A 71,190-nucleotide genomic window follows, 5' to 3' on the forward strand; every position below is an offset into this window, starting at 1 on the left:
ACAGAGCTGGATTACAACTTTGGGAATGGCAGAGCGAGGAACTCCACAAATCCTGTCCCCGTTGATGTTTGTTGCCCGTCCCATGGCAACGATGAGATTAGACAAAATTGGGATCAAAATCATTTCAACTCCCTGGAAATCAGTCACAGGCATAGCACAAAATAAGAAGTATTTATTCCAGTAGAGCCACTAAACTTTTAGTAGGCACAGTGGAGGTGTATGACATTTTGGTCCAGAGCAATTCCCAAACTCCCACCAAAGCTCCATGGAGATTGCTCTACCGGGGCTGGGAAAGCTGGGAAACCAGCAGCTTTGTGCAGAAGATGGCAACTTGATTTGGAGCGGAGCCAGAAAAGCCTCATGACCCAGGGCAAGCCTCCGTTTGGAACTCCCAACATTGCAGCTGTCCACAGCTGCAATATTGACTGAGCCAACAACTCACCAGAAAGCTTCCTAGAAGTTTAGTAGGGAGATCCAGGTAATAAGACAGCCGTAATGGGCTTTGATAAGCTCCCACGTACCCTGGTGGTTTGGAAGGAGGCTGTTTGCAAGGCTGTATAAGCTCAGGAGAATCTTGAGAAAGCCAGGCTCTCTTATCCTGGCTCAATATAAAGCCAGATACAGAGGAGACACTAGAAAACCCAGTAGAATAAAAAGATGGGGCAGTCTTGTAAAGTGCCCGACTTTTGAATGTGAGTGCCCGACTTTTGAATTGTATATGATGAATCCCCTCATCATATACAGGGGATAAGAATAAAAGTTGATGCTGCATCAGGAACGATGAAGGAGGGAAGGCAGTGGGATGGCGTATTTGACAGGCCAAAGGAGAAAAAAAACTGTCAAACAAGAATTCTCTAACAAAACTACCCTTCAAAAATGAAGTCAAGTAGATACCATATGTTTGCACGTATAGGAGGATTAGGAGGAACTTAACAGAGGACCATGGGGGAGGAGNCTAAGTGAAGAAATTAAACAGAGCTGAATGTGAAATACCAGGACAACTCCGTCTTAATAACGGAAGGTGGCGAAAGCTCTAGCATCAGGAGAGATCGTCTCAAGGAAACTATGATTCATAGGAAAAACTGGGATCTCCTACAAATCAAAAGTATAGTTGAAGAGAATGAATGGAGGAAATTGAATTACTTCCTTGCAGTGCCCCTGGTGAGTTAAGACTTTCTAATAAACTGGACACACTAACATCTCAGAGTGTTTGCCTCCCCCAGTAGTAAAAATATAAGGTCCTTGGGGCGCCTGGTTGGCTCAGTCGGTTAAGCGTCCAACTTTGGCTTAGGTCATGATCTCGCGGTTTGTGGGTTCAAGCCCTGCGTCAGGCTGTGTGCTGACTGCCAGCTCAGAGCCTGGAGCTTGTTTCGGCTTCTGTATCTCCCTCTCTCTCTCTGATCCTTCCTTGCTCATGCTCTCTCTCTCTTTCAGAAATAAATAAAAAACATATATATGTTATATATATAAGGTCCTTGTGGGGAGTGACTCTCCTTCCCACCTGACTAACATCACACAGCTGTTTCTTCCACCCAATCCTTCTCCTTACTGGTGTTTACACAAGTGTGGCTCCATGAGGGAGGGCAGGGAGCGTCTGTGTTGTTTACGGCTGTATCATCAGAGCCTCAGAAAGTACAAAGCATGGACAGATGTTCTGACATATTGAGTAACGAATGAATAATAATGTACAGTGAGTTGAGATAGCATGGAAAAAAGGCAGAAATGGGATGATCTGGATTCTTATGTGACCGTCAATTAGTTTCAAGTGCCTTAATCTCTCTGACTCTCAATTTTATCAGGAAATAATTGTATCAGACACTAATGAACTAGAATATATTTAGGCTGAAAGTCAGAAAACCTCTGTTCTGATCATAGTTCTACTTCCTAGCTGTGTGAGCTTGAGCCGACTGCCTGCGCCACATCCCAGGCTTCATTTTGGAGATGAATAATTGAACCAGAATTGGTGGTCATAAGTTTGCAAACTCAATTAATTGCTTTTGTTTTGTTTGTTTTGTTTGAGACACAGCCACATGTTTGATTTAAAAATCCACAAACGTACACTCATGTTGTGTTAACAAGAGTGTGGAGAAATAGATATCCTTAACATATTATTAACAGAAATGTAAATTGATACAACCTCTATGGGGGGCAATGTAGAAATGTGTATATCAACATTTAAGATGCATGAACCCCTTGTTGAGTGTGATATCCCCATGGGGAAAAAATGAATCTTAGGGCACCTGGGTGGCTCAGGTGGTTAAGCATCGACTCTTGATTTAGGTTCAGGTCATGACCCCGGGGTTATGGGATGGAGCTCCACGTCAGGCTCTGTGTTGAGCATGGAACCTGCTTAAGATTCTCTCTCTCTCTCCCTCTGCCTCTCCCCTGCTCATGCTTTCAGGGACACATGAGTGCACACACACACATGTACACTCTCTTACAAAAAATAAAAATAAAATAATGAATCTTATTCCCTTTCTGTTTTTTTTATTTTAATTTTAATATTTTTGAAAGAGAGAGAGATAGCATGAGGGGCAGAGAGAGAGAGACAGAGGCGGAGACAGAATCTGAAGCAGGCTCCAGGCTCTGAGCTGTCAGCACAAGAGCCGGACGCAGGGCTCGAACTCACAAGCTGTAAGATCGTGACCTGAGCCAAAGCCAGACGTTTAACCGACTGAGCCACCCACATGTCCCTCTTATCCCCTTTCTATGAACTGCATGTTTGTATACCCCCAAAATTCATGTATTGAAATTCTAATCCCTAATGTGATGGTATTTGGAGGTGGGGCCTTTGGGAGGCGATTAGGTCATGAGAGCAGAGGCCTCACAAATGGGACTACTGACCTTATAAAACAGTCCCCTTGTCCCTTCCACCATGTGAGGTTATAGTGAGAAGACCGCCATCTATGAACCAAGAGCAGATTCTCACTTGACACTGAATCTACTAATGCCTGGATCTTAGACTTCCCAGCCTTCAGAACTGTCAAGAGTAAATTTCTATTTTTTATAAACCACCCAATCTTGGTTTCTTATTTATAGTAGCCCAAATGGACTAAGACACCCCTACTTTGAAAATCAGTTCCAAAAGGGGCACCTGGGTGGCTCAGTTGGTTAAACATCTGACTTCGGCTCAGGTCATGATCTTTCAGTTTGTGGTTTCGAGCCCCGCATCAGATCCCCTTTTGGATTCTGTGTCTGCCTCTCTCCCTACCCCGCCCCCACTCATACTTTGTCTCTCTCTCTCTCTTTCAAAAATAAATACACATTGCAAAAAAATAATTAAAAATATTAAAAAATAAAAATAAAATAAGTGGTTCCAAAAGGATTACAGATCAAAATATGAAATGTAAAATAATAAAGCTTCTACAAGAAAACAGAACATCTTTACGACCTTGAGGCAGACCAAAAAAAAAAAAAAACCTTTTATAAGACACACACACAAAATACTAACTATGAAAGAAAATTCTGGTACTTTGGACTTTGTTAAAATTAAAAATTTCTTTTCATAAAAAAATTAAGAGAGCAAAGAGCCAAAGATTGGGAGAAGATATTTACAATGTATACATTTGAAAAGTATTTGTATCCCACAATATGTAAAGCTCTATTACAAATCAATAAAAAGGGACAATCAACCAAACAAAAGTGGACTAATAAATGAGCACTTCACAAGAGAAAATATATAATTGGCCGAAGCACATGAAAAAGCTATTAGCCATCAGAGAAGTCACAATGAAATATCTTTATATGGCCGCCAGAATGGTTAACGTGTAAAAAGATGGACAATATCAAGTACTGATGAATTCATGGAGTTGCTAGAGCATGCAAGCATTTCTGACAGGAGTATAAGTGGTAGAACCACTTTGGAAAACTTGGGCTCTGTTTATTAAAACTAAACATAGGTCTGTCACCAGCCATAGGTTGTCACCACCAACCCCAAGAGTTGACCTTTACTGCCCACCTGCTTGTATTCACCTTTGTCTTATTTCTGGCTTACCTCTAAAGTCAGACAAGTGAAACGTGAAAACACCCCTCAGATGGTAGTGACCACTATGATAAGACCTCTCGCTGGCCAAGACCACCCAGACCTTCTGAGCTAAACCCCTGACTGATGCCTATGGAGATGGACCATGGAGTGACCGCTGGAATGACTGGCAATTACTTTTACCTTATTAAAATACTAAAATCTCCACCCGAGGAGGAGCCTCATCCTCATTTACATAACATGCAATGTGTGTGCAGGCATGTTTCCTTAAGGCACATGTGTGACCCTATGCCTGCCTCTACCTACCTACAACGACAAGACTTCCCTAGCTAAATATTCATCCTAACCCTAAATAAAAGGTACCCATTCACTCTCTGTCGTGGAGTCACAGCTTTGGAAGCTATTCCCCTGTGACCCCCTTGTTTGCTGCAAATAAAGTTTTGTATCTGTTACTCACCAAGGAGTGAACTCATGTTGGTTTGGTTATAGGTCTCGTCTATAATCTGGTGAAAAACATATACAATGAAAACCGAGAAACTATAACTACATGCAACAACATGGATGAATCAGACAGAGTTGTGTTATAAACATGCTGTCGAGTTAAAAGAAGCCAGTCCAAAAACTACTTATTTGTAATTCTACTTATATGAAGGTCAAAGACAGGCAAAGCTAATCTATGATTACAGAAGTTATAATACTAGTTACCTTGGGTGAGGGTGCCAGATATTGACTAGGTGTGGTGAAGATGGAAGCTTCTAGGGTGCTGACAATGTTCCACATCTGGAGTTTGGTGTTGAGAAGAGGTGTGGATACACATGTAAATAGTGTTCATTAAACACTGTACATTTGTTCATTTTTCTTGCATATATATCTCAATTAAAACAATTTTAAAAACACACATACTCTTTTTTGTTGTTTTAAATTTTTTAATGTTTTATTTATTTCTGAGAGAGAGAGAGAGAGAGAGAGAGACAGCATGAGCAGGAGAAGGTCAGAGAGAGAAGGAGACACAGAATCTGAAGCAGGCTCCAGGCTCCGACCGTCAGCACAGAGCCCAACGCGGGGCTCGAACCCACGAACCGCAAGACCGTGACCTGAGCTGAAGTCGGACGCTTAACCGACTAAGCCACCCGGGCGCCCAACACACATACTCTTTAAGAAGGTAATTCCACTTTTAGGAAATTATACTACAGAGTAACTTACACATATGCAAAATGACATATACAGAGTTATTAATTTTAATGTTGCTTATATAAAAGCAAACATGGGAAATGAGTTAAATGTCCCATTGACTTAAAAATCTTGGTACATTCATCTGAGGGAATGTTACATGCCTGTTTTGAAAAATCACACACACATGCAGAAGCTCTTAAGGAGCTCTGAGATCTGAACAATATATATTAAGCTAAAAAATGTGGGGTGCCTAGGTGGCTTAGTTGGTTAAGCGTCCGACTTTCGCTTAGGTCATGATCTTGTGGGGTGCCTAGGTGGCTTAGTTGGTTAAGCTAAAAAAAATCTGAAAGGAAAAAAATGGTGTTCGTATATGCTATTATTTGTATAAAATATCTTCTATGGGTAGAATCTATCTCTTGAAGATCACTTTCTTTGCCTCCTGGGAGGAAACTTGCCTGGGCATCAGGGGTGAAAGGGTGGTTTATTCTTCGATGACTCTTTCATATGTACCCTTTGCCCTCTGTGCCATGAGAAACCATTACTTTTTGAAAATAGATTTTTTTTTTAAACTATGAGTACCGTGGGAGACTGAGTATACTCCCCATGTCTTCGTGGTCCTGCGTCCTGGAATCACCTGATACTCTTCATTTCCATCACCTGCCCAGCCTGTGCGGACGTCACCTAGGGATTCTGTGACCCTCACTTGAAGGTGCCTGTGTTCTTCAGCTCCTGGGTTCTGTGGTTCCGAGACCCTGCTGAACAGATCTGAAGGATGAAATTTGTGCATTTTCATCTTCCAGCAGCAGGAGGCACTGAGTACTTAAAATATACATTTGTATGTTTGAAGGTATGTATATTCGATCTGGATTGGCAAAGAAAAGCATGACTTCTGTGTCCTTTTGTTTATGGAGCACAGAATGTAACTTTCTATGAACTGACCCTGAACGATGCATAGGAACTTCATAGTCCCATACTTTTTTGGGGAAGTTCCTCCGGATATGACAGGCCAATTCTGTTTTCCATGTCATCTGGAATCCTAAGCTGCTCCGAGCCCCTGATGAAACATCCTAGGCCCCCCATCCGTGCCCTCCCTTAACCTGTCTTTGTCCCCGTTGAGAGCCCCCCAACCCCGACAACCAGTATGACTGTATGTCGGCAGCGGGGCTGGGTGGAGAAGAAGCTATGTGTTGTCCTTGAAACAGCACATGCCAGGGCATCAACAAAGAGCATTTTGTGGGGATGAGCACTGGGTGTTATATGGAAACCAACTTGACAATAAACTATTAAAAAAAAAAAAAAAACAAAACCTGGCATTTTGTGCTTTACTTTGGCATCATGGACAACTCTCTTTATCTTTCAGGACCTCAGTTTCCTTATCTGTAAAATGGGCCATTAGTGGTTTTTAAGGTGTATGGAAGTGATCATTATGCGTAGAATTCCCTTTTTTTTAAAGGGAATCCTATGTCTACTTCTCATATATAAAATACATCAAAGTGGAGTAGTCCTGATTGAGGACTGTGGATGAAGAGGGTTAGGTGTGGGAAAGAGAGTATACAGAGCCCCGTCCAGTCATTCCCTGCACCAAGAATCTGCTGAGATAGCTCAGAGGAGCCCTGAGGGAGTTTAAATGTGTTTGCACTCGGCATCAAGTAATCTTCAAGTCCCTTCCAGCACTGAGATGCTGACATTCTGTGGACTCAGAAGAAATTTTCCCTCTCCTTTAGCTAAACAGAAGAATTTCAACTGAAGGCTTTTCCAAGAATGAAGATAATTACCAGAGATAAAGTTTATCTGAGTGTCTGATGCATATGGCAGGGCAAACATCTAGTTTCCTAATATCTGTGCTTTTTATTGCCTCGTAAAGCACGTTCCTTCCCTTGAAGTCCCAGAACCCTGCCTTCTCCTCCTTACTTAGGCTGGACACCTCACTGTCTTTGGAATTCCCATGCCCGTGTGGATTCCTCATACATATGAAATTAAATTTGATTTTCTCCTGTTAATTTCTCATGTCAAGTTGAATCTTAGAAGGACCTGGTAGGGGACAGGAATTGCATGCCCCAACAGCATGGAATCGTGTGTCCCCCTGAATTCGTACATTGAAGCCCTGACCCCAATATGACTGTATTTGGAGACAGAGCCTATAAGAAGGTAGTGGAGGTCAAATGAAGTCACGAGTGGGGCCTGTTAAATAGGATTCATGGGCTTTGAGAAGATACTAGAGGGCTTTCCCTTCGCTGCCAAGTGAGAACACAGTGAGAAGGTCGCCATGCCTGTTTCTCATCCAACATTTGCTTACCTGCTGGATTTACCATCCATCCATGTTTCTTGACTGAATTAATTACTGCCAGATGATAATTTTATGATCTTATCATTCCTCCCACATTAACTAGATACCATTCCACCACAGGAAGTACTTTCCTACCTTCTCACTCACTGGATTCCTGTTTCAGTCAATGGAATGCAATCTGTTCCTCTCACTAACGAATTGATTTTCAAATTGCCCTAGAAGCTGGCTTCTTTGTCCCTTTGACAGGTCACTCTCATGAGAGCATGTCCTTGTTTTCTGACACCACAGCATGTTTCAGGCTTATCATTACACCTCTGGTACCTCCCTTCTAGACAGTAACTTCTCCAGGCATTCGTTGTTCATGTTCCTAGAGGGGAAGAAAAAGAGGGCATTTAGAAACCAAGATCTGAGTGCTGAGTTTGTTCAGTGATTACTTGCTGTCTATTTCTATGCCTATCTTTTATTCTGCAAGCCATGAGTTCAGCGATGCCCCCAATTCTGATCCAACACCACAAGGTTCATTCTAGATTTCTCCCTTTTAAGACTGGTAACTCTTTTTCCTGATGATGAGAACCCTGCTTCCCAATATTCCATATTTATGTATTTGCTCAATCCCACTTCATGTAAGTGTCTCCCGGTTCTGCTTTGTCACTGGCCAACTCAGCCACCTTCCTTTCTGAGGCCCCAGCTGCCAGGCCGCTGATCTGCTGGGCCTCTTACCTTGTTTGAGCCCTGACTGTTGCTGGGACATCCCTGGACTCGGCTTTCCTCCTCACCTGAGCCCGCCCAATCCCTTGTCGGTGGATTATTAGGGAACAGAGCAAAGAAGGAATGTGGGGAGCCCAATGAATACTTCATATAACACAAAACTAAATTAAAAATAGAAATCTCTCAAATCAAAAGCAAAAATGAAATAAAATCTGTGTATTGAGTTGTGGCCACACAAACTATTTCAAGTGACTTTAAAACAAAATAATTTGCCTGCACATTCTCCTAGATAGACACCCTAAGAACAAAAAGAGCTGCAAAAAAACTTAAACAGGTTTTAGTAATGATCCAGAAAGTCTTCTCCTTAGTGTACCCAGGAGTCTTGAAAACATGTCCACACAAAACTTGTGCACGACTGTTTATAGCAGCACTGTTCCTAATAGACGAATGGAAACAACCCGAATATTCATCAACTGTTGAATGGATTAAAAATGTGGTATAGCCATACAACGAAATATTATTCAGCCATAACAAGTATTGATACATGCTACAATGCAGATGAACTTGAAAACATTCTGCTAAGTGCTTAACAAAATTCAGACACAAAAGAACACATACTACCCGGGGCACCTGGGCAGCACAGTCAGTTGAGCATCTGACTTTGGCTTAGGTTCGTGGTTTTGAGCCCCGTGTCGGATTCTGTGCTGACAGCTCAGCCTGGAGCCTGTTTCAGATTCTGTGTCTCTCTCTCTCTCTGCCCCTCTCCTGCTCGCACTCTTTCTTTATCAAAAATAAATAAACATTAAAAAACCCCCACATACTGCCTGATTCCATTACAGCTGACCCTTGATCTATGTAGATTTGAACTGTACAGGTCCATGTCTACACGGATTAAAAAAAAAAAGGTACAGTACAATACTATAAATTTATTTTCTCTTATGATTTTCTTAATAACATTTTTTCTCTTACTTTCTTTATTTTAAGAATACAATATACAATACATATAACATATAAAATATGTGTTAAGCAACTCTATGTTATCAGTAAGGCTTCCAGTCAACTGTAGACTATAACTAGCCAAGTTTTGGGGGAGTCAAAGCTTACACATGAAGTTTTATCTGCATGGAGGGGGTCAGCGCCCCTAACCCCTGCATTGTTTGTTCAAAGGTCAACTGTAAATGAAGTGTACAGAATAGGAACACACAGTAACAGGAAGTAGATTCGTGTTTGGAGGGGGTGGAGGTGGAGGAGAATGCGGAGTGACTGCCAATCCGTATGGGGTTTCTTTCTTGGATGATGAAATTCTATCTAATTTCAGAATTAAATAATGGTATTGGTAGTAAAACTTTGTGAATATGGTAAAAACCACAGAACTGTATACTTTAAAAGAGTAAATTTTATGGCATGTGAATTGTACATCAATAAAGCTGTTACTTAAAAAAGAGAGAGAGGTAACCAGGCATGGAGTGCTTCCTGAAGAAACATTCTCATCAAAAATTAGAGTCTTATTAAGTTTTAGGGGAGGAACATGTTAACACCAGGGAGATATAATCAGCACAGTCCAAAATGAGAGACACTTTATAGGACAAACTGATTTCCTCAAACATACACATTCATTAAAAAAAATTTTTTTTAATGTTTTATTTATTTTTGAGAGAGAGAGAGAGACAGAGTGAGCCGGGGGCCGGGGAGGGTCAGAGAGAGAGGCAGACACAGAATCCATAGACAGTCTTCAGGCTCTGAGCTAGCCGTCAGCACAAAGCCCAATGAGGGGCTCGAACCCATGAACCATGAGATCATGACCTGAGCCGAAGTCGGACACTTAACCGACCGAGCCAACCAGGCACCCCTCAAACAAAACACATTCAAAAAAATTTGTTTTAATGTCTATTTTTGAGAAAGAAAAAGAGAGAGAGAGAGAGAGAGAGAGAGCGAGCGAGCGAGCAAGCGAATGTGAGTGGGGGAAGGGCAGAGAGAGGGAGACACAGAATCCGAAGCAACCTCCAGGCTCTGAGCTGAAGTCAGATGGTCAACCCACTGAGTCACCCGGGTGTTCCCGTCAACAAACACATTTAAAAATAAAAAACAAAACTGTAGCAGAAATGAAAGATACAGAGAGACACAGACAGAGACCTATAGATTCCTATGTATCTCTGTAGGGCTCTTACTTGGATATTGATTCAAACAAACAAAAACAAAAAACAAAAAGAAAGAAAAAGAAAGAAAGAAGGAGAAAGCAAGCAAGCTGGGGAAATTTGAATAATGACTAGATTTTGGTGATATTAAGGAATTACTTAGGGTGATAAGTGTTAAGATTATGTTTTTAAAAGATTGGTGAAATAGGTCTGTATCTTGACATTATCACATATATGAATCTATGCATGGGATAAAGTTACTCCTTCACTGAATGATAAAAGGAAAGTAAGGGGCCCTGGGAGTTTATTCACATAAAGTATTCCTAAGAGAATGAATGTTGAATGTGTTTATAGACTCTGCAAAACTTTTCATGGAGTCAACTTCTGTCTACTCATTTCTGAAAGCATGAAGGTTATCCTGGAGCCTTTTTTAAATTTTAATATAGTGCTTCGTTAGCCATTTATCATTTCCTGTTTTGATTTTTTTATTTCTTCAGTCAGCAGTCTCATATTTAACCAAGTGCTTTGTTGTAGAGAAAGAAAGAAAAAGAGGAACTCTGACCTATTAACTCTTTTTTATTTTTGAATTCATGTTAATTATTGTCTCTGTGTTTTGCTGACCATCACAGGCCAGTCTTACTATTTGTGCAATTCAAGCCCAGTTTGGGGAAGTCATGGGTGCCAGGATACCTACCAAAGATATTAGTGGCTTTTGCCAATGTCTTTTCATGCTCACTGGGGCTGAAGATAGAAGAGGTGAGAAGAGATAGCACTGATAGAATTTCTTTGATTTACTGAACCCTAAAATTAAAAAAAAAGCTTTATTTGGAGAAGTATAAGAAAATGAAACAAAGATACAGGAACTTGATTCAACACGTGATTCTGAGGGCATGACTCGAGATCACCCCATTCAGTCCAAAGTCTTAGATTCCCTTCATTGATAGCAACATCTGGAAAGGCATCTGGTCTAGAAACTGGAAGAGCTGTGTTCAAGTCCTTGCTAGATACTCTTAGGTGGCATGTTGCCTTCAGTCTCTCATTTTTTAAATTTGCAGAACGCAGGGTCCTGTGCCATATCACCCCCAAAGTTATTCTAGTTCTCCAATTTTTATATCCATAAGTCATTAAAGGGGCTCCATCTGTTCCGAAAAGGTCACTAGAAGTTTGAACTAAAGGGTTCTCCCACTCAACTCCCTTTCGTTTATTTATTTGGTATTCGGCCAGCACTTGTGAGGTGCTTACAATGCTTTGAGGGACTGGGTAAAAGCACATACCAGATTGTTGTCCGCGGACTAAGCAGTGATTTCTGAGCATGATGTCTTGGAGGGGACCAGAATTGCCAAGGGCATTGTAGGGCTCTGATGTCTTCCACAGCTAGGAGCCTGGGGCAAAGTGTTCTTCTCAAAGATAATTCTCAAAGGAGGGGACTTTCTTGAACCTTTACCTTGAGTTCTAGGGGAAACTTGAGTTCTAGTGAAACTTGAGTTTAAGAACTTGGAAATTTTAATAAGATTTCTGGGAGGAAAAAATATCTTTTGAAAGGTTTAAATAGACTTTTGGTTTCACTTCTGGGACAAGCTATTACTATTTCTTTGTTTGGGGAAGACCATGTGAATAATGACAAGGGTAAATGATACTGTGTAGGGCTTCTCATATAGCAGGTGTTATACTAAGTTGGATTCAACACATTCATTTAATCCTCATAACAGAATGCAATAAACTTGTTTTTATTTACCCAATTTTATAGACGGGGAAGCTGAGGAATGCATAGCTTCTGTTTATTTTTAAATGTTTATTTATTTTGAGAGAGAGAGAGCAAGGGAAGGGTAAAGAGAGAGAGGGGGAGAGAGAATCCCAAGCAGGGTCCGCACTGTCAGCCTGACGTGGGGCTTGATCCCACGAAGTGTGAGACCATGACCTGGGTTGAAATCAAGAGCTGGACGCTCAACCGACTGAGCCGCCCAGGTGCCCCAGGAATACACAACTTCTAAAAAACCTACTCAGGATGACATATAATAAGTGGTAGAGCTGGATTTGAACCCATACACCTGGCAAATTGTGCTCTTAATTCCATCCACTGATGCTTCCCTAAATGGGTCCGTTAGCATTGGAAAAGTGACACTGGGAAGTGACGCTGGGATTACCTTATAGCTCAGTGTATTTGTTTCCTGCAGCTGATGTAGCAAATTACCACTATCTCGACAGCTTAAAATAACAAAAACATATTCTCTGATAGTTCTGGAGGTCAGAAGTCCAAAATGGGTCTCACTGGTTTAAAATCAAGTTGCTGGCAGAGCTATGTTCCATCTGGAGGCCCTAGTGGGGAGGTCCTTGCCTTTTCCAGAGGCTACCTGTATTCCTTGAGCCCTGGCCTCTCTCTGTCTCCACAGTCAACAGTCGCCAGAATCTTTCTCATGCTGCACCTCCTGACACTTTCTATCTTTTATAGTGATAGATATAATGATCTATCCTTCCTTTATAATGATCCTTGTGATTATATTGGTTCACTTTGATGATGCAAAATAATTTTCTCATCTCAAGATCCTTTTTTTAAAAAAAAGTTTATTTATTTTAACAGGGGGGGGGGGTGGTCAGAGAGAGAAGGAGAAAGAGGAAGAATCCCAAGCAGTACAAGCAGGCTCTGTACTGTTGGACATGTCAGTGCAGAGCCCCATGTGAGGCTCAAACTCATCACCTGTGAGATCATGACCTGAGCCAAAGTCAGATGCTTAACTGATAAGGCCACCCAGGTGCCCCTCATGTCAAGATCCTTAATCCTGCCTGCAAAGTTTCTTAACACATAAGGACACATAGGGACAGGTTCTGGGGCTTAGGATGTAGACATCGTTAGGGGGCCATTATTATGCCTGCTACATCCAGCAATTCCGCTTGTAGGTATATACCCAAGAGAATTAAAAACTATAAGAAAAAGAAAAACCTTGTATATGAACATAGCACACAAAAACTTGTTGAAAAATATGTTCCTAGCAGCATGATTTATAATAGCCAACAAATGGAAATGACCCAAATGCTCATGGATAAAGAAAATGTGGTATATCCTTACAATAAAATATTATTGAGCCATAAAAACAAATCAAGTACTCATACATGCTACACCATGGACAGACCTTGACAATATTATGCTGAGTGAAAGAAGGCAGACAGAGGAGGCCATGTAATATACGATTCCATTATATTAAACGTCCAGGAAAGGCAAATCTATAAAGTCAGAAAGTAGAATCGTGGTTGCCCAGACCTGGGGGGTGGGAATGGGGAGCGACTGCAAATGGGCATAAGGTATCTTTTGGGGGTGATGGAAATATTCTAAAATTAGATCGTGGGGATGGTTGCACAGCTCTATGCATTTACAATAGATTATTGAATTGTGCACTTAAAATGAATGAACTGTATGATATGTAGATTATATCTTGATAAAGCTGTTTTTAAGAATGAGGAAGACAAACCCAGTACACAGTGTTTACATTGCCCACCCTTTTCTTAACAAGGACTTTCATTCTGAGATTATGTCCTTACTACTTTTTAAAATATATCCTTCCTTTCCGAAAATGATGTGATAGAAAATTGGCAGTAATACTAGTTGTGTTTTCATTGCCCTTCCTTGTAAAACAAAAAGAAAATGCCCCGAGTCCGTTTGAGAATGTTTGTAAAAACTGTACTGATCTGAGAAAACCAAGAGTTTGGGGAGCCCGAGGCCAGGTGACCTATTCAAGTGGGAAGAGGTCTGAGGGATCATTGAATTCAACTGTCTCGTTTTCAGGGTAAGAAAGGGTGGAGGGCCCATGGTGGTGGAGCCCCTCATGCAAGGTAGCCCAGACAGCTTCTGGGTCATACATTTTGTTTCCACTCACACTGCATCCTCCGAGATGCCTTTTGATTCTGAGAGTCTAAGACCTCGTTGTCAACCCGCCTATCAGTACACTCTAAGGTATGACATTCTGGGCAGATCAACAGGAGGTGAGGCTTCACCAGGGACACAGCTCAAAGGAAATGCTTGGCTCCACTGAGCTGAATTAATCCAGGTAAGTCACCTGACCTAGACCAGTCCACATCATCACATGACAGTCAAAGGTTCTGAAGTGCTTCTGCCAGATGACTAAGAAGTGCTTACTGGCCCAAAGGAGATGTTGACTGTTTGTGTGGGTAACGAAGAGTACTTCCCCAAGACTCAGCAGAGTGGGACATGTGACTTGTAACCCCTGGGGATGGACCCCAACATGACATTCTCGGTTTTACTCCTGCTTCTGAAAATATGCTGCAAAGGCACCTATGAAAATGTCTCAACCGCCAAGGGTCAAGACACTTGGCGGATGCAATCATGAATCAGGTATTTCTGTCTTTATCTTTTTTATTTACTACCAGTCTTGTTCCAGAAAGGATTGAAGGCAGTTTTGAAGGATGAAATTGTGTAAACGTGGAAGTCATTTTCTGACCTGAAACTCAACTTTTTTTTTTTAATATAGTTTATTGTCAAGCTGGTTTCCCTATAACATTCAGTGCTCTATATAGAAACCAACTTGACAATAAACTATTAAAAAAAAAAACAAAACACCCAGTGCTCATCCCAACAAGTGCCCTCCTCCTTGCCCATCACCCATTTCCCCCTCTGCTCCACCCCCCATCAACCCTCAGTTTGTTCTCAGTATTTAAGAGTCTCTTATGGTTTGCCTTCCTCCCTCTCCATAACTATTTTTTTCCCTTTCCCTCCCTCATGGTCTTCTGTGAAATTTCTCCTGATCCACATATGAGTTAAAAACATATGGTATCTGTCTTTCTCTGCCTGACTTATTTCGCTCAGCATAACACCCTCAAGGTCCAACCATGTTGCTACACATGGCCAGATTTCATTCTTTCTCATTGCCATGTAGTATTCCATAGTATAGATAAACCACATCTTCTTGATCCATTTGTCCATTGATGGACACTTAGGCTGTTTCCATGTTTTGGCTATTGTGGAGAGTGCTGCTATGAACATTGGGGTACCTGTGCTCCTATGCATCAGCACTCCTGTATCCCTTGGGTAAATTCCTAGCAGTGGTGTTGCTGGGTCATAGGGGAGTTCAATTATTAATTTTTTGAGGAACCTCCACACTGTTTTCCAGAGTGACTGTACCAGTTTGAATTCCCACCAACAGTACAAGAGAGTTCCCGTTTCTCCACATCCTCGTCAGCATCTATAGTCTCCTGATTTGCTCATTTTAGCCACTCCGATGGCGTGAGGTGGTATCTCAGTGTGGTTTTGATTTGTATTTCCCTGATGATGAGGGACACCAAGCATTGCTGAAACTCAGCTTTTTATTAAAAATGTCTAGAGGGGCATGTGAGTGGCTTAGTCAGTTAAGTGTCCAACTCTTGGTTTTGGCTCAGGTCATGATCCCTTAGTTTTGTGACTTCAGGTCCCAAGTCAGGCTTTGTGTTGCTTGGGACTCTCTCTCTTTCTGCCCCTCCCCCACTTGCACTCTCTCTCTCTCTCTCTCTCTCTGAAAATAAATTTAAAAACTTAAAAAAAAATAAATTGGTGGTGCCTGTGTGGCTCAGGTCATGATCTCACGGTTCATGGGTTCGAGCCCTGCGTCAGGCTCTGTGCTGACAGCTCGGAGCCTGGAGCCTGCCTCAGATTCTGTGTCTACCTCTCTCTCTGCCTCACCCCTATTTGTGCTCTGTCTCTCTCTGTCTCTCAAAAATAAACAAACACTAAAAAATTTAAAAAAATAGTAGAATTGTCAAGAGAAAATATTCAGTAAAAATTTTTTCAAAGATTTTATTTTTAAGTATTCTCCACACCCAACGTGACGCTCGAACCCACAACCCTGAGACTAAGAGTCGCACGCTCCACCAACTGAGCCTGCCAGGTGCCCCAAAAATATTCGGCTAAAATTTTATACCTCTTAGCTCTATAGTACAAACTTTAAAAAGTAACAATTTCATTGTGATGTAATTCACATACCACAAACATCACTTATTTAAAGTGTAAAGTGACATGTAGTATATTCCCAGTTGTTGCATTCAACACCAGTATCTATTTTTAGAACATTTTCAGCACCCCTCAAAGACAACTGTACCTGTCAGCAGTCACTCTTCATTTTCTCCCAGCCCTTGGAAACCACTATGGATTTGCCTAGTGGACATTTCATACAAATGGAATGAGGCAATATGCCCTTTTTTTTTTTAAAAAAATGTTTATTATTTAAAGAGAGAGAGAGAGAGATGGAACACAAGTGTGGGAGGGGCAGAGAGAGGGAGACACAGAATCTGAAGCAAGCTCCAGGCTCTGAACTGTCAGCACAGAGCCCGGCGCGGGGCTCAAACCCACCTACAGCAGACTGTGAGATCCTGACCTCCGCTGAAGTCAGATGTTCAACTGACTGAACCACCCAGGTGCCCACAATATGGCCTTTTGTAATTGGCTCCTTTCACTTATAGTGTTTTCAAGGTTCATCCATGTTCAGGAGAACACTTTTTAAATATATAAATAAATCAAGAGAATGAGAAGGACAAGCCACAGCCCGAGAGAAAATATTTGCAGAAGACATATTTAATAAAGGACTTCCAATATACACAAAGAACTCTTAAAAGGCAACAAGGAGAAAATGAAGAGCACAATTTTTAAAAAATGGTCAAAAGACCTGAACAGACACCTCGCTAGAGGGGATAGAGTGTTGGTATATAAACATATAAAAAGATATTCCATATCATGTGGATTAGAGGACTGTAAATTAAAACAGTGAGATACCACTACACCCCTGCTAGAATGCCCTAAATCGCAAACACTGATGACACCACGTGCATGTGAGGATGTAGAATAAGAAGTCTCATTCATTGTTGGAGAGGACGCAGGATGGAGCAGTACAGCAACTTTGAAAGACTCTTGGGCAGTTTCTTACAAAACTACACATACTGTCGCCATATGTAGCCGCAGTTGCGCCCCTTGGTCTTTCCCCATGTGAGCTGAAGACTTATAGCCACACAAAATCCACACACGGATGTTTACAGTGGCTTTCTTCACGATTCCCAAAACTTGGAAACAACCAACATGTCTTTTAGTAGATGAATGGATAAATAAACCCTTGTATATCCAGGCCATGGAATATTACTCAGCGCTAAAAAGAAATGAGCTCTCAAACCATGAAAAGCCATGGAAGACCCTTAAATGCGTATTACTGAGTGAGAGAAGATCGTTTGGGTGACTGGCTGGCTCTGTCGGTAAAGCACGAGATTCTTGACCTGGGGGGCATGAGTTTGAGCCCCACATTGGGTGTAGAGATTACTTAAAAAAAAAAAGAAGCCAATCTAAGAGGGCTAAATACTGTAGGATTTCAAGTATATGACATTCTGGGAAAGGCAAAATCATAGAGACAGGACAAAGATCAGTGGTTGCCAGGGGTTGGAGGAAAGGGATGAACAGGCAGAGTGCAGAGGATTTTTAGGGGAGCGAGACTAATCTGTTTGATAGTATAATGGTGGCTACATGTCACACATTTGTCAAAATCCATAGAATGTATCACCCCAGAAGTGAACCCTAATGTAAACCGTGGACGTTGGGTGAAAATGATGTGTCAGCGAAGGTTCATCGATTGTAGTAAATGGACCAAGATGTTGATAGTTGGGGAGGCTCCTTGCACGTGCGTGATAGGGGACATATATGGAAACACCTTGTACTTTCTGCTCAGTTGTGCTGTAAATCTAAAACTGCTCTAAAAGGGGCGCCTGGGGGGCTCAGTCTTGATTTTGGCTCAGGTCTTGATCCCAGGGTCAAAAACCAAACCAAACCAAACCAAACCAAACCAAACCAAACCAAACCAAACCTGCTCTAAAAAAAAAAAAATAAAGTCTATTAAAAACAAATAAACAGACTAGTACAACCATAAAACTATCATATACACCTGACTTAGCATCACATGTAAGTTGGGATGGTTCCAGTGTAATGGGTATTCTTGGTGCCTTGCTCAGTTCCCACTCTGCCATGGGCTAAACTCCCGTCTTGCCTTGCCAGGAGATGCCTGGGAAGTCCCACTTTCTCTTCACAGCCAGTGACTGGCTGATGTGGGAACTAACAGCTCAGTGAGTCTTGCCTCTGGGTAGAAACGCCTCTGTGGTACATTTGTACTTCAGAGCTCTTCATGGGATCAGGCTAAGGCCCACTTCTTCCTGAACCCACATCTTTGCAGACCCTCTTACCTTGCCCTGTCCCCTTCCAACACTCTCTTCCAGGTTTGTCCTGAGAGCAAGCCCTCTGCGGCTCGCTAGCTCTAGAATCATCTCTCAGGCTTTGCTTCTAGGGAACTGATCTATGACAATTCCTAGACGTGTGGCACTGCCTGGAGACATGTGAAGTGTCACAGTTGGGGGAGGGGAGGCTGGTGTCTGGTGGTAGAGGTCAGGGGTGCTGCTAAAAACATCATATAATACACACATCAACAGTCTCCTACACAAAGAATTATCCAGCCTAAAATGTCAATAGTGCCAAGGCTAAGTAGCTTAGCCTTCATTGAGGCAGCACTCTAAGGCAATATGATTTACAGGGAATGAGAAATAACCAGATTTATAATCTCTCCACTTAAAAATCTCTCCATTTAAAAAAATTCTTTTTTAAAAAAAATTTTAATGGTTATTTATTTGGGGGGGTAGGGGCAGAGAGAGAGAGGGAGACACAGAATCTGAAGCAGGTTCCAGAATCTGAGCTGTCAGCACAGAGCCTGACGCAGGGCTTGAACCCACAAGCCATGAGATCATGACCTGAGCACAAGTCGACACCCACCACAATTCGGAAGATGAATTCCAGATACCACATCCAGCTCTTAAAAAGAACTTAAGAGAGGGGCTTTTCCAAGGCAATTCAACAAGTACATGCTGAGGACTTCCTGTTTACCAGGCATTTATCTGAGCATCAGAGGGACGAAGATAAGCAAAACCTGCACAGCTTTGGCCTTTCTGGAGCTCACATTCTAGTGGAGAACCATACAATAAACAGTGGGCTCCCACATTATTGCCTGGCTCTGCCACTTATCAGCTGTGTGACCTCGAGCATGTTTGTTAATCTCTCCCAGCCTCAGTATCTTCATCTATAGAATGGGCTAATAATAGTATCCACCATATAGGGCTGCTCCTCATGGGGTTATTGTAAGGATTAAAAAAATATGTGCAAAGCCTTTAGAACATAGCTGGTATCTGTGAAGAAAAGAAACATCGCTCCACCAAATAAATAAAAAATACAGTGTTACCAGAGACATAAATATAGAATACAATGTTGGAAGTTAAGAAAAAGAAAACCAGGGGTGCCTGGGTGGCTTAGTCAGTTCAGCGTCCAACTTCAGCTCTGGTCATGATCTCATGGTTTGTGGTTCAAGTCCGGCTTTGGACTCTCTGCTGTCAGCATGGAGCCTGCTTTGGATCCTCTGTCTCCTTCTCTCTGCCCCTTCCTTGCGCTAGCTCTCTCTCAAAAATAAATAAGCATCAAAACAAACAAACAAAATCTTAAAAAAAAAAAAAAAAGAAAAAGAAAACCAGGTAAGAGGATGGTGAGTGATAGATGGAACCCTAGAGGAAGGGTGTCGGGGAGGGGGAGGGAGGTCTATGTTATTTAATATTCGGGGGAGCCTTTCTGAGAAAATGACATTTGACACTGAAGTAAGTGAGGAAATACCTCAATCACTATACAAAAATCAGTTCCAAGTGGATTAAAGACCCCAAACGAAATGCCATTATAAACCTATGACGTTGGTAAAAGTCTGACAAAACTAAGTGTGGGTGGGGTCATGGAGCAAATGAGGTCTGCATACATGGCTAGTGGGAATGTGAAGTGGGACAACCCATTTGGAAACAGGTTTGGGTTTGTAAAGAAAAGTTGAAAAGTCACTTATCCTGTGTGTTCCTAGACATTTACCTAAGAGAAACTCATGTATGTGTGCCCCAGGACACGTAAATAATAATATTCACGAGAGCATCGCTCCAACTTGGAAATGGCCCCGATGTTCGCTAACAGAAGAAAGAGGACTTCTCATGAAACAATAGTACGTAAGATGCCGCAGTGAAATGAATGAGCTACTTCCATAAGCAGCCGTGGGGGAAGACTGTCTTATACATAACATTTACGAAAAGAAGCAAGTCATGTAAGTGAAATAAGTCAGACAGAGGAAGACAAGTACCATATGGTGTTTACTTTTTGTGGAATCTAAAGAACAAAACAAATGAACAAAGAAACAAAAACAACAACAACAAAACCAAACAGACTATTTATTAAATACGAAGAGTCAAAGGGATGGCTCCCAGAAGGCAGGGGAGTGGAGGGCTGGGTAAGATAGATAAAGGGGATTCAGAGGTACAAACTTTCTGTTATAAAACAAATAAATCACAGAGATGAAAAGTACAGCATAAGGAATATAGTCAGTATTATTGTAATAATGTATGGTGGTGACATTTATCATGATGAGCACTGAGTAATGTATAAAACTGTTCAATCAATATGCTGTATACCTGAAACTAATACAAAATTGTATGCTAATTATACTTTAATAAAAAAGAGCATTATGCATTGTACAGACCTGTCAAACCACTATGTTGTATACCTGAAGCTAATATAACATTTTATTTCTACTGTACTTCAATAAAAATTGAAAAAAATTTTTTTAGTATTTATTTTTGAGAGAGAGACAGAGTGCGAGTGGGGGAGGGGTGGAGAGAGAGGGAGACACAGAATCCGAAGCAGGCTCCAGGCTCTGAGCTGTCAGCACAGAGCCTGACGTAGGGCTCAAGCTCATGAAATGGGAGATCATGACTTGAGCTGAAGTTGGTGCTTAACTGACTGAGTCACCCAGGTGCCCCACTAATACGAATTAAAAAAAAAAGGGGGTGCCTGGATGGCTTAGTCGGTTAGGAGTCTGACTCTTGATTTTGGCTCAGGTCACGATCTCACAGTTCATGAGATTGAGCCCCACACTGGGCTCTGTGCTGGCAGCGCAGGGCCTGCTTTGGATTCTCTCTCTCTCTCCTCAAAACAAATGAGTATTAAAAAGTATTTTTAAATAAAGAAACAAGGCATAAAATAACAGTATGATCCCAATTGTGTAAATTCAATGATTCACTTTTCTTGGAGGGCAGGAAGTGAAATCAAATTATATTGTTTAAAGACACAAACTTAGATGCTAACCGTATAAAGAAATGCAAAGAAGTAATGGTCATAACTTATGAGGGAGCATAAGGCAAGCTAACACCCCGCAAACTGCCCCCAGGTGGGCTCTGTGTGATATTCCCCAGGCACTCCCAGCTGCTTAAGAACAAAGGAAAGGACAGAAAACAAATGGTTAAACTAATTGAGTCTCCATCAGTTTACAAATATCTTAGTAATATTATGAGAAAAGGGCAAGATTATTAATAGCCTAATCTCCAGGAATTCCTTACTGTCTTAATGCTGATGCTTTGCTAGAGAGAAAAACAACCTTAGCTTGACAATAGCTAGGCCTCTCCTGTAATCTATGAGTCTTCTTTAACCTATGGAAATCTCTTTAAGAAACTTCTTCCTTACTTTACCTCCTCCAACTCCACACCATATAACCAGTCCCTCCTCACAGCCCCAGTGCAGCTCTTTCTGCCCACGGGTCCTGTCCCCGTACTTTAATAAAATCACCTTTTTGCACCGAAGATGTCTTCAAGAATTCTTTCTTGGTCGTCAGCTCTGAACCCCACCATCACCCCAAAACCCCATCCGTAATGACAGGGTCAGTGTCTGGAGGGTGGGGGCGGAATTTCGGCCAGGTTGGGGCATATGGTGGGGCGGGGGGGACCACTGAGGTGTTGGTGACATTTTATTTCTTGACTTAAGTGGTGCATGGGTGATTTTGTTTTATAATTATTCTTTCAACTATATATACATGTTTTTATGTACTTTTCTGTACACTTGTTATATTTCACAATACACATAAAAAAATAAAAAGTCTTGGAATTCAGTGGGAAGAGCCTTTCAGGCAGAGGAAAAGGCGAATGGAAGAGTCTGTGGTAGAAATGAGATGGGCATGTCTGAGTGTCACCAAGAGGCCAATGCGGCTGGCAAGGAGGGGGTGAGGGGGCAGGTGGTGAGATGAGCTTGGAGAGGGAGCTGGGGAGCCAGCTCATGGAGGGCCCTGAAGGCCACAGTAAGGTTAGGACAGAAAGGCGATCTTCCAGAAGTGTTAAGATCTAAAAGTGTCAGTGGTCTGGTAGTGTAGGGGGCAGGATGCAAGATGGTTGTAAGACTAATCTAGAAAGTGCAATGGGGATAAATGAAGATGAAAATGAGCAATTATTGAGCAGCTACTGTGATGTGCCTTCATCTTTATCAGACATGAATCTCTACCACCAGCCAGAGGCAACTGCTTTTGAAGGGCTTGCATGATTAGAGCAGGCTCACCCGCCCAAGATAATCTCCCTTTTGCCATATAGCATAATCATGAGAGCGATATGCGATGTTAAAAAGGCAAAATTCAACTGTGTAAATTTCAAGATGGAATTGGCTTTATTCAACGATTTATGAATCAGACAGCATCTTGCTAGCAAGTAGAAAGGGGCTCAGAAGAGTTGTATAAAATGAAGACTTACAGGCAGAAATGGGTGGGACAAGGAAGTTATTGGCAAAAGAAAAGAAAACACTGTTTCAGGCAAGGTCACTTTTCTTGGAGGGCAGGAGGTGTTGTGCGGGTGGGAAGGGTAGGAGTCCATCATGCAGAGTACCTCCTTAGTGTAGATCAGGAAATTCCGGGCCGATTGGTTTAAAATTCCACTCTTGGGAAAGGCTGAAGCTGCAATTAGGTTAGGCATGAAGTCTTGGTCTGGTATGCGGAGCTTAGCATAAGCGACTCCATTTTGGATCTGCCATTTCCTTTTTAACCCATCATATTCAGAGGTTTCACCCATCCTGAACGAGGAGGAGATTACACATGAGTAAGGGTTATTTGGGGGGCCATTCTAAGAATACTGTCTACCACAGAGTTAAATAAATGTTTACTGATTGCTTGGAAATCCTTCATAAACAACCAGGAAGAGATGGCACCCCTCCCTCACCCCCATCCCTATGCGTTCAGGACCACAGCAACCTGCAGGTACCTTTATTGTGCCTTTTAATTCAACTGATATTTATTAAGTACCTATTTCATGGCAGCTACTGTTTGGGGCACTGGGGTATAGAAATAAATAAGGGAGACTAGGCCCCTGCTCTTCAATTCTATTGGAGAGCTAGGACAGGAAATTAAGAAATGTATAGAGATAGTAAAGCAGGGTGAAAGGCTATAAACAGGCTTTTCTGTGCTATTTTGGGTCAGCCGCAGTGCAGTGAGTCCTGAGGCAGGAAGCGAGGTCATGGGAATAAGCAGGAGTCAGATGACGTTAGCCAGGTAGGATTTTATTCAAGGAAGACGGGTATGGTTTTTAAGTTGATTTTGGAAGAAGTTTCAGAAGTGGATAGGCTGCACAGCCACGTGAATGTGACTAATGCCACTGAACTGTACACGTAAGAATGGTTTAACTGGCAAATTTTATGTTACATATAGTTTACTAGGTCAGGGAGCAAAAATTCTGGTCCCCTCAAAGGTCCTTCTAGAATCAAATTGACAGAAGACAGGTTAACAGGAGAAACTCATGTTTCATAGTGTAGGATGTACTGGAAATCCACACAGGCATGGAAACTCTGAAGACAAGCAAAACACAGGTCATCCTGAACGAAGGAAAAGGAGCAAGGGTCTGGACTTCAGAGAAACGGATGCATTTGACATAAGAAGAGGAGCAGGGGCGCCTGGGTAGTTCAGTCAGTTGAGTGTACGACTTTGGCTCAGGTCATGATCTCGCAGTTCATGAGTTTGAGCCCCACGTCGGGCTCTGTGCTGACAGCTCAGAGCCTGGAGCGTGCTTCAGATTCTCCCTCTCTCTCTGCCCCTCCCCTGCTCATGCACAAACTCTCTCTCTCTCAAATATAAGTAAACATTAAAAAAACAAAACAAAACAAAGTGGCACATTCTGGGAGGGTGGGGGCTGTCCTGAACCCCTTCATTTTCGAAGCTGGTCTCCATTTGAGTTTGATTCTAATTGACTTCTGGCTGAACCCCTCTTTACATTCCCTGCCCCCAAATACAACCTACCCCAAACCCTCAATGGACTCCCCTGTGGCTTGGGGCAGTTTGCTTGTCTCAAACTGCAATTCCTCTGCTATTCCCAAATAAACTCATCTTGTTTTGTGCCTGCCTCAGTTTACCCCTTACATACTTCAATTGAAATATTTACATTTAAAAAAAAAGGTCAGCCTCTCTGTGGTGGGGACAATTGACCGTGGGGATCGTCAGGGCTCAGGCTAGTGCCTGTCACTTACCGTGTCCTCAATAAATAGCTGACACTTAGCTAGACTCTGTTCTGAGTTTTTTTCATCTTGTGTATCAATTCACTTGAACTTTACAACAACTCTATGAAACACAGAGAAGTGAAGTGACGGTCTAGGATCCCACAGCCAGGAAGTGGCAGAGATGGAATTGAAACCCAGGAAGTCTGGATCCAGAGTCCATGCCTTTAACCATCACATCAAACAGAATGACTGACTGACTGACTGACATGTTGAGCCCTATCTCTCTCTCAAGCAGTGGTTCTCAACATGGAGGCAGGTGTGTGCGCACAGATTTTGCCCCTCCTCCCCCCGGGGAGACTTGCAATGTCTAGAGATATCTCTGGTTGTCACAACATGAAGGGAGGGTGCTCTGGGTAGCCTCCAGGGACACCAACAACACTTAAGGCGCGACACAGCCCCCCTACCTCCCCCCACAACAAAGAATTACCTGGCCCCAAAGATCAGTCTTGCGGAGGTGAAGCAACCCTGCTCTGAACTTAACCAATTCCTTTCATGCTCTCTCCAACTCTTATTGCTTTATAACCTTAATCTCTCACGTGGTCTCCTACTATTAGATACAAACAGACGGAATCTGAAATGGCTCCTCTCAGTGCTCTTATCTCTGGTGACTGGGTTATCTGCCGCATTCTTGTGGTATCACATATTTATATCTGATTGGAGCCTCACTAAGCTCTGAGTTTCACACTGTGCCTGCCTTTCCTTGTGAGAATTCTGCCGGGGACATTTGAGGGGGGTGTCCCCATGCCTATATGCTGACAGGAAGCCTGTCACCCTCCGCCTCCCTGGAATTGTTTGGCGCCTCCCTCTCCCCTCCTGGTGCAGCCGGCTGGTGCTGCCCTTCCCACACCAGGCTGCACTCTGCGTACAGGTAACAGAGCACAGGCAGTGCCCTAGGTCAGAGATTCCTATCTTCTCCTCCTTGGCATTTAATTTATAGAGAGACCTTATGAAGTAGGTGCTGTTTTTCCATTTTACAGTTGAGGAAACCCAGGCATTGAGAAGCTGAGTAAGCTGCCCATGTCACACAGCTCGTAAGTGCTGGAGATGGGATGGGAATCCAGGAAGCTGGACGGCAGAGCGCACCGTGCGAACTCGGTGAACTTGAACTCGATGAACGTACCGTGGCAACCTCCAGCAACCCATCGGTCCTCCACTTTCTTGTCCCTTCTCTTGTCCCACATTCTGAGCTCAGTGCGGCTGAGGGAGACTGAGGGGGCTATCCCTGGTACCTCATTTGCCTAAACATGACTGGCATCGGGCCACCACTTCTATACCATTTCATCTGTGAAAACCTAACCAGTCAAACGTCACCACTTATTCTGGGTGACTTGAGGGAGTCACACTCTTCCTCTTTTACTAGACCGTGAATTTCCAAGGGGGAAGGTACAGACTTCCATTTCTCTCAATGCTCAGCTACACTTGGCACATAAGGGACATCCACTAAATGAATAAATGATTGAATGGCCTCCTAACACTCTCCACAAGGAAGATCATGAAAGCATAGTGGTCATGAGAATTGGTTTTAGACTTGGACGGAGCTGAGCCTGAAGATCATGGGCACTTCCAAGCTATGAGTGTGGAGAAGTACTTAACTCAGGGTTGGCAAACTTTCTCTGTAAATAGTCAGACAGCAAATATTTTTGATTTTGTGGGGCACTTGGTCTCTTGTGTAAGTACTCAACTCTACGCTGTTTGCAAAAACAGCCAGCGATAATACCTAAACCAGTGGGCGTGGCTATGTTCTCACAGACCTTTATTTACAAAAGTAGTGAGCTGGCCCAGGGCAATACGCTGACACATGACTTACTGTAAGAAAAGGTTATAAGATCGAAAGAGACAACCCATGAATGTAGCCCTAGATCTTACACTTGATGTCCTCGGGGAGGATTACACTTATTTCCTCATATCAATTCCATTCAATTCAATTTGCTGTGCCACGTGGCACTGGTATGTATAGTATTTCTTCTTTCTCCCATTTTCTTGTGAGATAATAATACCAAACAAACATTTGAGAAAGAGCACTGCATAGAGATTTAGAGGATAGGATTCTGAAACCAGACTGCCTAGGTGTGAGTTCTGGCTCCCCACCACTTCAGAGCTGTGTGATCTTCAGAAGATAACTTACCTAACGTGACGGAACCTCCTTTAGTGTCCGTCCTAACTGCAAAGCCAGGGCCACAATAATAGTGCCTATCTCTCGTAGGATTGTCTTGAGAATTAAATGGATCTGCGTATCCGAATCTCCGGGGGGCTCTTTAAAGATTCCAAAACCCAGGACACGTGCAGACCAAGGAACTCACAACAAGTCTGGGGTGACACAGGGGAGTTCAATATTTTTGAAGCTTCCCTAGATGATTCCAAAGTGTGACAAGTTTGGAAGCCACTGGGTTAAAGTGATCCGCGCGCTGGTTTTGATCCTTCGGTGGACCTTCTGGAATTACTGCATCTCCAGGAGGTCCTGCGCACCCCAGGACACCCCAACTCTACTCCGTTGCTAACCCTGTCCCTCCAGGCTTTGCGGGCCCCTGGCTTAGATGCCCTGCCGGTGCATGCTGGGACTTGTAGTCCCTTTAGCTTGCCGGCCCCGCCTCTCCCCGCCTCCCATTGGCTTTCTCAGACGCCCTCCCCGAAGCTCCACCAATCACCGCAGCGTGGTGGGCAATTAAATTCTGGAGCCTGCTGGAGCGCCGCAATCACTGCACGGCGGACATCACGAGGTGGCTCGTCTGAGGTTGCGCGTCGCGAGGAGTTCCCACGGTCCTGCCGTCCGCCGCTGCCGCCGCCTCCGCGGTCGTCTGCTGCAGGTAATTGCAAGCCCCAGCTGGGGACCCGGGCTAGGCCCCACGGCCCGAGCCAGGGCTGCTTCTCTGCCGCGGCTCTGGGCCTCACGGCCGCGACTTTCAATGTCCCCGACCCTTTTTGAGTAATCCTTTTCTCACCCCCGGGAAGAGAGTTTCGGGAGGCGCGGAATCCCGAGGGAAAGGCGGCGACCTCTTAGCCCGCCCTCCCGAGGGGTGATCGTGGGCTGATGGGGGCCCTCCTGTGTTGCGAGAGCTCGGGCTGGAAGCCCTGTCGCTTCTTCCCAGGCGCAGCGGGACGCCGGTGCGCGGAGAGGATGTTTTGCTCTGGTGCCACAGGCAGGGCGTGCCGGGCAGGGTCTGGGGTTTGCTTCCGACCGTCACAAACTAGGAGCAGTTCAGCTTTTTGGTGCTCTTTTTTTTTTTTATGTTTTATTTTTAAGTGAGCGAGCGGGCGAGCATGAGCGGGGGAGGGGCCGTGAGGGAGGGAGACACAGAATCCGAAGCAGGCTCCCGGCTCCCAGCTGTCGGCACCCAGCCCGAGGCCGGCTGGAACTCACCAACGGTGAGATCACGACTGGAGCCACCCAGGCGCCCCAGCTTCTTTTTAATGCGGAGTGTTGCATCCATTTCCACCCAGATCTCTGTAGTCTAAAGGGGAACGCTGTGAACTACCACAACAGAAATACCCAAACGTGTAAAAACATCCCTTCTCAGAAGTTAGGGATGCCCTCGTTCTCAGAGGCTTGAGCTGGTGGGATGATTCACTTCTGGCATGAAAGTGAAAGCTTGATTTGGTCTCTTGCCCCTATTAGAGGTGCAAACCTACATGGGTTATTCCAGGCCAAGAATTGTAGAACCTGGTGGTTGGAAGAAGGAACTTTGTACCACGGGCTTCGTTCTATAGATGCAAATAAATGCCCAGAATTTGAGGCTTTCACTGTGGCAGCGAGTGGCGGAGCTCAGCTCTTTTACTGTAGGGTTCCATTGGTTAGCAAACGTTTATTGAGCCTTACTATGCTCTTCGAGCAGGGGTCATTTGTGAAGGGGAGAGGCTGACTATAGAGAACCATTGTAGTGTTAAGAGGGTTTGCCCAGGGCCAGCATCTCACCCTGTTGGAAGCCTCGAATCCAGATTTGTGGGAAGAAATAGAATTTAGCAGAGAAGGGGAAACCCAAATGGAGTTTGAGGGATGGGCGTGAGCTAGTGTGATGAAGGAAGGAGAAGAGCGTTTCACCTGGGAAACAGTGGGTGAAGGCGTGGGTGAAGGCGTGGAGAGAGCAAGGATTTTGGACTTGAAGTCTTGGAGCCTGGTTGGAACAAAGGATTTCATGTGGGTGGTGGATTTCATGAGAAGAGAGTGGTATATCTTGCAAGGCCTCCTGTGCTGCTGTAAGAGGTTTAGATTTTGTCCTGAAAGCCTAGGAAGCTGAATTTAGTGTATGTTGGGTAGTCTGTAGTGTGGAAAAGTATTTGAGAGAGGTCACAGCAGAGAGCACAGGCAGTAATTCCCAGAATTGGTGAGGCTTTTGAACACAGTTGGAGTTGGGAAGGAGAAGAAAGGAGACAAAAGTTAAGGAGATGAAATACACCATGCCCAGTTCTGTTCAGTAAAAGTATACCGAAGTGAATGCTGTTTCTTGAGTTTTCCAACCTATAACTATCTTTGGAAGAACTGCCCAGCACTTTTTAACTGCAGAAGTTGCTTTGTAGACTAATTCACATCCCAGTTTATGACGGGGAAATTGTCATATGTACCAAAGATGTTGAAATCTGAAAGGTTCGGCATATGATAACACTTAAATTTTCGTGTAATCCAGAAAATGCAAATTAAACCCATAATTAGATCACTTTATATCCATCAGGTTAGGAATTTATAAAGTTCGATGCAATTAAGAGATGACAGATATTTGAGGAAAAGATTCACTCCTGATAGAAGTGCACCTTAGAACAGTGTAGCCACTAGCAAAATGAGTATATCTGAAGACCTAGTGGTTGCGCTTCTAGAAAGTAGCCTAAAGAAATAGACATGTGTATGCAAGGAGTGGAGTATTAGGATGTTTACCGCAACTTTGTTTATAATGATAAATTTTTGAAACTGCGCAAATGTCCATTAGAAGGGAATGTGTATAAAGTGGGCATACGTGGTTTTAACGGTATAATAGAGTGAATGAAAAATGCTAACTTATGATTGTGGTTATCTTGTGGCGTGGGGAGAATGGAACGGGATATGGAAAAAAATTTCATCTGTAATATTTGTTTTATGGGGAAAGACACTTCACAGACTTGCAAAATATTAACAGTTTTGGGCTCAATGATAAGTAACAGTTGTTTTACATCATTCTCTGTACATTTCTGTAATTTAATGTTTACCCTTCAATTTCTTTTTTTTTTTTCAAGTTGATTTTTAGACAGAGAGAAAGCAAGCAGGGGAGGGGAAGAGAGAAAATCCCAAGCTGGCTCCCCACTGCCAGTGCAGAGCCCAATGCGGGACTCGAACTCATGAACCGAAAGATTATGACCTAGCGAAAACTAAGAGTTGGACACTTAACCGACTGAACCATCAGGTGCCCCCACCCTTCAATTTCTTGAAATATAAATTATAACAAAATTCAAGTTAAGAATTAACATCTAGCTATAAAAGTCATTCAGTCATTTTGGTAAAATACTACAAACCAAATTGATAACAGGTTTCAAAAATTGTAGTTTTGGTAAAAGGAATTCAAGTGTCAGATAGCCGTGAAAATAAAAACGTGGAAAAACTGTTAACCATTGGGCAGATTTTACTTTGCTAGATTCCAAAATTATTCTAACCATTTGGAGATTTTGAAAGTGTGTATCGACTGCCCATTTGAAACGTGGTTCAATTGCTCATACTTTTTGTAATGTTAAAAAATAATTTTTAGAGAAGGTAAAGTCATCACACTACAGATGTAAGGGTGAACAAGTAGTAAAGATTACATTTAACTTATATTGAGGAAACTTAGTGTGGTGCTTACAGCTAGTTCAAAGGCGACCCTATGGTGTGGATATATTTGTAGATCAGAAGTAATGAAATGAATGTGCAAATGGCAGGCAAAACTGGCTTCTTTCTACAACCAGAAATCAACTGAACCTCAACTTGGTAGAATTCATTTGCTTCTCTTTAGATAAGAATTGTTTGGGGCGCCTGGGTGGCTCAGTCGTTAAGCTTCCGACTTCAGCTCAGCTCAGCTCAGGTTATGATCTCACAGTTCATGGATTAGAGCCCTGCGTCAGGCTCTGTGCTGACAGCTCGGACTCTGGAACCTGCTTCGGATTCTGTGTCTCCCTCTCTCTCTGCTCCCTACCCTGCTTGCACTCTCTCTCAAAAATAAAGTAAACTTAAAAAAAACCCCAAAAACAATTGTTTGTATTGCTGTTAGCCCAGTTTACAGAGATGTGAAGAAAAAAATTCCATGCAGTTAGAATTAGGAAACCTTGAAGGGCATACTTTAATCTAGAATCAGGTTTGTCATTGAATCAGAAATTTTCCCTATAGGAAAAATAAATATTTTTTTAAATTTTTAAATTTATTTCTGAGAGAGAGGGAGACAGTGTGAGCAGAGGAGGGTCAGAGAGAGAGGGAGACACAGAATCCGAGACAGGCTCCAGGCTCTGAGCTAGCTGTCAGCACAGAGCCGGACGCGGGGCTCGAACCCACGAATCATGAGATCATGACCTGAGCCGAAGTCGGACGCTTAACCGACTGAGCCACCCAGGCACCCCCCCATAGGAAAAATACTGATTAACCTGAATAAAATACAGTTTTCAATTGAGATTTAAGATAAGATCTAGTTGGATTTCTTTTAATCCCACTCTTCAGAAAGGAAGTTTAATGAGAGCTGAATCTGCCCTTAATAATTCAGTTCTACTATCATCACACAAATAGACGATTCCCTAGAGAGGGAAGCTTGTCTGACTCAGTAGCTGTGTGTCCTATATTACAAAGAACTTGCACTACATACTTGTTGAAAACAGCAAGACAGGTTTTATTCCAGCAGTTTTATTAGTGACAGATGCTCAGCTCTGAATACAGCAAGGATAGTTAGGATTTATGGGCAGGCTGACAGCGGATGGAAAATTATGAAAAGGAACTCGATTAGATATCAAAGGTGGACCATTCTTACAGGATTCTTGCTAAACTGAGCTCATCAGGCCAAGACCTAGTTAAGAGGGGGCTCAGAGGAGCTTGACTCAGTTTGGTCAAGGTTGGGTCCTTAACATCTGTCCCTGTCTCTCTTGCATACCGTCAGTCAGAGTCCACTAATGTTGATCTTTTTGTAAGCCCCAAGAGAGGAGAGAGCAGGATCAAAGACCTTCAGGATTGGAAGGTTCTTTTCAGATGTCGTTGACTAGCTAGTTGCTTTGCTTGGCTTTGATCCTTCCCTGTTTCTAAAGAGTCAGTAGCAAATCGGGGACTGGCCTTGAGGTCACACCCAGTGGTGGTTAAGGTGTGGACTTTGGTATGGACCTTGGTTTGAACTTGACCATGCTACTTAGGGTAGTCCTGTGATTGGGGCCTCATTACTTGTATTGCTGGTGCCAGTTTATCTAGAATGGGCCCTCTGTCCCACACCTAGCAAATGAAGGGAACCTTACTTGCTAGTATACTTCTTTAAGACAAATGGAGTCCTTTAATGGAATTGCTGACCTTGTGTAACCCTGAAGCCTCAGAGAGACACAGGACTAAGAGGGAACAGCAGAGGATTTGTCATCGGAGGCGGATAGAATTCCTTCATAAAGGTTTGGCCGTTGATCTTGACTCTGCAATTCAGGTTCTCCTTTGATAGGTTCTTTTAAGAGAAGAGCTCCTTATACAGATGGCCCACAAGTGCCTTAAAATACAGGGTGGTGAAGAGCACTGTGGGAGGAAGGGCTTGGGCCCTGGGTAGGGGGTGTTGTGTGCCCACCTGCGGTTACCTGGTTTTGCAGACATCCACATAAACAGCTCTTTTTTGTGTGTGTGACAAGCAAGGTGGCATCATGAAAAAAGCAGTCTCTGGACCAGATCTGTGGGTCAGCCCCAGGTATGCTGCTTACCAGCGCATTTCTGTCCCTGTCCAGCCTCACTTTTCTCAGCTCTCAGAATAGAACGATGAGACCAGCTCACAGGCTTTTGTGAGGATTGTGTGAAGTGTACGCAGCGTGGCTCATCGCAGAAACCCGCAAGCACCCCACTCTGCCGCCCTGTGCAGCCTGTGAACACGTGTCTCTGTAGGGAGACCTCTCCTCTGGTTGGGGTAACACCCGTCTGTCATTCTGTCTCCACAAATGGTTAGCAGACTAAACACATCCCCCTTATGCAGCCCCCTTGGAGATTTTTTCCACTGTTTTAAAACAGTTCGTCATAAGTGGTCCATGGCTGATTGAACTAGACAGCCCTCTGTAGATGACGATGTATGTTCTACCATTTTGCCATTAGAATGGGTGGGCTTCCTCACTTCCTCAAAGTCTTTGCCCTCTGAAAAATAATGCCTCCCACTTCTTCTGGCCTCTGCCCCCTGCCTTATATTTGCCCGGAATGTTCATCCCCTCTGACAACGTGTAGATTTCAGTCGTGTGTCTTCCCACTAGAATGTTTCCTGTTCTGTGCCGTGTTTGTAGGATGGTTGGGTGGGTGGGTAGATGGCAAAAATAGCCATCTTGGGGACACTTGGGCAGCTCAGTTGGTTAAGTGTCTGGCTCTTAGTATCGGCTTAGGTCATGATTTCACGGTTCATGAGTTCAAGCCCTGCACTGGGCTCTGTGCTGGCAGCGTGGAGCCTGCTTGGGATTCTCTGTCTCTCTGCCCCTCCCCAACTCACTTTTTTTCTCTCTCTCTCAAAATAAATAAATAAACTAAAAAAATACAGCTATCCTGAAGAGCTAGTTCAGCAGGGTTCATTTACTTTGTCTTCATGACATTTCTCTTCAAGAGAACAAGAATCATAGGCACGTTGCAAGGTTATTTGTGACTTTGGTCTGATACTTAGACTTTGTCAAGAATATTGCCGATCAGCAAACGGCTGGGTGAGGCTGGCTGCCTTGAGATGCGTTCTTGCTGAGGGTGGTGGAAAGCTTACGTTACATCTCATCTTCGTTCTAGACCCCAATATGTTTTCCCAAATGGTATTCACATATGTGTTTCTTTTAAGTGACACTTTCCATCAGTGTCCTACTGTGAGGCCTTTGACTTGCCATTCTGTTCAAGGAACCGTACTGTGTGTTTATAAGAAACAAACAAAAATCATAGACAGGAACCGTTGCCAAATGTTAACTATGAAAATGTCACTTGTATATTAATAAATCATTTTTCCCCATTGAGGGGCAGCATGCTAGCATATTAGCAGAAGAATGACAGATGAATTTGAATTTGTAAAAATAACCCGGCGGTGCTTTTTCAGTACCTGCTGTGTTGTTGGCCAACATAGGCAGTTATGCCAGTGGTGTCCCTTCTAGGGTTCACAGTCAGGTAAAATTTTACATTTTTAAAAAATACATTTTGAGAGAGAGAGGGAGAGTAAGAGAAAGAGAGAGGGAGAGACAGAATCCCAAGCAGGCTCTGTGTTATCAGTGCAGCGCCCGACACGGGGGCTCCGTCTCAGACTGGGAGATCATGACCTGAGTCAAGAGCAGGGGTCGGACACTTAACCTCCTGAGCCACCCAGGCGCCCCTTTAGATATTCTTTTTGTCCCTAAACATGAAGGGAAAAGTCACAGGGCAGGGTCTCCAGAGGAATGAGCCTCCTTGTGATTAAGTCACATGAACCAAGCTTGGAAGAGACGTGTGCAGGCCAGAGCGCCTGTTTATTGACCGCCAAGGAAGATGATAAGGACCAGCCTGGCTGTGCCCGTCACGTGGGCTGGGAGTGTATTCTCGCTCCCTGGGGAGGGTCAGAGAAGCCACCAGTCCTAGTTTCACAGGAACATCGCCATGCCCACTGGTGTGGGCTCTGGCTGCGCCCGCGGGATAGTGGCCGGGCCAAACGGATATGAGAGAGATGGTGTGATTGGCAAGGCAAAGTATTTCTGTCCAGCCCTTTAGAGAAGCAATGTGCCAGCTGCTGCCCCAGTGGAAGGCTTCCCAGGGAGGCTTAGCATGTGAAGCTGCCTGGCAAGCTCGGCGTCAAAGAGCTGCTGGAGGGGGGGGGGGGGTCACCTCTGTGGTCACTGTCACCTCTGCTGGTACCTCCCAGCCCTGAGATGAGCCCCAGTCAGTGCCAGAGGACTCGGGAGAGTGTCCTCAGGGGCACATTAAGACATAACTAGGCCAGCTGTGTTTGGCACCAGGGTGGCTTGGGCAAGTCCACTGCCATTGTCTGTTCCCTGATCTCATCCGTCATATACCATAGTAAAAAAACAAGACAAACTGGGGCGCCTGGGTGGCTCAGTCAGTTTAACGTCCGACTCTTGATTTTGGCTGAGGTCATGATCCCAGCCAGGGTTGTGGGATTGAGCTCCGCATCAGGCTCTACAGTGAGTGTGGAGACAGATTCTCTCTCTCTCTCGCCCTCTCTCTCTATCTCCCTCCCCGGCTCATGCCTTCTATAAAACGAACAAGCACAAACAAAAAGCATGGCCATTCCTGAACAGGCTCAAAAACGAATCTGGGGCGCCTTCTTGTAGTTCCTGTTCATCTACGGAAGACCTTGCAGGGGTGCTAAAGAAATGTGGGTCTAGTACCTACGCAGGTTATAGGTTAAGAATTGAGTTCCTGGAGGGAGTAGCGGAGGGGGGTGGTGGGTAAAGAGTAGTGTCAGGTCGTGAGGCTTTGGGCCAGAGGTGAACTAGAGCCCGCCAAGGTTAACGAAGAGCGCCGTGACATCAAAGCATAGTCCTGGACATCCCCTGTGGCTTGTTAGAAATGCAGAGTCCCAGGTCCAGCCCAGGCCTGCTGAGTCAGCATCTGCATCCTGACAAGATCTCCAGAGGAGGTGGGTCACAGTCCGGCTGGAGAAGCACTGGACTAAGGCACTGTTAAGTTCTTAAACTTTTTTTCGGACTCAGGGCTTCCTGTTTCCTCACTTTGCGGGGGGAATCCCCTACTCAGTCCATTTTTGAGTTTTAGCACAGGGGTAGGTACAGAATGCTAAGGATTCTTAGCTTATGGGTCGTTCATCCCTTAGCTGGCTGCATGCTCACCGAGGGTAGAGGCTCTGTCCTGTCCCTGTTGCGTTCGGGGACAGAGTGGGTGTTTTTCTGCCAGAGTGGGTGTTCAGAAGACTCTGGTCAACTGGGTGAAGGAATGAGTGAATGAACTGGCGAATGCGTGGGTGAGCACTCTCTGAGAAACAAGAGTCAGAGCGCAGCCTTCAACCTTTGTTCTGCCGAATCCCTACGTCTCAGAGACTGAATGGTTTTCCTCTTCTCTCAGTGTCACAGGCCTAGTATCTGTCACAGGAAAGCTGTTGTTTTAAAGTAACATTCAGGATGCAGGGCAGGGTCTGAGCTGAGTAAGGCCTAGTGGCCAGGACTTGCCTGAATGCTGCCTCTGTGCATAAAAACTTTTAATTAAAAAAATTTTTTTTAAATGTTTTATTTATTTTTGAGAGAGAGAGATAGAGACAGCGTGAGCAGGGGAGGGTGAGAGAGAGAGGGAGACACAGAATTCAAAGCAGACTCTAGGCTCTGAGCTGTCAAGCGAGGCTTGAACCCACGAGTCGTGTGATCATGACCTGAGCCGAAGTCGGTCACTCAACCGACTGAGCCACCCAGGTGCCTCTTGTGCATTAAAACTTTAAAGTGTTGGCCGGGTGGTATAAAATTGGGCATGTAACGTTGCGGCAAATGGCAAGAATAGTGTTTCATTGTGTGTGTGTGTGTGTGTGTGTATATATATATATACCACATCTTTATCCATTCATCAGTTGATGGACATTTGGGCTCTTTCCATAATTTGGCTGTTGTTGACAGTGCTGCTGTGAACATTGGGGTGCACGTGCCTCTTTGAGAAATACAGAGAACAAACTGAAGGTTGCTGGAGGTGAGGCGGGTGGGTGGAGGGATGGGCTAAGTGGATGATGGGCATTGAGGAGAGCACTTGTTTGGATGAGCCCTGGGTGTTATATGCGGGTGATGAATCACTGGGTTCTACTCCTGAAACCAATATTACACTGTATGTTAACTAACTTGAATTTAAATAAATAAATTTTTAAAAATTGGGCATGTACTTCATTAAGAATAAAGTCTCAATGTAGAGCCGTGTAGAAAGGCTGAACCAGAAATTCAGAAGGCATGGGTTCTGGTCTCTGGCCGGAGCTGGCTATCCGTGGGTATTAGACAAGTCATTTCTCTTGCTTTAACCTCCCCTTCCTATAACAAGGAATAAATTATTTGCTTTGCCTGAGTTATACTGAATACATGTTGTAAATGTTGTATGAAGGCATCGATTTGAGCTGCCAGTGTTTGACTCTAGCTTATCCAGATAACTCGCTCACAAACTTATAAACTGCCCCTCAGTGTTTATATTGAACATACATTGAGTTTTTCCACACTTTATTACATAAGTAATATCCATTAATTGTAGTAAAAAGAGAGATGGGAGGAAGAAAATCAGACTGACGTCTACCGGCCGCCAATCGCTAACTACTGTTAAATTTCTGTGTCTGCCTTGCACATTTTTCTATGTACCCACTAGACGTGTATTCTTTCCTTGCAAATATTTCATACAGTGTGGTAGACATTTTTCTAGGACAGTGAATTTTGATGCTGAGTTTTATCCGCTGTATTCCAAGTTGTGACAAACCCATTCTAAAACCTTTTAAGGCTGCGCAAAGAATTTTCCTGGTATTCTTTGGTTTATACCTGTAACTTCAACCTGTAGTGAGGGAAATTTTGGTCGACCCTTCTGCCCCTAGGGAAAGAGGCTGCAGAGCTAAAGAAAGAATTCTGCTCTGTTAGCATTTTTGTCCTTAGCCTGTTCTATCTGATGACTAACTGGTCTTATCTTTTTGACCCATTTGCTGTGATATTTCCTCAGGGACCAAAAATATTCTGTTTTTGTCATTCCTTTTTTGCTTGACTCTGCTTTTTCCTCCCCAGGTTTCTGCCGTTGACCTCTGGGGCACAGAATGATTTGGAAAGGAGCCGTGTTGCTCAGCGTGGTCCTGGGAATCAGTGCTCTGCCCATAGATGATCCCGAGGATGGGGGCAAGCACTGGGTGGTGATTGTCGCCGGTTCGAATGGCTGGTATAATTACAGGCACCAGGTAAGACCGTGACTCATGTTTTTCTTTACGACCCTGGTAGTCTTTAAACCATCCCGGACATTGTCAATAGAACAGACTTCTTAAAAAGTCATTCACATGCCTGAAGGCTGACAAAAGGACATGTGTTGGCAAGGATGTGGACAAATGGGAGCCTCCTAAAGTGGTGCAGCCGTTTTGGAAAACTGTCTGGCGGTTCCCCCAAAGGTGAGACATCGAGTCACTGCGTGACACGGCAGTTCCACTCCTAGGTATGTATCCAGAGAACCGATCACATAGGTGCACACAGATGCTTGTACCTGAGTGTTCCTAGCAGTATTTCTCATGCTGGTGAAAAAGTGCAAACGGTCCAAATATCCATCACCTGGTGAGCGGATTAACAAATGTGGTGCATCCATACAAGGGGTGTTATTTGGCCACAAAAAGGAGTGAAGTACTGATACAGGCTTCAACGCGGAAGAACCGTAGAAACATGCTGAGTGAAAGAATCCAGTCACAAAGGATCATGTAGGATCCCACGGATATGAAAGGCCAGAGTAGGGAAATCTGTAGAGACAGAAAGTTGACCAGTGGTTGCCAAGGTCTGGGTGGAGGGGTGAGTGGGGAGGGACTCTGGGGTGATAAAAATATCCTGGAATTAGAGAGGGTTATACAACTTTGTGAATATACTGGGTACCACTGGGTTGTATAATTTATTTATTTTGTTTTTGTAACATTTATTTTTGAGAAAGAGAGAGAGAGAGAGAGACAGGGCATGAGCGGGGACGGGCAGAGGGAAAGGGAGACACAGAATCCGAAGCAGACTCCAGGCTCTGAGCTGTCAGCACAGAGCCCAACGTGGGGCTCAAACCGGTGAACCGGGAGATCATGACCTGAGCCGAAGTCAGATGCTCAATTGACTGAGCCCCCCAGGCTCCCCGTGGGCGGTGTATTTTAAAAAGCTGACTTTTCTGGTATATGACTTAGACTCTAAAGTTGTTATTTAAACCATGAGTTAATCTTTCAGTTCTCAGAAACAGGATGCAGACTGTCACAGTGTGTGCTGGGTTCTCGTCTGAGAGCCCTTTCCACAAATGAACTCACTTAACCCTGTCACCGTGGGGTAATGCGCAATAGGCTGGGTTCTTGTTTCCTCTTTGTGAGCGAGGGGACTGAAGCATAGAAGGCGCCAGTCCTCACCCAGCGTGCCGCAGATGGCAGGTGGCTGAGCCTGGGTCACCCCGGGCTGACTAGCTCTGAACAGCACTCTCCGGGAGGAGGGCCACGTGTGTTGCGGCAAATTTTCTAGTAGCCACATTCTTTTTTTAATGTTTATTCATTTTCGAGAGAGAGTGGAGAGCATGTGCATGCTGGAGGGGTAGAGAGAAAGGGGAACAGAGGATCAGAAATGAACTCTGCACAGACAGCAGGGCGTCTGCTCTGGGGCTTGAACACACAAACCGTGAGATCACGACTTGAGCTGAAGACAGATGCTTGACCGGCTGAGCCACCCAGGTGCCCCGACCACATTTTTGAAAAGTAAAAAAGAAACAGGTCAAAGTAGCTTATTGTTATATATTATTTATCCCAATATATGCAAACTATCATTTCACTGGAATCAATATGAAAAGTTAATAGAGTTACTTTACCTTTTTTTTTTTTTTTTAACTAAATCATCAAAATCTGGGATGCATTTACGTGCACGATGCATGCAGTTTGGACTGGCTGAACCTGAAGTGTTAAGTTGCCCTGGGAGGCTGGTGGCTGCTGTATTGGACAGCGCAGGCCTGGAGTCTCTGTTCCCTCGTGCATTTCCCTCCCGGGCTGTCAGTTTTCATTTCTGTTAAGTAGGGGGTTGGTTTAGAAGAACCCCCTGCCAGCTCTAGAATGTGATGGTCATTGAACAGCCTTTTTTTTTTTTGTTTTAATTTTTTTCATGTTTGTTTATTTTTGAGAGAGAGACAGAGTGTGAGTGGGGGAGGGGCAGAGAGAAAGGGAGGCACAGAATCTGAAGCTGTCAGCACAGAGCCTGACTATGGAGCTCGAACTCACAAACCGTGAAATCATGACCTGAGCTGAAGTCGGACGCTTAACCGACTGAGCCACCCAGGCGCCCCTGAATGGCCTGTTTTTGTGAGTGGTTTTGCGTGTTTGCTGAATAAGAAATTTGGCTTGATTGCAAAGTTGTTGTCATGGCAAAATGATCCCTTTAACGTTTTAATAATTAACCACAGACCTGACCTAGTTACCGACAGGGCAGCCTGAGTATGATCGCTCTCGGTTTTCTCCTCCCTCCCTGAGGCGGGGGAAAGATAAGGTATTAGATACAGGTCACCAATAGTGAGCAGACTGATTCATCAGCCACGCTGGTTTTTTGTTTTTTGTTTTTTAAGTTTATTTATTTTGAGAGAGAGAGAGCACAATGGGAGAAGAGACAGAGAAAGAGAGGGAGAGAATCCCAAGCAGGCTCTGTACCACCATTGCAGAGCCCGATGCAGGGCTCAAACTCCCAAACCTTGAGATCATGACCTGAGCTGAAGTCAGACACTTAACCGACGGAGTCACCCGGGCGCCCCTTAAATGTTACTGAATTTTGAGAGAGAGAGAGAGAGAGAGAGACAGAGGGAGATGGAGACAGAATCCCAAGCAGACTCCATGCTATGGAGCCTGATGGGGCCTTGAACTCCTGAACCATGAGATCATAACCTGAATCAAAGTCAAGAGTCAGACGCTGAAAACCAACAGAGCCACCCAGGCCCTCCTTGCCTCGCTGGCTTTTGTACAGATCACTCTGAAAGAATATTATCGGTTTAAACGTTAGTAAGTATAGGAATCCAATGACTGTTTGCTCCGAGAAAACCCTTTCTGTTTTTTGGTTGTGGTTGTTGAAGTGTGCTTGTTTCCGTGGGTACAGTAACATCGAACAGAAGGAAGAGAAGCAGGACCACAGTGAAACACTCATCCCTGAGTACGAGGACGGAGGCTGTGCAGAGGAGCCGCGTGTGCTGACCTCGGCACAGGGAATGTTCCTCCTAGAACCTGCACGGACTTTTCCACTTCACGTTTTTAGGGAGGTTTACCTGCTCCCTGGATTGACACAGCCCTTGTTCCCACAAATTCCTGGAGCGGAGGGAGGATGAGGACCCCAGGCACAATTTAAGTCAGTGCATTTTGGGCGGGGATTACTGGGTGGCTGGGGTTGGTCTGAGGCCAGCGGGTGGAAGGTGCGCATCCGGTGCCCTGAGTGGGGGGGTGCAGGTAAGGCCTCACCAGGGCAGGTGTGTGCAGCGGCTGCGCGGAGGAGGGAGGGAGGGGTCCAGAAGTGCAAGCAGGCCCTGGGGACAGGCCTGTCAAGGAGAGAACAGAATGAGCCACTAGAGGAGGAACTGGGGCTGGCGGAGGGTTTCTCCCAGGACAGAGGTCTGAGCATGTGGAAGAGGAAGTTCTCAGGTAGAGCCATGGAGGCGGCTGTTGAAATAGATTGCAGGTGAAGTTCACTGCCCTCCGGGGACTTTGGGGGTGACAGGGATTGAGGAGAAGCACATGTGACCAGGTGCCACCGGAGGATGGGGGTTGGGAGGGTTTGAGGCCATTGCTGGCAGTGGGGGCTTCAAGGAGAAGGTTGTTTGCCCCGCGTTGCAGATGCCTCCTACCCCCCACTCTGCTGGTCAGGTCTGGAGTTGGGTTGTGGTGGAGAGAAAGGGGCCCACCACCTCCTCCTGGAAGCCTGAAGAGCATCTGTCCCGGGAGCTGGGAGGCAGGTAGGCCGGTTTCAGTTGAGGCAGAGAGGGAGAAACCTAGACCTTGCTCTTGTTGGAATTGGGAGAAAGACACGTGATGGAGGGCCAAGTGACAGAGTCATCACGGTTCTAAAAGACCATCTTTAGGGGCATCTGGGGGGGCTCAGTCGGTTAAGCGTCCGACTTCAGCTCAAGTCATGATCTCACAGTCTGTGAGTTCGAGCCCCGTGTTGGGCTCTGCGCCGGCAGCTTGGAGCCTGGCATCTGCTTCGGATTCTGTGTCTCCCCCTCTCTCAGCCCCTCCCCTCACTTAACGCTGTCTCTCAAAAATAAACCTGAAAAAATTTTTTTAAAATTAAAAAAGACCACTTTTCATTTTGTAGAGTTTTAAAAATGTTATTACTTTTGAGAGAGAGCAAGCAGGGGAGGGGCAGTCAGAAAACAAGCTCCACACTGTTCTTACAGAACCCGACTTGGGGCTCAAACCCACAAATCAGGAGATCATGACCTGAGCCAAAATCAAGAGTTGGATGCTTAACTGACTGAACTACCCAGGAGCCTTGATTTTATAGATTTTTTTAAAAAAAATATGTGCAATCACCACTTCTTAAAACAGCTCTATTGAGGCATACATTTATATGTCCTACAATTCATCTGTTATAATTACATACTTTCTGTGAGTTTCAGTAAATTTATACAGTTCTGCAAGCATGGCCACAGTCCAGTTTCAGGACACTTTCATTATTCTAGAAGGTTCCCTCATGCCTGTTTGCTGTCAGTCCCTGCTCCCATCCCCGCCCCTGGCAGCCACTACTTTCTGTNCCTGTGGAAAGTTCGAGTTGGTGGTGGGCTCAGTGAGGCAACTCTGCAAAGCCCCTGACCCAGGGCCTCACCTCGGCAGCACACAAGCACATACCAGGAAGTGATAATATGTGTACATCTGTCAATGAGCAGACCAGGAGGCCCCTTTCTCAGATCCTTACCTGGTTTAAAAGTGGACCCCTTTATATTGACCATGACGGGAATGTGCCCATTGAGTTTAACTTTTGTTCCCAGGTGGTGGTTCTCACTTGGCTGACAGCCGGCCCGTGCTGGAGGCATCCCAGGCAGGCCCTGTGGGCCAGTGGCTTGCGTCAGGAATCACGGGATGCTTTCCAGGCCCGTCAGGACTCCTAGCACAAGCTGTGAACCAGGCTGAGTCACAGCAGTGTCTGTTCAGCGGTCCGGAGGGCTTGCCTTCTTTAGAGTCTTGCTCAATACCCTCCTCACATGCTGCTTCGTAGGCCTTTCTGGTTTTCAGGGGAAAATATGTGTAGGCCAGATATGTTCAAGGGAAGTAGTTCAAGTGGCTTTTAACACCATTTCTCAAGTACTTGACTTGGCTTTTTGTTTTTTTTAATGTTTATTTAATAATTTTGAGAGAGAGAGAGACACACACAGAATATGACACAGACTCCAGGCTCTGAGCTAGCTGTCAGCACAGAGCCTGACATGGGGCTCGAACTCATGAACCATGAGATCATGACTTGAGCCAAAGTTGGACGCTTAACTAACTGAGCCACCCAGGCATCCCCCACGTTCATTTTATGTGGATTTCCATGTGGTCCCAGCAACACTTGTTGAAAAGACTGTTCTGTACACTTGATCCTGGGACAACCTGGGATTGAACTGCACAGGTCCATTTGTAGGTAGGTCTTTCCAGTAAATATAGTACAGTACTATACAGGTATTTCCCTTCCTTATGACTTTCTTAGTAACATTTTCTTTTCTGTAGCGTACTTTATTGTAGGAATATAGTACATAATACATACAATGTACAAAAGGAAGTAAAAGTCTTTCAACTTTTTAAAAATTATTTTGGCTCTTGGGTTTTTGCAATTTCCTATAAATTTTAGGATCATCTTGTCCACTTCTGCAAAAAACCCTGCTGGCCATTTAAAATACATTTTTTAAAAATAGGATTAAGTTGGGGCGCCTGGGTGGCTCTGTCAGTTAAGCATCTGACTTCGGCTCAGGTCATGATCTCACAGTTCGTGGGTTCGAGCCCCGCGTTGGGCTCTGTGCTGACAGCTCAGAGCCTGGAGCCTGCTTTGGATTCTGTGTCTCTCTCTCTGCCCTGTCCCCCACTCATGCTCTGTCTCTCTCTGTCAAAAATAAATAAACAAACATTTAAAATTTCAAAAAAATTTTATTTTTTAAAAAATGAATCTGGCTTCTGACAAAAGAAATAAATAATAGGATGATTGTCACTAAGGGGAGTGGGTGGGTATACCTGGTCACTTCCACTTTTGTCATTAGTTAAACCTGACATAATATATATATTTTTTTAATGAAAAGGAAAGCAAAGAACTATCCATATGACACGCCTGTGCAACTTAAAGAATAATAATAATAATAATAAAATGAATATTTGTATCAGACTTAAAAAAAAAAAAAAAAGAAACATCACTAAGACCCTGTCTGATTCAATCCTCCTTCCTTCCCACCCGATGGCCAGCTCCCGAATTTTTTGTCAATCATTCCTTGCCTTTGCTTTCTGGTTTTACCAGATGTGTATTTAACTATAAACAACATAATGTTTACTTTAGCCTGTTTTGGCCTTTATATAACTGTAAACATGGTGAATGTATTTTTGTACGACTTATTCTCATTATGTTCCTAAGATTCATCTATTTGAAACATGGGGTTGTAGTTCATTCATTCATCCATTTATGTGAGCTTTATGGTATTCCATTATATGAGCATATGACAGCTTATTTTTTCCAGCATTGATGGTCCTTTGGGTTATTTCTTTTTTTCCTCTTGATTTTTCTTTATTTTTCTTTTTTCTTTTTTTCTTTCTTTTTTTTTTTTTTTTTGGCTATAAGTAATCCTCTACTGCACATGGCTTAAGAGTTTTTCTAGGATCTTGGCTAGGAGCAGAATCCCTGGGTGGGAGGGGATGCGTTTCAACTTGATTGGATAATGGCGAGATACTTTTGCAAGTGGAGTGCCAGTCACACTAAACTTCCACAATCTGTGGATCGTTTTCTATTGTTGCTATAACAAATCACTACAAGCTTAGTGGCTTAAAACAATGCGTGTTTATGATGTTACAATTCTGGAAGTGAGAAACTTGAACGGGGGTCTAACTGCATTAAATCAAGGTGTCAAAAGGGGTGTTTCTCTCTGGTGACTCTGAAGGAGGTGCCATGCTCTTACCTTTTCCAGCGTTTACAGGCTGTCCTGATTCTTTGGCTCATGGCCCCTTCTCCAGGTTCAAAGTCAGCAGTGGCACAATTGAGTCTTTTCTTACGTTCTATCTCTGGGACACTGACTCACTGCCTCCTTCTTCCACATACAAGGACCCCTGTGACCACATTGGGCCCACCAGATAATCCAGGATAACCTCTCTGTGTTAAGGTCAGCTGATGAACCATCTAAGATCATCCGCTGTCTTAATTCCCCTTTCTCAGGGATTGCAGCTGGTCACAGATTCCAGGGATTAGGAGGTAGACATCTGTCGGGCTGTTTTCTTTCCTACTACAGTTAGTATTTATTTGGAGGTCCTCATTGTTCCACAGAAATGGGGATTTAAACATTTTAACAATTTGTATATGTATACAATACTTAGTAACTATCTTCAAATGACCGGTTCAGATTTTCAGCTCCTCCCTGCCCTGGGCTGCTCTAATTTTCCTGATTTCTCCGTTGTCTCTGCACGAAGCACAGTCAAGTTCTGGTCAAGTTCTGGAGGCAGAGTGCCTGGGTGATCTCATGATGGGCTGGGTGACTCAGGCAGGTCCCCTTACCTCCCTAGGCTCCAGTTTCCTCTCCTATAAAGTAGGGATCATTACCTTAGTCACGGAGCATTGCTAGGAGAATCACATGAAAATCTCAGCACCGTGACTGACGAGTACTAGAAAGTCAGCAACTGTATGAGCTTTGCTTATTTATTGATTTAGTCGCCCATTCATGCAACACCTCCCGAGTGCCTGACCCTGGACTCAGCCACCCAACATTCAGCAACTGTGTATTTAACATCCCTCGCTAGCTGAGAAGTCCTTTTGGTGTGAGGTGTCTATATTGCTAGGTTTATTGCTCAGTAAGCTTTTTTGCCATGCTAAGTGCTGTGTAGAAGGTACCGTGTCCTGAAGGTCCAGTTCTTAGAGCTCTCTCGTTCTTAGAGAGGCAGATAGCTGGGCTCACTATGCCATTCGTGTGTATGTATTTGTTCTTGAAAGACACACAGGAGCAGCAAGTTAGAGGACTTTTGTCCTCACCGACCTCATGATTCCCAGGTTCCGGAATGGACCACGTGTCATGTGAAAAAGGAAGCAACGAATGTCTTTACCCTCTTATGGACAAGGAAGGAATCATATTAACCGAGTTTTTCTTTTAGCCCTAATTTTTTCCCTCTTGCTTTTTTTTTTTTTTAACTGAAGAGTACATTCCTCCTTTCAATACCTGAGCTGACCTTCTGAGTTTACGTCCAATTCAACGAACAGCAATTATGGCAGCCAAAATTACTTGAATTGGAAGAATCCTGTTTGATACAGAACTAAGTTTTTTTTTTTTTAATATTTTTATTTATTTCTAGGAGAGAGAGAGACAGCGTGAGCAGGGGAGGGTCAGAGAGAGAGGGAGATACAGACTCTGAAATAGGCTCCAGGCTCTGAGCTGGAAGTCAGCACAGAGCCCGACACGGGGCTTGAACCCACGTACCGCGAGATCATGACCTAAGCGAAAGTCGGATGCTTAACCAACTAGGCCACCCAGGCGCCCCTACAGAACTAAGTTTTTAATCTGTGGTTCATCGTTCTGTTTTTCAGACCTAACTCAGTGCTTTTTATGGTGTGGAAAAATAAATTATTCAGGACTTTTTAAGGCCCTTATTATCTATAGTGGTGGCGCTGTGCATGGACGCGTGTCTGTATGTAATCCACATAGATGCCAACTACTAGATGAATGAGAGTTTGGATAATGGGTGTGAGGTGGGGAGTTAAAAAATTTTTTTAATGTTTGTTTATTTATGGGAGAGAGAGACAGCACAAGCAGGGGAGGGGTAGAGAGAGAGAGGGAGTCACAGAATCCAAAGCAGGCTCCAGGCTCTGAGCTGTTAGCACAGAGCCCTACACGGGGCTTGAACTCATAGACCACAAGATCTTGACCTAAGCCAAAGTCAGATGCTTAATGGACTGAGCCACCTAAGTGCCAACCCCCTTAAAAAAAAATTTTTTTTTTAAATGTTTGAGGTGGAGAGTTTAAAAAATTTAACTAAGGGACACCTGAGTGGCCCTGTCAGTTAAGTGTCTGACTTAGGCGTAGGTCATGATCTCGTGGTTCGTGGGTTTGAGCCCCACAGCAGGCCCTGTGCTGACAGCTTGGAGCCAGGAGCCTGCTTCAGATTCTGTGACTCCCTCTCTCTCTGCCCCTTCCCTGCTCGCGCTCTGTGTTTCTCTCTCTCAAAAATAAAGAAAAACATTAAAAAAATTGAATTGAAAAAATATTAATGGATATGGTTTAAAATACTATTTTTTATTTTTTAAGTTTATTTTATTTTTTGAAAGAGAAAGACAGAGTGTACAAGCAGGGAAGGGGCAGAGAGAGAAGGAGAGAGAGAATTCCAAGCAGGCTCTGTGCGCTCGAACTCCATGAACCGTGACATCACAACCTGAGCCAAAACCAAGAGTCAAATGCTTAACTGACTGAGTTACCCAGCCTTCCCTAAAATAATTTAAATACCTGACCAATAAAGAATGATTTGCAACATGTGTTCCATGAGAAAGAATGTGTTCCTCCTTAGAACCTCAAAATTGGCCTCCTTCTGGGCAGAATCTAAAACTTGACAAAATCCTTTCTCCCAGGCGGATGCATGCCACGCCTACCAGATTGTTCACCGAAACGGGATTCCTGATGAACAGATCATTGTGATGATGTACGATGACATTGCCAACTCTGAAGAGTAAGTAGGGAGTGTCTTTGAACTTGGTGATGATTTCAGGATATTTAAAAAAAAAATGCATACTGACTCATAGGAATCTTTAGAATTAATGTTAGCCTACAAACATTAGAATGTGCATCGACTGGCAGTGAAATCCCACAAGGCTGCTTCATGTAGAGCTTTGAACACACCTGTGGGGGTGGAGGGGACCCCGGCAGTAGCAGTTGCTGAAGAGTGTTTGGAGCTGGTGCTTTGGAAGAGTTTAAAGTGTTATATTCCTTCTTGGGGTGCCTGCGGCGGGGGGGGGGACTCAGTTGGTTAAGGGTCCCAACTTCGGCTCAGGTCATGATCTCACGGTTCGTGGGTTCGAGCCCCGCATCAGGCTCTGTGCTGACAGCTCAGAGCGTGGAGCCTACTTCGGATTCTGCGTCTGTCTCTGCCCCTCCCCTGCTTGCACTTTCTCTCAAATGAATAAACATCACAAAAAATTTAAAAAAGAAAAGAAAGCTTAAGTTCCTTCTCAGCTTGGAGAACTCACCACTGGGCTCTGCAGTGCTCATTCCCGACCTCGGAGCAGGGGCGGGCAGCACTGAGGGGTTGCCTCAGCGCCCTTTCCTAGGAGGCTTTTGCTTGTAGGCTAGATCCTACGACCCTTCTCTCCGTGATTATTTGCTTTTATTATTTGTTGAACTCAGCTGTGCGAATCGTTGTCTCATGCCAGCTTCTCTGATGTCTGGGATCAGGAGCAGTAGTTATAACTACTAACCGTCACCGGTGCTGGTCTCTCCCACTTCTTGTTTTCTCCCTGCTGGGGCCACCGTCGGGATCACACGACAGCACGTAGTCCACTCTGAGCTTCCACTCCTAAACTCTTACGTTAAAGTCTTGTCTTTTGTCCCATCTTTTTTTGTAAGGAGCTTTGCTCTGAGAGATCTCCCGCTCAGGTCTTGCCCCGAGAATGTCACCCGGTTCCCTCAGGAGCCCAGATATGCCCCTGTCCTCGGTTTTCAGGACAGCCCTTCATGCTCCCGCCAGGAACCCGAGAGCTGCGGGCTGCCCGGGATCCCCAGGCTCTACAGTCACAGCCGCACATTGGTGGCCATGCGGGTGATAGGAAATGTCTTTGACAAACGTGCTCACTTACTGTTTTTGTACATAAGGGGGCATAGCTTTGAGGAGAGATTTCAGAGACATGTCACACCGCGTGCCTCAAATGTGTCCCGTGGTTTCTTTGTTTTCTTCAGCAACCCCACGCCAGGAATCGTGATCAACAGACCCAACGGCTCAGATGTGTATGCGGGTGTCCTGAAGGACTACACTGGAGAGGTGAGGGGGCGAGGTCGGGGCCAGCGGGGCGTGTGTTCATTTCAGCGACGACTCGCCCCTCATTCTCTCGTGTCCAGGATCAGAACCTCACTACACTGATTTCTGGGCAGTCCTTCATGTTGGTGTTAAGATTTGTACTTGAGGAATAATTTCTGAGTGTTTTGAAAGAAAGCCAAGGGCAAAAAAAGGGAAAAAAAGTTAGAAATAAGTTGTAGTCTACTGAGCTTTAGTTTCTAGTCTTCTTTTTTTTTTTTTAAGTTTATTTATTTATTTTGAGAGAGAGAGTGGGAGCCCATGTGAGTGGGGGAGGGGCAGAGAGAGAGTGAGAGAGAGAATCACAAAGCAAAACTCCACGCTGTCAGCACAGAGCCTGATGTGGGGTTTGAACTTACAAACCATGAGATCATGACTTGAGCTGAGATCAAGAGTCAGGCACTTACCCAACTGAGCCACTCAGGTCCCCCACCTAGTCTTCTTATACTTTAAGCCTGATCATGGATTTCCTTCAACCATACCTGATTTTCTTGAGATCTCAGCAGAAATCCTTGCTGCTAACCTGATTACAGAGCTGTGCTCTTTTCCAAAAAATCAATTTCCTCAGCACCAGCCCTGGTGCAAAGCATCTCTGGATTTTGCTGAGACAGTTTTTGTTAATTGCTGGGATCATGTATCGCTTCTGAATTATTTCCCTCCCAATAGAATTGTGTCCCTCCCAATTGATTGAGGCTGTATCGATTGGCACATTTTTGAGGATACCATAATGACTGCCACCTCATGGTTTTCTGGATGGTAGAGGGATCTTTTAGGAACTAATATTCCTGGTAGTAAAGGAACATCTATCTGAAATTCAGCAATTCTTTCAGTTTCTTTTAAATTCCAGCGCAGTTGAATTGAACACATCATGCTTGTAACATAGATGGTCCCGTTTTTATATAGTGAGATAAGGAAATATGCGGAATCTTAGTGGTAGGGGGTAGGATTTTTGATAATTTTTCCCCCTTTGTATTTTTATTACTTTATATTTTTATTTTTTATTTTAGAGACTGTGTGTAGGGAAATAGGGCAGAGGGAGAAAGAATCATGAGCAGGCTGCACACTTAGCAGGGTGTCCGACTTGGGGCTTGATCCCATGATCCTGGGATCATGACCTGAGCTGAAATTAAGAGTCAGACACTTAACCAACTGAGCCACCCAGGTGCCCCTGTATTGCTTTTTTAAACCACCAGGCATCAGTATTATAAAGTCTTTAATTAAGGACATCAGGTGTCCTTGGGATTTGACCTTCTAGGCAGCAAGCTGGATGCAAAGGAGGCCCATTGCTGATGCTTCTCCCTTTCTGCTGTGCCGGGGGTGCTTTGCTCTTCCCTGGCCGTGTGCCTTCCAGCATCTTTGGGTTTCCCCACATGGACTCTGGATGGTTAGGAAGGAACGGCAGGCTTGCCGAGTTGCCATCAGCCAAAGGCAAGATGATATTTGAGAAGAGGTCATGCGCAGACCTCAGAAAACCTGGCCTTGCTTTGGGTCTAACTTAGTTCCAGAGTGTTTGCTCTTAACCAGTGAGCCTTGGAGACGTGTGGACCGCTGGTTCGAGTCTGCTGCAGACTCAGCCACTGGGAATGACAGCTGCATCTGATCTTGACTTCTAATTCTTTGTAGGATGTGACCCCAGAAGTTTTCCTTGCTGTGTTAAGAGGTGATGAAGAGGCAGTGAAGGGCAAAGGATCTGGGAAGGTCTTGAAGAGGTAATGTCTGTTTTATGGCTCCCGCACTTTCCTAATGACTTGGCCCCCCCAATAGTTGTTCTTTGCTCCTGTCCTGTTTACTCATGAGAAGTCACAGAGCGGGAGCTTTGTCCTGACTTAAGATGGGCTGCGCAGAACTGATGGCTTCATTGAGGGGCCCATTTCTGGCCTGAAGGAGCTGGGGTCCTTCATGATCATGAATGCAACGTTCCCGGTCACTTAAAGCCACTGCTTTTTGTTGTCTGGGGATCCCCGTGCTGGTGTGCGTCACTGCCAGCAGAACGCACTGAGACAGGCAGGAACAGGTCCGGCCTTCCAGTTCTGTGCTGTGTTCGAGGTGAGCCCAGGGCAGAGAGGCGCACATGTGTATCCACCGCGCTCACCTCCGTATGGGGGAAAACCACCCCGCTGCTTGCTGGCGGCTCTGGGTGCCAGAGCTCTTGTTAGCATCTCTTTATGTAGCACTTTAAGTAAAGTCAGGGACTTCGGTGACACATGCCCCCAGACTGTCTCAGGTCCTTGGCAAATGGTGCTGGTCCTCTCCTCCTAGAGGAGAGCAGTGAGCACAAGCACTTGCACTGGCAGGTGGGCAGGGCGCACAGTGGGCAGACCGCGTGCAGGCTCAGGGGCCCGGAAGCGACGAAGTCCGAGCTGAAGGACTGTTCAGCTATGAGTCCTGGCCTCCTTCCTCATCTCAGGGCGATCTGCTTGGAGAGTACAGCCTCTGGCATGAGGCCTGATTGCTAAAGGACCTCAATGTTCGAAAAAAAAAATTTTTTTTAAAGTTTCTTTATTTTTGAGAGAGAGAGAGACTGAATATGAGTGAGGGAGGGGCAGAGAGATAGAGGGAGACACAGAATCCAAAGCAGGCTCCAGGCTCTGAGCTGTCAGCTCAGAGCCCGATGCGGGGCTTGAACTGGTGAACTGCGAGATCATGACCTGAGCCAAAGTCAGACACTCAACTGACTGAGCCACCCGGGCGCCCCAGGGACCTCACTGTTTGAGTCACACCTGGTCCATAAGCCAAGCCACTCAGCAGATGTCTCCTCCCTACACCTCACAGCTCTGAGGCTGTAGGACGTGCCTTGGGGTTTAGGATCACCTCCAACAGCAGGCTGTAGCCCTTGAGCATCTTCTTACGGTTGGATGGAGCTACTTTTCAGAGAAATGGAAGTGGAACTAGGAATGGGTTAACTTTGACCTTGTCTGTTCTGCTCTCTCGGCAGCGGCCCCCGGGATCATGTGTTTGTTTACTTCACCGATCACGGAGCTACCGGAATACTGGTGTTTCCTAATGATGACGTGAGTTTTTCTTAACATTGTAAAGACAGAGTAGGAGGCTGGTGAACAAAACCTTGGCCTTGACATGAAGGCTGGGATGTGTATTTCTCACATCCTACCAGGGTTGGTTTCTGTGTGTGGTGGGTGAATGTGGGGGACGTTAGCCTCTTGGAATCTATCCAGCAAGTTTTGCCTACATTTGTCTTTGTATCTGAGCCTTAGTAGAAAGTCTCCAGACCTGGGTGCACTGTGGTAGATGCAGTAACGGAACACAGTCTGAATGTTCTAGTCTGAGGAAAGAGCACATTGTAGTCCCCTTTTTAACTTTTTTTTCTTTTATTGCTTATTTTTGAGAGAGAGAGAGAGAGAGAGAGAGAGAGAGACAGCATGAGGTGGGGAGGGGTAGAGAGAGAGGGAGACACAGAATCTAAAGCAGGCTCCAGGCTCTGAGCTGTCAGCACAGAGCCCAACATGGGGTTTGAACTCACGAACCGTGAGATCATGACCTGAGCCGAAGTCGGACGCTTAACCGACTGAGCCACCCAGGCGCCTTCCTCTCTTCTCCTTTTTACATATTTGAATAAACACGTGAGATGCCACTTTGGGATAATGCTTTTCACCAGGATTCTTTCTAAGGACTGGTAAATAACAATTATGAACCTTCATTAGGACTTTATTAGGGGGTTTCTCTGGAGATGTTGGTCTGAATGTCAGTATTCTTACGTTTCAGCTTCACGTAAAGGACCTGAATAACACCATCCGATACATGTACAAACACAAAAGGTACCAGAAGGTAACGTCAGCACTTGGGGCGGCCTGTGGGGAGGAGTATGAGGAAGGCGGTGGACGCAGAGCCTCCTGCCCCCTGACTGCCCCCAGCCCCAAATGGCTGTTATCTGGAGGGTATCCTTGGGATCGGGTCTGGCCCTCTGGATTCCCAGAGGGAATCCACTGCATTAGAACACAGTGTGGACCCCACCTCCAGAGTCTGCCTCAGAGGCCTGGGGAGAGGCTCGTGAGCTTGGCCTTTCTGAGTTGACACGGATACTGATGGTCCAGGGACCACAGTTCAAAGACCACTGCTCCTAGCACTGACCTCAGCTGGGAGCAGCTGGCGGAGGAAAATGCCATCGTCTTATTTTCATGTTGGCCCTCGCCCGCCCCTGTAGCTCCCTTGACAGAAACTGAGCAGCGCAGGCATGTGCACATGATTGACGTGGAAAGAGGGCCACACTGTCTCCCTGTGTTGGGCAGTGAAATGGTTTTCCTTCACATTATCCGTAGCACCATTCGCTCTGCATCACTCCAACCAATGGATTGTTTTAGTCTGTTAGCAATAAGTAGACAACAGCAGCTTCTATAGCCTCCGGCAGCAGTGTCTCACAGCAGAGATCTCTCCCAGAAGCAAGAGTAAAAGACCCTTAAGAATGGGGCAGGAATGCAAGCAGAGCCCACCTTTGTGAGAGGTGTGTGCCTGGCCAGGGTGTGAGGTCACGTGTCTCGTTCGCCTCACAGATGGTGTTCTACATCGAAGCCTGTGAGTCTGGGTCCATGATGCGCCACCTGCCTGCCGACATCAATGGTAGGTGGTGATCGCGCCAGCCTCTGAGCTGGGTGGTTGGGGGGATGTCGTTCGGTGGTGTGGACGGTCATTCTCTGTTTCCGTTGATGTGGAGAACCGCTGGTGTGAGTGAGCAGAGGCCCAGGGAAGCCCGGTGCACAGAAGTGGGGGTGAGGGGTTTACCTGTGCATGTGCAGGAATAAAGAATGAACAATAAAGAATCTGGTGTGAATTCATGGTGCTCTTCCAGGTTCTAGTAAAGCTACTTAAGTCCAAGATCCCATAGCCTTTGGACCAGCTCTGGTTCTTTGTGATGCATGGCTTGTTGGCTGTCTGATCTTTGGCAGTTGACTTACCCTCCTTGGCCCTCAGTTACCCCCATCTGTGAAATGGGGATAAACATGCCGCCTGTCTGTTGGGACAGTTGCATTTTAAGTGATACCATATGCCTGCACGGCTCTGAGCCCATAGTAGCTAGGTAGTAAATGGTAGCTATGGCGTGTGTTCAAAGTGTTCGTTTGCTTGGTAAATATTAACTTCCTCCAGAAATGAAGTTAGGTACAGTTCTTCAAGTTTCCACAGCTATTAAAATCTTTCAGATGATTCTAGAATCGCTTAACATTGTAACAAGCACGCGGGCCGCGTATTACTGCAGACCGTGCCCATCAGCCAGCTTCTCTGTCTTCCCCATTTAATTTTAGGCAGCTGCCACACCAAATGAGCAGGGCTGGGTACGATTGTGTCTCGGCCTGGCTCATGCTGCTGGCAGGCAGCGTGTTCTGATAGCACTGGGAAGGAGGGAGAGGCTCGAGCTTCAGGTGGGAGCCACTGCAGAGAGAAGCGCGTGATGAAAAGCTATCTTTAATTCCTACTAGTGTATGCGACCACGGCCGCCAACCCCACTGAGTCGTCCTATGCCTGTTACTATGACGAGAAGAGGTCCACGTACCTGGGGGACTGGTATAGCGTCAACTGGATGGAGGACTCGGACGTGGTGAGTGCTCCGAGGTCCGGCCGGCTGGCTGGGGCTTAGCCATCCGCTCTGTCAGGACTTCAGTGTTTTCATCTTTGCAGGAGGATTTGACCAAAGAAACCCTCCACAAGCAGTACCAGCTGGTGAAATCGCACACCAACACCAGCCACGTGATGCAGTATGGAAACAAGGTGAGAAGGGCAGCCTCCTGAGCCTCAGGGCGACTTGCCTGGCACGTTGATCTCTTGGCGATGAGAGATGAGGACCCACGGGAGAAATGGCCGAGGCAGGGATGGCCCTGTCTCTCACAGCCAACTGCATCCTGGGTCCCGGGCCTGGGCTCTGGAGTCGGACCTTACCAGGCTCAAACTCGCAAAGTTGTGAGATTTGGGGCGAGCTCCTTAACTTCTCCGAATCTCTGTTTCCTCCTGGGTCAGAGCCTTGGTGTACAATTAAAGAAGGTCATGTACCCAGACCACTGAACAGGGCTAGCACACATGAGGAGGTCGCTGGATCGAAAGCTTCTGCCTTCTAGGACCCCACGTCCTGCACATTGCACTTGTTACTTTCACCCTTTGGCTAGAATTTAGGGACTTCCACGCCAGCCAACCCCCCCCAACCCCCGAAAGAACCTAGGTGGTTAAATGGGTAAGATTATCAGGGCTCTCTAGAGAGGTGGCAGCAGGTGCTGCTGAAGGCTTGGGCCTGTGTGCCGCCATGGGGGGCCAGCCCTTGGCATGTGCAGAGGAGGTGGTCTGTGCACCTCTCCACGTGACCAACCACCACTCCCCAAGCGGCCTGCCACCATCTGAGCGCTCCCCGGCTGAGATCTGTTCCTTCGATGCAAGCATTGGCCTTCTAGAAGACTTGTGAGCTGGTCGATCCAGCTGCCTTCAACGCATCCCTGGCACAGTATGCACTGGGGCCTGGAAACCAGCAGATGGGCACAGGCCACCAGACAGGCCGTCAGGATGCCACGGGCCTGGTCGGGCTCCTGAGAGGGGGTACCGGAGCGGGGAGCAGAGAGAAGGCAAGTGGGGAGGTGACTTGGATAAGGCAGGGCCAGAGGTGACACCATCATGGCCATGTGGGGGGATCCCTGGGGGAGAGGGCGTTTCTTTTTTTTTTTTTTTAATGTTTAGTTTTGAGAGAGAGAGCGCGTGTGCGCACGCATACGAGCGGGGAAGGGGCAGAGAGAGAGGGAGACATAGGATCTGAAAGAGGCTCCAGGCTCCCGAGCCGTCAGCACAGAGCCCAACACAGGGCTCGAACCCATGAACCATGAGATCATCACCTGAGCCGAAGTCAGACGCTTAACTGACTGAGCTGTGCACGCATCCCATGGATGCTGGTTAATTTTGAAGTTTATTGTTGGTGGATTTCAGGTGCTCAGCGGTGTGGTGTTGCTCACTGCTGAGGGCCAAGCACATGTTTTCTGGCTGTGGCTGTGGCTGTTCGGTGGTCCTGAAGCCACGTGGTATGAACTGGGAGCCTCCCACGGAGAGGTGGGACCCACATCCACGTTTTCCACTCAAACTGGCTCTCTCCCTCTCTCCTCAGTCTATCTCTGCCATGAAGGTGATGCAGTTTCAGGGCATGAAACACAGAGCCAGTTCTCCCATCTCCCTGCCTCCGGTCAAAGACCTTGACCTCACCCCAAGCCCTGAGGTGCCCCTCACCATCATGAAAAGGAAGCTGATGAGCACCAACGATCTACAGGAGTCCAGAAAACTCGTGGAGAAGATCCACAGGCACCTGGACGTAAGTAGTGCTTAAAGGAACTATTTCCAGATCCTACTCCCAGCCTCACCGGGCAGCCTGTGTGCACGTGGTCTCTGCCTCCGGACGGTTGTCCAGCATTGTCGCGGCCAGGGGACGGCACTCTGGGCCACTCCTCCTGGCACGTGGGAGCATGTGGGAAAGGAGACTAGTCTGTGCTCCGTGTAACAGAGAAGTGAGTGAGCAGAGCAGTGGCTGTCTTCGTCTTCATTCTTCAGTAGTTAACTGACCTTGACATCTTTCTCTTTCCTGTATCCTTCCCAAGAAGTCGTGGCGTGTGGGTGTTTCCATTTCATACCTGGTTGCTTAGAAGACATTTTTATTTTGCTACTTGAACACTGAGACTTAAATTTTTCTTAATGTTTATTTATTTTTGAGAGACAGAGAAAGACAAGAGTTTGAGCGGGGGAGGGCCAGAGAGAGAGGCAGACCCAGAAGCCAAAGCAGGCTCCAGGCTCTGAGCTGGCAGCACCAAGCCTGCTGTGGGGCTCGAACTCCCAGACCTTGAGATCATGACCTGAGCCAAAGTAGGATGCTCAGCCGACTGAGCCATCCAGGCGCCCCTGAACACTGAGATTTCAGAAGTATTAACTGATTTAGAAATGACAGTAATAAACTCATTTTGTGTGAAGGTGTTTTTTTATTCATCATTTGGGAAGGAAACGCCCCCCACAATTTCTACGCCCCCCTCCTTTTCGCAGAGTGGGACATGCCCGGCTTTTCAGGTATTTAGATTTAAATGTTTCCGTCGTGCAGAAGACCCTGGGAGGGCAGGGTATTTCTAGAGGTTTCTAGCTGTTACAGAAGCCTCCACACACACAACCTCCTTCTGCCAAATGCCTCCATCGGCATCTGTTTTGACATCCTGGGTTAGAAGTTGCATGAAGAGAAGGCTTTAAAGGGGCCGATCCAGGGTTCCAAGAGGGACTGCATTAGGTACATTTTGAAAAGAAGTGTATGTTTGCAGGCTAGGCATGTCATCGAGAAGTCAGTGCAAAAGATGGTCTCCTTGCTTGCGAGGTCCGATGCTGAGGCGGAGGGGCTGCTGTCCGAGAGAGCCGAGCTCACGGCGCACGACTGCTACCAGGCAGCCGTGTCACACTTCCGCACACACTGCTTCAACTGGCACTCACCCACGGTAAGCCCGGACCCCTGGGGGCCTTCCCCGAGTCCGCCTTCCCTGTAACTTCAGCCCCTAAAGCCAAATTAAGGTTGCCCCCTAGAAATCACATGGGATGCATTGCGTTGTAGAAGGTTCCATTCAGGCCAAGGAAACAATGGGACTCATTCAGAGGCCTGTGATGGGGACAAGAGGAGGAAGGTCAGCCAGATTCACTGATCATAAATCCTGGCCCCAGACACACTCAGTTGTTCTGTGGGTAGGAGTTTACCGGTCATGACTCAACTCCCATTTATATTTGACTGAAGTGTACTTCTCTGTACACTTCTGCCGTCCCTGCCAAACAGTGGCCACGTACATACGCTTTCTCCCTTTCGGGTGTGTTCTGACCCCTCCCCAGGAGTCAGGCGCTGGCCCCTGGAGGAGAAGGTAGGTAGCGAGTTTCTGCGGATTGTAGAACGTCAGGCTCGAAGGTGCCTGTGGTCAGTGCTATGGGATGCCGGGATCCTCCCACGGAAGGGGGTCAGCGAGCTGACCAGATCCTGCCGCAGCCCGTTCTTATAAATAGTTATGTTGGAACACAGCCCTGTTCTACTTTGTGGCATCGTTCCTATGGCCGCCTTCACGCTGCCACAGAATCGAGTCGTTCATACGGCCCACAAGCCTGAAATAGTGCCAGGCCGGCCCTCTACAGAAAACATCTCCCGACTTCTGCTTAGAGCTGTGCTCTTCGTTCAGGATGGTAGTTTCTAGCCCCGTGTGGCTACTCACGTTTGAATTTAAATGAATTAAATTAATTCAAATGCAACAACCTATAAAGCTTAGTGTCTCAGCAGCAGTGGCCACATTTCAGGTGTTGAGTAGCAGCCAGTGGCTACCGAACTGGAGAATTTTGTAGAACGTTTCCATCTTCGTAGGAAGCTCTGTCGGGCCGTGACGGGCACCCCTGGTCGTGCTTGAATGCTTCCAGACACAGGGTCCTGGGTGCTCTGACGTAGCTCTCCATTATTTGGAAGCTCTCGCTCTCGATTTTATTTTTTTCATTTATTTACCTTTGTAAGGAAAGGACTTTTCTTACCTATTAAATAATGAAAAATGTCCCCCTTATTAAATAAACACATTGTCTCCTGATGGTGTTACTCCTTTGCGCCCTGGAATCACGCAAAGTGAGTCTTTTCCTTCTTCCCCCTGAGAGAGCTCAGATTCCCCTGAAGTTTTTTCAAGATAAACCTCCCGATCAAGTCAGTCTTAACTGACACGCGGGAGATCCAGTTTGACATCCACTCCCCATCTGTCTCTCATCAGTGTGTCCCTCCCAAAATGAGGTTCCCAGAACCAAAAGCCAGGTGGGTGGGGGTGGGGGGTGGTCCTAGGTAACAGAAGGGCGCATGGCCACGTGGACTCTCGGTTCAGGAGGCCTGGCCCGGCACCGAGAATGCTCTAGCAGGCTCTCCAGCCCTCAGGCAGGGTGCATTTTTCACAGGAGGGAGCCTGTGAATCTCTCTCCAGATTACCGAAACGTGGGGAGGGCGGCGATCCATGACCCATAAACGCTCAAGAAGCACAGATCAAGGGTGCTTTATCCCCGTAACCACAAAAGTGGGATCTTCCCAGGTTAGGAGTTGATTGTGTGGGTGATGATGGTGTTTGACGATGTCTTTTTTGGTGTGTTTTCCTCTAGTACGAGTACGCTTTGAGACATCTGTATGTGCTGGTCAACCTTTGTGAAAAACCTTATCCAATTGACAGGTGAGCCAGCCCGGGGCATGGTGGGGTCAGCGTCATTCGGAAAGCAGAAGGGAGCAGCATTGCTAAACCTTCTCTGCAAGTTTTACTGCTGCCAGCACCTCCCTCTCATGGTAGAGGAATTTAAAATAGTCGTCCTTCGGGAGATAATTGTGGGGTGGGTCTGCCGTAGAGGAAGACCTGGGCCGGGGTGGATTATGTTTGTGTTAATTTTCTTAAGGCTTGACATGGCCCACCAACCTCTTCCTGTTTCTTGCAGAATAAAACTGTCCATGGACAAAGTGTGCCTTCATTACTACTGAAACCCTGCCGCCTTGATGGGTTTCCACGTGTGAACGCTGCCCCTCAGAGCGCGTGCTAATCCGAGGCAGAAGAGGTGGCACAAGAGGGAGGCGAGCCCCTGTGGTCTCGGGCCCCCCTGGGGATCCCTGCCACTCCCGGGCCCCCCCTCCAGGCCTGGCGCAGGGAAAGCTCTGTGCCGAGAAAGGTATAATTGCTTCTGGGAGGTTTTTGCTCAGGCTGGAAGGAGCAGGAAGTTCACTGGGGCCTCGGCAGCCGGTGAGAGTGCTCTGCTCTCTGCTGTCCAAACCCAGAACCTCTGAAGTCTTCAGGATGATTTTACCCAAGAGGGATGTGCGCCCCAAATGGAAAACTATTTTTAGGAAGTATCATGACTTGTGATTGCTTTTGTATCTTATTTATCAATAATGGGCAAATCTTAAAAAAAATAAAGATTTATAATGGAATCGGAGTAGTAGTTTCAGGCCCCTGACTTGGTTAGTTTATGCTCTGGGGCTCAGCTCCCCTCACCCCTTCCCAACGCTCTGCAGTCCTCGGATTTCTCCGCCTCCTGTGCCTTTGCGACTCTTGCCCCAGGGTGCCTTTCCCTGCCTGCGGAAGGTTCTCAGGCATATCTGAAGGGCCACTTCTCCCTTGAACCTTCTTCTGCTTCCTCCTGCCCCTCCCTGACCCCCCCATCGAAAGTCCTTTCCCCTTTCTGTGTTGACTTGTATCTCTTTTTTTCTTTTTAAAAATTTTTTAAATGTTTTTTGTTTATTTCTGAGAGAGAGAGAGACAGAGTGAGCAGGGGAGGGTCAGAGAGAGAGGGAGACACAGAATCCGAAGCAGTCTCCAGGCTCTGAGCTAGGTGTCCTCACAGAGCCTGATGTGGGGCTCGAACCCACAAACTGTGAGATCATGACCTGAGCCAAAGTCAGACGCTTAACCAACTGAGCCATCCAGGTGCCCCAGTGTTGATTTGTATCTCTTATAGCACCTGTCAAGGTCTGCCCCCTACCCGGGAGAGGGTGCGGCCAGAGAGGGGGTGTCTCAGCTCCTGGAGGGCAGAGACTGCCTGACTTACTCTTGTTTCCTGGCCCAGTGCCCCACACTGGGAGCTACTCAACGCCAGGTTTGCTAAAGAAACTTGAGTAACACTAACCAAATCCACGCAGCCGAATATCACAGAGCAGTAAGACAACGAAGCTCTGATACATGTGGGGACATTAAGCCAAGTTATCAGTCACCAAAGACCACGTGTTACACGATTCCATTTGTATCCGGTGTCCAGAATAAGCAAGTCTATAGAACCAGAAAGTGGGTGAAAGGCGCCAGGCAGTGGGGAGAGCAGGAAACGGGGAAGGAGCTGAAGCAGATCGCCACACAGGTTCTTTTTAGCAGTGACTGAAAATGTTGCGTAACGGATTGTGGGGATACTCGCACAACTCTGAAAATACAGAAAAGCCACAGAACTGTACACATTCAGTGGAATTATGCAGTTTGCTTAGTACATTTCAGCGATACTGCTTTTAAAAACCAGCCATATAGCCAGATGCTGTTTAGCTAGCTAGCTGGAGAGAAAGCAAACAAGAAACACTAACTAAACGCTGATACTCACAACCACCTGTCTTTATGAAGCGAAACCTGTCTTAATTTAGCAGTGATTGATGCTTTAAAATTTTTTTTTTAACATTCAGTTTTGAGAGACAGTATGAGTAGGGGAGGGTCAGAGAGAGAGAGAGAGGGAGACACAGAATCTGGAGCAGGCTCCAGGCTCCGAGCTGTCAGCACAGAGCCTGCTGTGGGGCTCAAACCCATGAGCCATGAGATCATGACCTGAATCAAAGTCGACGCTTAACTGACTGAGCCACCCAGGCGCCCCGATTGATGCCTGTAAGTTTGGAGTTGTAGATTGGAAGCTGGGACACTGGCCGTTAGGGTTATGTCCCTGACAAATTCCAGTTGATAAATTTTGTTTCTAATGGGTCCACTTTTCATCAGCACAGATTACCTTTTCACAGCGAGGCTGTCCTCCAGCCAAAGGACTTCAGGATAAAGAACTCTTACCGCCTACAGATTTGGGGGAATCCTAGGGTTTTAGGTAACAAGTGTAAGAAGCATACTGTGTGTGCCGTCACTAATGGTCCATGAGGGGTGAACCTGAGGGCCGGCTGATCAAAGAAAAAGGAGCACTCACTAGGTGAATTTTTAAAAGGAGTACTTTAAAAAGGTCTCAAGATACAGGTGGTAAAATGCTATGTTCCTCTATTTTCATGAATTGTGATTTCACTTCTCTCCATTTGTCTTCTGTAGAGCGAAAATATGCCTTATCTACTTAATAAATACAGAAACTCCCACATTCATGGTTCTAAGGGTTAAGAACAGCTGTGTTTTGTTTCTCAAATAAATGGCAATTTCATAACCCACGGTGCTTTGGTTTCTTTTTTTCTCCTCCTGTGGTTCCACAGGCCCCCAGCAGAAGTGGGCTCTCTGTCCCTCGTACTGTCGTCTTCTGTTAGATTTCTAACAAGGTTGAACTTTGTGAGTCACAACTAAGATAAGCCTTTTTGGTTTTTTTTGTAATTATATCCAAAATGTAGACATGTTCTGGAGAAGAGTCACACAACACAAAAATATTTAGAGCAAAATGTGGCCATCTCTTTTCCTCCCCATAAATCCCAAATAACAGTTGGGCACTCATCAAGATTCTCCCTTTATTAACATAAATATATGCAAATTAGGCTTTTTTTTAACTTTTCGTTATAAAAACATATAGGAAACCATTCAAAACAAATATGCTGGTTAGCGAATTATAAGGTGAGTATCCTTGTAAGTTTCACCAAAGTCCAGAAATTGAACTTTACCAGCTGTATTAGCCAAGGGGGTCAGAATCAGTAGCACATAAGTGTATATATATATATATTTGGAGAGATTATCTTAAAGAATTGATTCACATGACTGGAGGCTTAGTTAAGTCCAAAGTTTTCAGACTGGAGACCCAGGGAGGAGTCGCGGAGCAGGTACAGAAGCTGTCTGCGGGTAGAATTCCTTCTCGCTCCTGGGAGGTCAGACTTTGCTCCCTGCAGGCCTTCTGCTGATTGGACAGGACCCACCCACAGTAAGGAGGAGGATCTGCTTCGCTCAAAGTCTTACCAATTTCTCTGTTAATCATTCCATCCAAAGAACTCCTTGGTGACAGGCATCCAGAATCACATTTGACCAGATATCTGGGCACTGTGGCTCACCCCAAGTTGACAAACCACATCGGCTGTCCAGAACCCCTCCTCGATCCTGGTCATGGCATTGGCCCCCCCCCCCCCATGACCATGACCATGACCACTCTCCCTGTGTTCTTTGTGGCTTTAACGCACATGCATTCCCAGACACTGTTCACTCTTGCCCACTTAACAAAAACGGTAAATGTCTTTTCAGCTCTTTTAACCCACAGATTTCCTCCCCATCTCTTTCCAGTTTCTGCTGAGGAGCCTAGGCTATTGATCGGTGGAGTTTCTCAGCCTGTGTTTTGGTGACTGCACACTAGGGTGCTGTTCCCGGCACATTCCCCTGCTCACCCCCATGTCTCTTACAGATCAGCAGCTAGGGCCAGAGCTTGAGCGTGCTGGGTCCGCCCTTCTGGCAGAGGATGGAAGCCGGTGTGCTCTTTGCCCAGGAGGCACACTGGCTGAGTTTTGCACTTTTTTTAAAAAAAAATTATTTTAAGTTAATTTATTTATAGAGAGCAAGCAGGGGAGAGGCAGAGATAGAGAGAGAGAATCCTAAGCAGACTCTGCACTCTCAGCATGGAGCCCAATGCAGGGCTGGAAGCCACAAACTGAGATCACGACTTGAGCGGAAACCAAGAGTCAGAGGTTTAACCGACTGAGCCACCCAGGTGCCCCTACTCCTTTCTGATAGTAGTTGACGCTCAATGCCTGTATCCATTAATTCGTAGAGGGATCTCAAACTGGTAGCATTCTATCATTTTGTTCCCCTTTATTAGTTGCAATACTTTTATAAGGAGACACTTCTCCTTCTCTGCTATATATGTGTTTGAATTGGTTCCCTCTGCTCCTCAAAAGGTGATGCAGTAAACTTATAAATACCATTTTGAACGCATGGATATAAACTCGTCTAGTGGGTTTCAATCCACTGTGCTGTTGAAGCTGCGGCAATCGGGTCCCCCCTCAGCCCGTGTGCCCATCGAGCTCAGCTGATGGCACATCCGTCCACCACTGTGTCCAAGTGGAAATCCCGAGGCCCACCTAGGACCCTTCCCCCCTTCACGGCCTCCACCATGTGCTGCTGCCGCTCCCTCCTCAATGCTTCTCAGGTTTAACCTGCCCATCCCCGGGGCGCCTGGGTGGTTCAGTCGGTTAAGTGTCCGACTTCGGCTCAGGTCATGATCTCACGGTTCATGGGTTCGAGCCCCACGTCGGGCTCTGTGCTCACAGCTAGATCAGAGCCGGGAGCCTGCTTCAGATTCTGTATCTCCCTCTCTCTGACCCTCCCCTGCTCACACACACACACTCTCTCTCTCTCTCTCAGGAAAGAAAGAAAAAATTAACCTGGCCATCCCCAACCCCCTCCTGGTCCAGACCTCACCTCTGCCCTAGGTTCCTGCGGCCGGCTCTCATAGAGCTTGTGCCTCCAGCCTGGCCCCCTCCAGTGCTGCCCATGCAAGTGGAGACTTTCCACATGCCTTGTGCTGCCAACCGGGATTCCTCAGGGCCCAGCTTCCTCCCACTTCTGGCCTCAGGCTCACCATTCAAGCCACCTTGAAAAGACTGGTTACTCTGCATACAACATTCTTCAATTTCATTTTTTTCTGAGATTTTTCACTTCCTTATCTTTCTTTGTCAAGAACTGTCTGGGTCGGGTTACCTGGGCGGCTCGGTGGGTTGAGCGTCTGATTTCAGCTTAGGTCATGATCTCACAGTTTGTGGGTTCGAGCCTCAAAAGGCTGCTAGCAAACCTGCCCGACTTTTGCCCTGGAGGGAGACACTATCTTCCAACGTGAGAGACAGTATTTCATTTTCCTAGTCAGGAAAACAAAAAAAATCTGCCTTCTTCCCCAGAGGGAGAAGCTATTTCTTTTAAGGCTATTCAAATACTCTTAAAAAGGCTAGACAAGGGGCACCTGGGTGGCTCAGTCGGTTAAGCGTCCGACTTCGGCTCAGGTCAGGATCTCATGGTTCGTGGGTTCGAGCCCCGCGTCGGGCTCTGGGCTGACAGCTAGCTCAGAGCCTGGAGCCTGCTTCAGAGTCTGTGTCTCCCTCTCTCTCTGACCCTCCCCTACTCACGCTGTCTCTTTCTCTCAGAAATAAATAAAACATTAAAAAAATAAAAAAAATAGGAAAAAAAAACCTAGAATAAAAGCTGTCAGTGACCCTTCACCGGACATGCAGAAATGCAAGGGCTGCATGGACTGTCTCCCGGTGGTATTGCGGGAGTTCTAGTCCCTTCTGCCTTATCCTTCAAGACCCAGCTCAGACATCCCTGTCTCCAGGAAGCCCTCTTTGCTTTATCCAAATGGGTTACCCTCTGGTCCCGCAGGCCCCATAGCATCCCATGCTTACTGCCATCGTCAGACTGGTCACACTAATCTGGAAATCCGTGCATGGCTCAGTACCCCCCAGATCTGGGTTCACCTGTTCCCTGTAGACCATAGAATGCCTTTGTGCAGATTTGGAAAAGGTGACTCTTCTGGGTGGACATGGTCCCAGTCCAGGGAGTAGCCAATCTTGGAGCCCAGACTGGATTTCAGTCCACTTAATCACCTCGGCTGTGCAGCGTTGGCAGTGAATGGCTTCCCTGCCCATATACGCAAGCCCTCGACTTATTTACCTTTTCAAAAAGATCTGAGGCTTCTCTTACCTGTCCCCTCCCAGGAGCTTATGTGCTTCCTGCAATGAACCTGGGAAATCAGGATATAAACGCTCATTTAAGAGCACGGAGAGACACCTGGGTGGCTCAGTCAGTAAATAAGCATCTGACTTTGGCTTAGCCATGATCTCGCGGTTCGTGAGTTTGAGCCCCACGTCGGTCTCTGTGCTGACAGCTCAGAGCCTGGAGCCTGCTTCAGATTCTGTGTCTCCCTCTGTCTCTGGCCCCTCCCCTGCTTGTGCTCTGTCTCTATCTCTCAAAAGTAAATAAACAATTTAAAAAAAAAAAAGAGCAGGGAGATGGAGGCAGCGAGTTCTGGGACTTGCTGAGGGCTCCCAGCTGGGCTGGGGCCCAGGCCTCCTGGCTGCTGCCAAGGTCCTTCCCACCCTACGGCTCAACAGGTTTTTCTGACTTTGAAGCCAAACAGATGCCAGAGTTTCCTTTTGGCTTAGGGTTGCGTGGGCTGATGATTCCTGGACAGCCTTCCTCAGAAAAGAATGTTTTCCGGCAAATTGCGTGACAGCTGGGAAAGAGGGGAGGCCACCGCTGTGAATTGGCACTTTCGTCTATATATAGCTCTATACAGCCTTCCTGCGAAGGGAGGGCCTGGTTCCTGCCACAGCTGCTCCCCACTCCCCCCCACCCCAGATGACACTGCCCGGCAGGAGGTGGCCCCAGTCCAGGAATCCAGGCCAACCGAGGGCATACACAGCGGTCGCATCCGCAAGCATGTGCCAAGCTTTGCAGACACAGCCATGGCTTGCCCAGTGGGACAGCAGGGGCGTCGGTAGCGGGGGATGGGTGGGGGGGGTGTCTCTCGCCTCCTCTCTCTGCCTCTCAGGGCCTCTGCTCTTCTCTGCCCGCCTCTCCCGTAGGCCTGTCCCCTGTCCCTCTGGCAGAAACTTGCTCAGAGTTGGGCAAATCGGATGTGCCACATGAAGGTGTTGTGAGGCCATCACGGGCCGGGTATCTTCAGGGCCTGTTTGAGACTTTTCTCGATGGGCAGGGCTTTGTACCCAGCTGTCACTGGTGGGCCTGGGAGATGGAGGTGCAGCAGGGCCAGGGTCTGACTCAGGGTCTCTGCAGAAAGCTGGTGGCTTCTCCCCCTCCTCCCCCCACTGCTGGCCGCAGCTCCAGCCTCAGGCCGAAGGGCAGTAAAAGCAGAGGGACATGGGAGCCAGCCTGCTAAGGGGACAGGGGGAATGCCAGGGAGGAGACAGATGAGCCCCTGTCACATGTCACATTCTTTGTCCCTGTCACCCTCAGGGACACACACACACACACACACACGTGCGATGCACAGCTCTGGGCTCCTGACCGCTTGCTCGGGGTCAGCCCTGTGACACTCACCACGGCCGGCTGCCTCGGGCAAGTCACCGGAGCTGGGACGGGAGCAAGGACTGGCTTTCTATCACCAGCTCACCTGCGCTGCTGTGCGGGTCAGGAAAAAGAGCCTCGGATTTCGGGGTAGGGCAGCCTTGAGTTCGAACCTCACTTTGGCCTCTGACTGGCGGCCAAACCTTGGGTACATCACCCTGGTATGAGCTGAATTGTGTCCCCAAAGTTCCTGTGTTGAAGCCCTAACTCTGAGTATCTCAGAACGTGACTGTATGTGGAGACAGGTCCTTCAAACAGGGGATTAAGGTTGGGGCGCCTGGACGGCTTCATCGGTCGAGCGTCCGACTTTGGCTCAGGAGGTGATCTCACCATTCGTGAGTTCGAGTCCCAGATCGGACCCACTGCTGTCAGCCCGTCAGCGCAGAGCCCACTTCAGATCCTGTCCCCCTCTCTCTGCCCCTCCCCTGCTTGCGCTCTCCCAAAATATAAATAAATATTTAAATAAAAGGCATTAATGTTAAATGAGGTCAGAAGGGTGGGGCCCTCATGTAACAGGACTGGTGTCCTTATCGGAAGAGATGGTAGATGTGCTCACGCAGAGAGGAAGGAGGCCACGTGAGAACACAGCGAGAGGCAGACCTGTGAGGCCGGGGAACCCAGTCCTGCTCACCTCTCCACCTGAGCGTCCGGCCCCCAGGGCTGCGAGAAGAGAAGTGTGTGGTTCACGCCGCCCGGTCTGTGGTACTTTGCTAGGGCAGCCCCAGACTCATACTCCCCCTTCTTTGAGCCTCGAGGTCTTCATCTGCAGCCACCTTCCTCGAGGGGCTGATTTGCAGATTAAATAAAATAATGCAGGCGAATCACTAACCGGTGCCGGGCCCCCCGGAGGGCTCAGCACGTGCAATGCCCTGTGTTATGGCCCTGGATCAGGCCCGCACACCTGTGCTTGTCTTTCCACACCTCACACATCCAGACGACAGGGAGTCCGGGCAGCTCCCCGCCTCCTGCCTTCTGGCCTCTCCTGGGAGAATCCTGGCACTGGCCCGAGGACGGTGGGCCCTGCATGCACACGCACATGCACTGATCTTGCAGGGGCCCTGTTAGCCCAGCCTCTGCCCACGTCCTGGGAGCTGGACATAAGACCCCAATCCACCCTCTGAATCCCAAACCTGCCCCATGTGGGGGCCCCACTTGGGCAAAAGGGTGCTTGAGTAAATGGCCCCCTCTGACTTCCCCCAACTGTTGTAGGCCTTTTAGGAGGCGGTGGGCACTTACCTTACAGCGGGGGTACAAGGCTGCAGAGCAAGCTCGGCTCAGGGCTGTGGGGAGCATTGGAAGGCCAGGAAGGGGGCAGCGTCTGCATCGTGTAGTCGGGGGGAAGGGCAGGAGGGGAACCTGGGACCATGGCTGGCTACCCTCAGTTTCTGGATACTTGTCCATCTATGCTCACCCCCGGCCTGGAAAGTTCTCCCGGCTAGCAGCATCCTGAAGCAATCCATGCAGCTCACACAGGGCTGGCCTGGAGCCAGAGCCCAAAAGTGGTTTGTTGACTGGCTGAACGACCTGGTTGATGCCCAGGGGTTTAATTCAGGGGGGGTCCAGCCATCGTTCCCTGGGCACACTGCTCATCGCCATTCACACCGGGGCTCCATTTGAACTTGGTCTGTTTTGTTCCCTGCAGTTTCCCAGGGCCTAGAAGAGTGCTGACATTTAACAGGCACTCAACAAATATGGGTTCTTAATCAGTGCTGAGGACACAGATGTGAATGGTCCTAATCTGGACGACAAAGCAGACATATCAACTGACAACAGCAATGTGAATCTTGTGAGGAGATGAGCCTCGGGGGTTGTGGAAATGTGTATAAGGACAATCAGGCCAGCCTAGGAAGTCGGAGACGTCTTCCCAGAGGAGGTGGGTTTTGAAGGATGAATAGGAGTTTGACCGATGACTTCTTGTATTCCTGGAATAAGAAGCAGAAGCAGGAAGGTGTGAGATCGTTTTTGAAATGATGCAAAGGTGGGAATGATGGGAACCAAGGATGGGGCGGGAGAGACAGTAGATGAACAGGCCGAGGGCTGGACAGCGGCCATGGCCACGGCCACGGGAGCTGAGGGTAGCTGGTAGCACACTGCAGACTCTGCCACAAGACAGGGCCTTCAGGAGAAAAGAGCGGGAGGTCTTCTGACCCCCACCTGGGAAGGGAGTTAGGCATTTATGGGGGGGGGGGTCTGGCTGGCTGAGCAGGGCTCAAGCCTCCTGAGGAAACAAGATGCCATTTTAAAAAAGGCTTTTATTAAGTTCACCCCACACGACTTCTCAGGCTGCATTGCTACAGCCCTGGGGCATGGCCACCAGGGAAAGGGCTGCATCAGTGTCTCCTGGGGCCGGAGCCGAACTTGTCCTTGTAGACACTGAGCCGGCNGGCTCGTCCCCTGAGAAATGTTCCTGAGATGCAGGGAGGGTCCAAAACATCCCAGCTCCATCCCGGGGCGCGGTGGGCGGCTGTGGCCAGGCCGCTCCTCCTAAGGACAGTCCTGGGGACAGTCAGCCCCTCCCAGAGAAGACTGAGGACTGGGTGGGCCTGGGGGGTTGGGCTGTGAGTGAACAGGGCGCCCCGCTAGGGCTCTGTTTGCTGCAGCTGGCTGGAGAGTCCTTTCTCTCTCCGAGCCTCAGTTTCCCTTTCTGGCTGAGGAAGAACTTGGCTTCTCAGCGCTCCTCCTGGGATCTTCACAACTCTTCTGCTGTGCAGGCCCCAGCACGCTCACTGTGCCGCAAGCGAGGGTGACAGCTGGGTGTCCGATCCACGATGGGAGTGCGCGTGTGTTCATGGGGGGGGGGGGGGGNGAGGGGCCGGGACCCCCGCTCACAGGAAGTTGGGCTCCCGCACCACGAGGCAGGGCGGGCCCCCGCCGCCCCCGCCGCCATCCAGGGGCCGGTACACGAAGTGGAAGTCGCGCTTGGGCTCGCTCCGCAGCAGGTAGCCCTTGATGCGGTGCGGCAGCGCCTCGTCCGCCAGCTGGAAACAGCGCCCGTCCACCAGCACGAAGAGCCGGTGGTCCTGGGGCTGCGACACCTCGAATTTCTCCGCGCACTGAGCGCACAGCGCCTCGGCCAGCGTGTCGGCCCGCGACGCCAGCGTCCGCGACTGCTGCTCGGGCTCCAGGTACGACACGCAGATGAAGTCCTGCGGGGGGAGGGGGGACGGGAGACAGAGGGGGCTTGCGTCACCGGCCGGGTCATCCCGTCTCCCCTCCCCCACCCTGAGGCTGGGAGCTTGCACGGGGCTGAGGAGCTGAGTGGCCTTGGACAAGCCCATTGCCCTCTCTGGGCCAGGGCTCTTCCCTACACAGAGAGGGGACTGCAGGGGCGGTCGTGGGGTTGGACGTCGGGGCATCTGCGGCTGACCGTGCTGTGTGTGTGACCTGCACAAGGCCAGCTCCTTCTCTCTCTCTGAGCCTCACCTCTCTAGTGCTGACTATTCTGGGGGAGTCGGCCCGGGTGGGGGTGATGGTAATGAGGAGTGAGCGCGCCCCCTGGGGGCCAATCCGCGGGCTAATCCGTCACCCACTTCCTCAACAATTCCTCCAGACGCTCCCCCTGCATCCCCACCCCAGGCCCAAGACTGAGGCACCGAGGCTGGCCTAAATAAAGTAGAACGTGCAGACCCCAGGCCCAGCAGCCCACGGTGCAGCTGGGCTACTAAGGCCGGAGAAACGGGTCAGCCCTTAAGGCTGGAAAGGACTGTGGATGGGGGGGGNAGGGGCACCCCACGAGCTAGGCCGGCAAGGGCGAGGCGATGCCTGTGGGGCTGGGTATAGGAACAGACGCACAAACCTGAACAGCATCTACACCTTCTCCCACCAGCCCCAGAGGGAGGGCCAGATGGTGGAAGGATGGGCCCTCCAGTTCCTGCCCGGCTTTCCATCTGCTCCCATTCACCGTGTGACCTTGACCTCTCTGCGTCTCCATTTCCTCAACGCTAAACTGGGTGACTCCAGTCCCTTACCCCTTGGTGTGACAAACTAGCTCAGCGCCTGGAAGAGTCCCTTTTCCCCCAGCGCCTTGAGGGCAGATAGGAAGCGTGTGCGGGGCTGCCCCCTTGTGGAGGGATGGTAGCAGTACAGCTGTCTGACCGTGGTGAAGAAGATGATGAGGACGACCACGACCAAAGCCACCACCACTTAAGAGGGATTATAACTATGGTTACAGGGTGGGGAGTGCAGATGAGGCGCTGAGAGGAAGCAGAGGGTGGTGCCCTCCATGGACCCCGGAAACAGTGCTGGGGGCTTCCTCATCCCCCATCCAAGCATCTCTCCGAAGCTTAACCTCCCCTGTGAGAGGCACTGATGTTCTGCCTGGCTTAGCACTGGGAACCTACGACGTAGGAACACGAAGTAAGCAATGCCATGGCCAGGAAGAGTCCGTGTTGCCAGAGGTGGTGGAGAGATGGCTGTCCCAGGAGGCGGTGGGGAGCAGTGGTATGCTGGAGCCCGCCCCTACCAACTTATGCTGGCTCATAACCAGCTTGAGAAAGCCAGTTGCGTGCATCTCTTCCCAATATCAAGTTCAGTGATCCCAAGTTAGTAGATTGACTTTGGCCATGATGGGAGTATCTGTACCATGGAAATTGATAGAAGCTAAAATCAGAGCTGCCTTTTTTTCTCCCCAGAGAGCCAGTTACTAAACATATCAAGACACCATTAATAAGAGGAGGGGGGGACATCATCTTGTCCGCCTAGAACATGTACTTGGGAGCCAGAGCTCATCTGGTCCACTGAGTCCCAAAGAGGGGCATGGTCACATAGCAAGCTAGTACAGAGCTGGGTCCAGACCTCCAGCCCTTTGCCGCCCAG

General features: G+C 46.9%; 2 protein-coding genes across 2 annotated transcripts in view; one reads left to right on the forward strand and one right to left on the reverse strand.

The window, feature by feature from the left end:
- Positions 1-27,356: 27,356 nt before the first annotated feature.
- On the forward strand, positions 27,357-59,587 carry LGMN (legumain). The gene is made up of 14 exons (XM_077780844.1): positions 27,357-27,466; positions 37,503-37,669; positions 47,232-47,329; positions 48,553-48,634; positions 50,291-50,376; positions 51,603-51,678; positions 52,388-52,450; positions 53,173-53,239; positions 54,094-54,212; positions 54,293-54,382; positions 55,752-55,952; positions 56,938-57,108; positions 58,772-58,839; positions 59,096-59,587. The coding sequence occupies exons 2-14, from the start codon at positions 37,532-37,534 to the stop codon at positions 59,136-59,138; spliced, it is 1,302 nt and encodes a 433-aa protein (XP_077636970.1). The 5' UTR covers positions 27,357-27,466; positions 37,503-37,531; the 3' UTR covers positions 59,139-59,587.
- A 9,600-nt stretch (positions 59,588-69,187) lies between these two features.
- RIN3 (Ras and Rab interactor 3) overlaps positions 69,188-71,190 on the reverse strand; it is a 121,267-nt gene continuing 119,264 nt past the window's right edge. Inside the window, exon 11 of the mRNA XM_077780924.1 lies at positions 69,188-69,521. Coding sequence (XP_077637050.1) covers positions 69,201-69,521 — 321 coding nt within the window. The 3' untranslated portion in view covers positions 69,188-69,200. The remainder of the gene's footprint in view (positions 69,522-71,190) is intronic.

The sequence above is a fragment of the Crocuta crocuta genome, unplaced genomic scaffold (assembly GCF_008692635.1).
Source record: "Crocuta crocuta isolate KB4526 unplaced genomic scaffold, BGI_CrCroc_1.0 scaffold299, whole genome shotgun sequence".
Classification (NCBI taxonomy): Eukaryota; Metazoa; Chordata; class Mammalia; order Carnivora; family Hyaenidae; genus Crocuta; species Crocuta crocuta.

Bases quoted from the DNA above. Each gene is read 5' to 3' on its own strand.
- LGMN (XM_077780844.1), top strand. From the start codon at position 37,532: ATGATTTGGAAAGGAGCCGTGTTGCTCAGCGTGGTCCTGGGAATCAGT. The intron at 48,635-50,290 runs GTGAGGGGGCGA...AATTCTTTGTAG, and splicing joins TGAAGGACTACACTGGAGAG to GATGTGACCCCAGAAGTTTT. The intron at 53,240-54,093 runs GTAGGTGGTGAT...AATTCCTACTAG, and splicing joins CCTGCCTGCCGACATCAATG to TGTATGCGACCACGGCCGCC.